The 59683-nt window shown below is 33.9% G+C and overlaps 4 protein-coding genes across 4 annotated transcripts; all 4 read right to left on the bottom strand.

The window, feature by feature from the left end:
• Positions 1–2222: 2222 nt before the first annotated feature.
• On the bottom strand, positions 2223–15908 carry tmem116 (transmembrane protein 116). The gene is made up of 11 exons (XM_073841246.1): positions 15676–15908; positions 14681–14727; positions 14513–14576; positions 14305–14433; positions 8923–9024; positions 8799–8848; positions 7771–7854; positions 7447–7582; positions 4453–4597; positions 3779–3858; positions 2223–3688 (listed from the first exon to the last, which is right to left on the bottom strand). Exons 1-11 carry the CDS (start codon positions 15739–15741, stop codon positions 3500–3502), a joined length of 1092 nt encoding a protein of 363 aa, XP_073697347.1. The 5' UTR covers positions 15742–15908; the 3' UTR covers positions 2223–3499.
• Positions 15909–25567: 9659 nt separating this feature from the next.
• LOC141335583 (dual specificity protein phosphatase 14) lies at positions 25568–26260 on the bottom strand. The gene has a single exon (XM_073841090.1). It carries the CDS (start codon positions 26251–26253, stop codon positions 25714–25716), a length of 540 nt encoding a protein of 179 aa, XP_073697191.1. The 5' UTR covers positions 26254–26260; the 3' UTR covers positions 25568–25713.
• A 3035-nt stretch (positions 26261–29295) lies between these two features.
• kiss1rb (KISS1 receptor b) lies at positions 29296–36344 on the bottom strand. Its single transcript, XM_073839605.1, has 6 exons — positions 35473–36344; positions 34465–34740; positions 34258–34382; positions 32442–32577; positions 31760–31998; positions 29296–29913 (listed from the first exon to the last, which is right to left on the bottom strand). The coding sequence occupies exons 2-6, from the start codon at positions 34727–34729 to the stop codon at positions 29563–29565; spliced, it is 1116 nt and encodes a 371-aa protein (XP_073695706.1). The 5' UTR covers positions 34730–34740; positions 35473–36344; the 3' UTR covers positions 29296–29562.
• A 1703-nt stretch (positions 36345–38047) lies between these two features.
• On the bottom strand, positions 38048–58872 carry mapkapk5 (MAPK activated protein kinase 5). Its single transcript, XM_073839953.1, has 14 exons — positions 58177–58872; positions 54734–54807; positions 53393–53468; positions 51847–51944; positions 51619–51727; positions 49807–49896; positions 49181–49276; positions 47427–47507; positions 46799–46986; positions 44865–44985; positions 42153–42283; positions 41888–42003; positions 40202–40306; positions 38048–38727 (listed from the first exon to the last, which is right to left on the bottom strand). The coding sequence occupies exons 1-14, from the start codon at positions 58210–58212 to the stop codon at positions 38633–38635; spliced, it is 1416 nt and encodes a 471-aa protein (XP_073696054.1). The 5' UTR covers positions 58213–58872; the 3' UTR covers positions 38048–38632.
• Positions 58873–59683: the final 811 nt, after the last annotated feature.

Below are 59683 nucleotides of genomic sequence, written 5' to 3' on the forward strand. Positions count from 1 at the left end.
CTTTATATACTCTTTGTTCATATATTTTTTGTATTATTCTTACATTTCTGTCTTTTGTATGCATGCATATTTATTTTCCCATTATTACATTTATTAATTAATTGATTTATTTTCATTTTTGCAGGTTTGGTCCTCCATATCTAAACATTTTTCTAAGTTCCTTACCTATTAAAATCAGTTTGAGAGAGCTGGGTATAATACTGTTACATTGTTTCAGCAGGTGGCAGTATTTTCCAGATAATTAGAGAAATGCATTGGTAAAAGTTTCTCTTCCTGAGTTCTACACCGGTGGTTAAAATCAGTTTTTGTGGAAATACTTTCTGTAGCCTCAACTCTCACCATGTCACGTTTTTCACCTTTGTCTAAAAAGCAGATGTGCAAACAGAACCTGCCAAAAGCTCAGCATAATCTGAAATCAACCATCCGAAAATATCAACACCTAATACATTTTATTAAATTGTTTTATACATTTTCAACAAGAATATGTACACACATTATTGTCATTCTGTCAAGGGACAAATGTAGGCCAAACTGCAAGTGGAAAACAGTGCAACATGTCATTTATAACACCACATATATACATAGGTGTAATAGGATTTCTACACTTTAAACTGAATTTTAAATATCTTTTTCAGTTTTTTGTAATTACTAAACAAAGACTTTTGAAATGTAACAGAGATTGCATTCCAGTTTCCAGTGAAAAAACATATTTCAGAACAAAGCATAACTGGAAAAGGTTATCCCAAGTTCACCCAAATATGAAAACTTAAAATAATATTTCAAAGATGAACATCTTTGAAACTTTGATGACGGTATTTTTAATGAAACCTAAGAGATTTCTGTCCTCCCACTGAAAGGCCACATAACCAAAACTTTGATGACTCAAATTCATAAAGACGTTGTAAAAGTAATTCATGTGAGGTTTGTTCTGGTGTTTCACACAAACGCATTTTAGCTTATATTGATGTGTTTATATGTGAATAAAAGCCTCAATTAAATGTTTGATCTACTGTGCATGTCTCTTATGAAAACTCGGGTTACTGGATTTCTTTATACGATGTCTTTATGTACTTTTTGAAATATCAAAGGTTTAGTTGCATAGATTTATATATATTTAAGTATACATTTATTTATTGTTATATTTGTAACAATAAATAAATAATCAAAGTAAATAATCAAAGTTTTAGTTGCATGGACTTTGAATGAAGGGACATAAATCTCTTGTGCTTTTTTATTTTTTTTTATAATATTTAGATGTATTTCTTTTATGTAAAGTGCTTTGTAAATATGGAGAAGCAAAACTTGCAGAAATTAAAAGAAATTTTTAATGTTTTATTTAAATTTAGTTTTCCTTCATTATTTTCTGTACTTATTTTAACTTAATTTTAATTATTTTTTTATATATATATTTAATTATACATTTATTTATTGTTATATTTGTAACAACAAATAAATAAATAATCAAAGTAAATAATCAGTTTTAGTTGCATGGACCCTTTTATTTTTATTAATATTTAAATATTTAGATATTTCTTTTATGTAAAGTGATTTGTAAATATGGAGAAGCAAAGCTTGCAGAAATTAAAATAAATTTAAAATAAGTTTTATTTAAATTTAGTTTTCCTTCATCATTTTTTGTACTTTATTTTGATTATTTTAACTTCATTTGAATTCATTTTTTATAGATTTTATTGTACATTTATTTATTGTTATATTTGTAACAATAAATAATCAAAGTAAATAATCAAAGTTTTAGTTGCATGGACTTTCGCTGGAGGGACATAAATCTCTTGTGCTTTTTTTATTTCTGTGACTTAATATTTAGATGTATTTCTTTTCTGTAAACTGCTTTGTAAAACTTGCAGAAATTAAAATAAATTTAAAATAAATTTTATTTAAATTTAGTTTTCCGTCATTATTTTCTGTACTTATTTTAACTTCATTTTAATTCACTTTTTATATGTTTAATTATACATTTATCCCTTGTTATATTTGTAACAATAAATTAATAAATAATCAAAGTTTTAGTTGCATGGACTTTCAATGGAGGGACATAAATCTCTCAGGTTAATTTAAAACGTCTTTTTAATCAATTTTTTTGTGTTTCAAAGTTGAACAGAGGTTTTGGAAGTAAATCATGACAGCATTTTTGTTTTTGGGTGAACTATAAATATGCAGAAGCAAAACTTGCAGAAATGAAAATAAATTTAAAATAAGTTTTATTTAAAATTAGTTTTCCGTCATTATTTTCTGTACTTTATTTTGATCATTTTAATTCATTTTTTAGATATTTAATTATATATTTATTTATTGTTATATTTGTAACAATAAATAAACAAATAAAAATAAATAATCAAAGTTTCAGTTGCATGGACTTTAAATGGAGTGACATAAATCTCTTGTGCTTTTTTTTTTATTTCTGTGACTTAATATTTAGATGTATTTCTTTTATGTAAAGTGCTTTGTAAATATGGAGAAGCAAAACTTGCAGAAATTAAAATAAATTTAAAATGTTTTATTTAAATTTAGTTTCCCTTCCTTATTTTCTCTACTTATTTTAATTCATTTTTTCTATATTTAATTATACATTTATTTATTGTTATATTTGTAACAACAAATGAATAATCAAAGTTTCAGTTGCATGGATTTTCAACGAAGAGACCTCTCTCAGGTTCATTAAAAACCTTTAATTTTTTTGTGTTTCAAAGTTAAACAGAAGTTTTAGAATTAATTCATGACAGCATTTTTGTTTTAGGGTGAACTATTCCTTTAAGAGTCACATTTTCTAAACATTTCCCTTATATCTCTAAGTTTTCCATTCCTGTAAGTAAGTTCAAGTTCAGGTCATGGTTCATTGATACTATCCTGACAGACAGAAAGATAGAAGTCTATTCCTGCTACTAATATTTCTCATCAGTTGTGCGTATGTTACAGCTGTACTGTTTATGAAGAGGAAATGATCTGTTTCATGCTCCTTTCACAGTAATTGATACCTGCAAAGCTAAGCGCTACGTATACTCATTTTTTTGGAAGGAAAGCAGCAGCATTGTCCTCTCAGATCCTGTTTCAGAGCTATTTCCCTCTGGCCGTAATCCCCCTTCGGTCTTTCCCTTTTCAACAGTTTAGCAGCACGCTGTGATCTGAAAGTCTCGAGTCTTTGCAAAAAGCTAGTAGTGGTTTTCTGAACTCAACTAGCAGCAGGTGCAGCATCTGAAAGCTCATTACAAAACCAAAGGAGAAGAAAAAACTTTCAGCTCCCTTTTTAGTAGAGCGTCCTTATCTGCAATCTGGTGTTGGTAATGTAACAGCAAAACAAACGCCTTCTGCTTTGACCCATCAAGTCACCAAACCACACAGATATTTTGCTAGTTTCAGTCTTCAGTTTTCCTGACACAGCAGTGTGTGCGTGATGCTCGCAACAGCCACGTCACGGGTTCAATTCCCCAGTCGCTTTGGTTTAAAGCATCGTCCCAATGCATTATAGGGATTCTTGCGCGTCTCAGACAAAATTAGTAAGTGATGAGGCAGAGCGCAAAGCGGCGTAGTTTCGTTTTTGGGAGCGCAGCAGGGGTGTCTGGGTGTCGGCGTCCCGCATGATGGTGCCGCTGGCGCTGAGAGAGCGGAAGTGTTGCTGCGTCCAGCCGTAAACCAGGCAGTTCAGCAGACCCTGAGAGGCAGAAGTGAGGGCCTGTCGAAAAGAAGAACAGGACGTTTTAAACACTCGCATGCAGGGGTTATGTCATTATTTTGGTAGGAGTTTTTATGTCTTTTGGCGAACCTGTAGGATGTAGAGAACGACTCCCATCCTTCCCTCTATTATGTCCGGCTTCACCAACATCATAGTGGCCAGAAATATTGCTGAAATAAAGAAGAGATTGTGAAAAACATAGTAAGAAGCTAACTAGGCCTAATTCTATTAAATTTGACAATACCATGGAAATTAAACTTGGATATATTTTAGAGTAGTCAATGTGCAGCTTGTATACTTTTACTGTGTTCTAAAAATAACTCAACATACAGCCATTATTGTCAAAATAGCTGGCAACAAAAAAGTGATAACAGCAGTATGTTGTTTAACCATGCAAAGCCACATTTCCTACTCATCATGGTTAAGTTTTTATCTGTTTGACAGGACCATACAAAGGTGTATGCAGTGAAAGAACGCACTCTATATGCGTTCTTACTAGACGTAATGTAATGTTATGCATGCAACTCTGTAGGTGTTTTATAATATACTTGCACATCGTTAAAATAATAGTTACAATATTATCAGACCCCTAGAGGATGCCTGTGCATGAATAAAACTCCTTAAAGACCTGGATTTCCTAAATAACCTAAATCTTTCATGGGTTTTCTACTGCATATTTCCGTAAGAGACATCATTTATGTTATATTAAGCCAAATACCCGGGGTTCCCTTTAAAAGTTTAAATGTGTCCAAACATGTGCTGACCTGGTCCCCAGCAGAAGAAGAAGGCTGATGGGTAAAGCAGCATACGCCGTTCCAGGAGATTTAGAGTTTCCCAATGATTGTCACAAAAAAACCCTTGAGATGTGATGACGCGCTTGTACAGGGAGCGAGCTTTAAACATAACAGTCTGAAATAAAATGAGGAATACGATTAGATTATGACACAGTCTGGAAAATCAAGACTTGTTTCTTGAGTAGCAAATCGGCATATAATAAGGATTTCTGAAGGATCTTGTGACCTTTGATCACAGCAGTGAATTACATATTAACATATGAAGGATTCCAATGCAAAAGCCTCTAAAAGCCATCTTGGTCAAAAATAAGATGACGACACTGAGTGAATGCTCTCCACACATAGTATATGTTCATCAACAGGGTTCCCGCACCTTGGTTAAACTCAAATTCAAGGACTTTCCAGGTCTAATACTCACAAATTCAAAGAAATGAATGTGGGGACACATTTTAAGTGAGAGCAAGGTTACATTGTGTTACCTTGCAAGATATATTGTTACAGTTTTCACGTGTTAAACAAAACTATGCAAAATTTGCTTTTATTTTTGGCCATATGATAGAGAGCTGATCCTCTACTTGTTGTATTTCTGTTTTGCATAAAACTGAAGAATATTTAGAACATTTGATATTAGCTTTTACATTGAAGTATGGAAGCCGTTTCCGCCACTGAATAAAAAAATTAAAAAGGTAATTGCGACTTTTTATCTCACAATTCTGACTTTTTTCTCGCAATTCTGACTTTTTTTTCTCACAACTGTGAGATATAAAGTGAGAATTGCTAGATATAAAGTCAGAATTATCTGACATAAACTCACAATTGCAAGAAATAAAGTCAGAATTGTGAGATATAAACTCACAATTCTGACTTTTTCTCGCAATTGCAACTTTGTATTTTGCTATTCTGACGTTTTTTTCTCAGAATTGAGAGATATAAACTCGCAATTGCAACTTATAAAGTCCAGTTCTGAGGAGAAAAAAAGACTGATGTGTTCACAGAATTGTAAATTCTGACTTTATAACTTACAATTGCGAGTTTATATCATGCAATTCTGACTTTATAACTCGCAATTGCATGTTTATATCATGCAACTGTGACATAATTTCTCAGAATTGTGAGTTTATATCATGCAATTATGACTTTATAACTCGCAATTGTGAATTTATATCTCACAATCCTAAGAAAAAAGTCAAAATTGCGATTTTGTATGACGCAATTCTGAAGATAAAAAGTCAAAATTGTGAGTTAGTCGCAATAACCTTTTTTTTTTAATTCAGTTTACTTTTTAAACGTGACAATAATTCAAGCAAGCTAGTATGCATAGGCCACAAAATGTTGGCAAAATGCCATATTAATGGGCTGGAGAGAATTATATGGCTTTTTTTCCCAGAAAACTTTTTGCAAAAAATAATTTCAAGGACTTTCAAGGACCTGTATCTATGTATGTTTTTTTTTTTTTTTTTTTCAAAAACTTTCCAGGGTCTTGAATTTTCCATTTTCTTTTTTCCAAATTCACAAACTTTCAAGGATTTCAAGGACCACTTTCACTTCAAATGCACTAAATACCAGCCTAAACCCATTCAGAAGTACCAGTACTTACATAGAAACCTATACATAGTACCTCGAAAGAAATGCAAATTTTAAAGAAAAACGTCAGACGTACTTAGAAGCTTTTGCATCTGAACTCCTCATATTCACAGAGAAATTTCACAATATAGACCTTTCTCACAACTTCCGTATTTTGCGCCGGAAATACGTAATTGCTGTGTAAACCCATTTCCGCCCCGGTATGCCGGTAACCAGTTAAACAACGTGAAAAACGCTTAACGTGGCTTAATGTATGTAAAAAACGACCAGGAAACCGCAAGTTTCTGTCAGACCTTACGTGGAACAAACATTAACTACTATCAAAAGAACGAGCCCTTATTCCACATATAAAGTGAATAATATCACGTTAAGCGTTTTCTCCCCCATAGAAGCCCATTATAAGGAAACAGCTTAACATGGTTTACGTACCTCAACAGCGACCAGGGAAAACCAAACGTATGTTAAATTTGACTTATAATAAATACTTGCTGCTGTCAAAAGAACGAGCTCTTATTCAGCATATAAAGTGCGCGCCCCATAGAAGTCCATTATAACAAACAATGTTAAGCTTTTTCCTTAATGGAGTTCTATAGGGAGAAAAGCGTGATATTATTCACTTTATATTATTCACTTTATATGCTCAATAAGAGCTAATTATTTTGACAGCAGAAAGTGTTTATTATAAGTAAAATTTTAAGCCACGTTAAGCTTTTTTTTTTTGTATAATAGACTTCTATGGGGCGCGATCACTTTATATGCTGAATGAGAGCTCGTTCTTTTGAGAGCAGCAAGTGTTTATTTTAAGTGAAATTTAACAGAAGTTTGGTCTTCCCTGGTCGCTGTTAAGGTAAGTTAAACCAAGCTGTTTCCTTATAATGGGCTTCTATGGGGGAGAAAACGCTTAACGTGATATTATATACTTTATCTGTGGAATACGGGCTCGTTCTTTTGATAGTAGTTAGTGTTTGTTCCAAGTAAGGTATGACAGAAATTTGGGGTTTTCTGGTCATTTTTTACGTACGTTAAGCGTGTATAAACGCGGATAAACTCTTAGTGGGAAAACGTATATCCTTTATCCAATTTGTTCCTCTTTGTGACGGAGTTGTCCTACACGACTCTTATGGGGTCTGCAAAAGTTATCTTTGACAAACCAGCGAGGGAAGTTGTGTAGACTCTCTCCATTTTAATTTTAAATTACCCGGCTTTCTGCTGTGTTGACATTACACAGGAAGTCTGCATACCCTGCGATTGCGTATTTCCGGTTTCTGTGAAAAAGGTCTATTACTGCTGGAACTTTTGAACAGTAGCGTGCATTTAAATCATCATTTAAAACTAGCTCAGGTATTCAGAAATGACATCAGGACATTAAAGACGGCTCACCGTGATGCCGATGAAGGTGATCAGGAAGGTTGTAAGGAATATGGCCATGCAGTAGTCTTGAATGATGCTACATGCTGTCATTTCTGTATTTGCAGATGAGGTGAGATACACAGCCCCTGTATGCATCAGCAAACATCTGGAAGACAATCACATCTGCATTAGTATCATATTAAATTGACTAAACTATGGCTGGATGCAACTTCTGAATTGTATGCAATGAGTTTCGATTTCAGTAGGCGTATTCAAATGATGATGACTGGGTAATAAGTAATGAGACAGTATAGTTTATTAAGCATTTACTGTGCATGCATAGTTATGACTCACCTGTAGGGCTGGGTGAAGTTTGTGTAACACTGAAACACATTTCCTGCTACAAAGACCGGCGCCGTGAGCATTAAAGGCAGAAGACTGTATGGAAAGATCAGGACAGACAGTCAGACCACTAAAAGACATTCTTTTCTTTAAATCTGCTCATTTTCAACTTTATTTTGCATGGCAATTTTTTAAACTGAGATTTATGCATTATCTGAAAGCTAAATAAATAAGCTTTCCATCGATGTATGGTTTGTTAGGACAATATTTGGCCAAGATACAACTGTTCTGAGGGTGCAAAAATCTAAATACTGAGAAAATCGCCTTTAAAGTTGCTCAAATGAAAGTCTTAGCATTGCAACTTACTACTGAAAAATGAAGTTTTGATATATTTACAGTATAAAATTTCCTAAATATCTTCATGGAACATGATCCTTACTTAATATCCTAATGATTTTTGGCGTAAAAGAAAATTATCCATGCAATGTAGTTTTGGCTATTGCTACAAATATACCTGTGCTACTTTTTGTGGTTCAGAGTCACATTAGGTCTAAACAGTTTGAAGATGGAAATAGTGATTGAAATTTAATTTGCTTCAAATTTTTACCATGCTTCGTCTACACTGTAAAAAACAATTTGTTGAATCAACTTAAAATAATTTGTTACCTGGCTGCCCTATAATTTTAAGTTCAGTCAACTCAAAAAAATGATAAAATGTTGTACTAAGTGACAACTTAGACATTTGAATTCATTCGACTTTTTAAGAAATTTAAGTCAGCAGGTTAACAAATTATTTTAAGTTTACTCAACAAATCATGTTTTTTTTTTACAGTGTACATCTATACCACATTCCCCATGAAGGCCCTTTACTGTAAATGTGGGGTAAAATGAACCTATATCTATATCCTACACCTATATATCTGCTTTTATACAGTACTTGTGGCATTTAAATCAAACCCATTTAATTTACCACACGCATTTTGTAGCTTCATCAATATTTAATCAGTTTGCATGATATTTTGTGTTAGTGATGTTCTTACCATGACAGTACAGGACCGAAACATCTGCAGCTTCTTGTGTTTGTTGGATTCTGAAATAAACAAGCTAGTCAGCATTGTCAGCGTTTATATGCAGACTATTGTATGCCATCATAATGGTGATTACCTCAACTGGGTAACCGTTGAGTCTCCTGTACTTCCCCATCAGTCCGGTGTAGAGCACCCAAACATAGTGTAGCGTGTAGAAGAACGAGGCCATGTAGAGCGTCTGCAGGATGTGAAAGTCAAAGGGAGAAGTTAACCAAGGTTAAGATATTTTAGGTACACTTCACATCCACATTCTGTGTTGTTGCAATACTCTAAGCCACAGCTCACACATTGCTATTTGTCTGTTTGGGATCGCAGTGCTTCCCAATCCTGATCCTGAGAGCCTTGACTTAACTTTGTGTCTCTCTTATTAAACACTTGATTCAGTCAACAGTTTGTTAGTGGAGACTTACAGACCTGATTATTTAGAGTGAACTAAATGTAATGTTTTCAGACATTAAACTGCATGTTAATTGTAATTAGATTAATTTATTATAGGTTAAATTTATATTAAATACAAATAGCTGTTTTTCAGAGAGCTTTTTAACCCACTTAAAGGGATAAATTGAAATTCTGCTGTTAATGGAGTAGTTCACTTTCAGAACAAGTATTTACAGATACCTTGTCATCCAAGATGTTCATGTCTTTCTTTCTTCAGTCGTAAAGAAATGGTGTTTTTTGAGGAAAACATTTCAGGATTTCTTTCCATATAGTGGACTTCTATGGTGCCCCGAGTTTGAACTTCCAAAATGCAGTTTAAATGCAGCTTCAAAGGGCTCTAAATGACCCCAGCCGAGGAAGAAGGGTCTTATCTGGCGAAACAATCGGTTATTTTCTAAAAACATTTATAGCTTATATACTTTTTACTCTCAAACGCTCGTCTTGTTGAGCTGGACAAGACAAGATGAGCATTTGAGGTTAAAAAGTATATAAATTGTCATTTTTCTTTTTAGAAAATAACCCATCGTTTTGCTAGATAAGACTCTTTTTTCCATTTAGAGCCCTTTAAAGCTGCATTTTAGAAGTTCAAACTTGGGGGCACCATAGAAGTCCATTATATGGAGAGAAATCCTGAAATGTTTTACTCAAAAAACACAATTTCTTTAAGACTGAAAAAAGAAAGACATGAACATCTTGGAGTACATTACCTGTAAATTAATGTTCTGAAAGTGAACCACTCCTTTACTTTACTCATCCTTAGGCCATCCAAGATAACAGTAACAATTTTGTTTAGCCAAAACTGTGGTCCTTGGTGATTCATAAAATGCAAACTAGTGAATTGAAGCTGTTCATTTAAACAAATTGTCCGAAAGAACCAATTGACGGAAAATAATCAGATTTCCCTATTTGCCTGAGGATGTGGTTTTTGTGGTTGGTCAAACTGAACCAGGATTTCCAGAGCAAGAATCTTGACAACATTCGTGTTTGTTCTTATCATTTCCAGTCAGGTAGGTGAAATGTTAAGCTACTATCTTAATTTATACTGTTTGTACATATCGTTACCACGTATTAACTTAAGTTTTACAAACTATTATTTATATTATTATTTAAATACATTTAATCACACCTCTTTTTCACTTCAGGACCAGGGTTGGAAAACACCTTTATAGAAATGCGTGTCAAAGCAAAGTCGCTGAATGACATTCCAGGATTGAGAAATGTATGTTAAAGATAGCATATCTTTCTTCTAGAAATGCCAACATGCCAACACGGTTTTCCTTTCTGTTTGAAGTGAGCTCAGCTGACTGCAGGGGCTGTTAGTTATATTTGATCAGGGTGTGTATTGCCTGATTGTAACAGTCATAAAACTATGTACAAAATTCACAGTATTTAAAAATGCACAATGAAATACGTCAGCAGGCTAAAGTAGAGCACTGTGATGCATTCATTGCAATACAGCGTTTACACTGTGAGAGAAATACACACAGCTAATGCAAAGGTGAATGACAAAACAGCACCTTAAAACACTATAAAACTAGTATTTTTACATGCAGGAATTGCAGAATTGTCATTTTTGGAGGAACTATGGCTTTGACTTGGTCACTTGTACTCACTTTAGCTGATCTTACATTGCTGAATGCTATAACAGTTTAGTTTCAGAATGAGTTTTTTGTCCTAGATTAATACGAGTTTTAACACGATTAAAATTAAGAAAATAACAATATAGTTTTAGTTTGACGTATTTCACAATGCAGGGGCTTCCTGCAATGAAACAATATTCTTGAGGTTGAGGAAAACGTGAACTTATAAAAGCAGGCCGTTTTGATTAGTCATTTAATTGTTTCTAAAGTCTAAAAAAAGTCAACGTTTGTAATAAACTCAGGTTTGAGTCATCAGTGAGTGTGTCACATGAGCTCAGGCAGGGTTTTCCAAACCTCAGGGCGTTTTCTCCACATGGATGATTGCCGAATAGTTACAAAAGTCAAAACCTGGGCATTTTCCCACAAATAGCAGAGGTTTAAATTGTTGTTTAACCAATGATTCTTACTTTTATGTTAAATAGATGAGCTTCACAAATGCAGCCATCACTACAAATTTATAACAATAGAGAAATTGGAGATTATTTACTTATAAGGAGTTTTATGCAATGTCACTTTTTGTAATGGAATATTACAGTGACTAAAGGTTATTAAAATGAGTTAAATTCCATAAATTGATTCCATTCTTTAGATTATATAAAAATGATGTCAGTAGTATGATTTTAACAGCTGGATACAGTCGAGAAGGAGAGACGAACCAAAATCACCACAGCATTTTTTATGACAGCATATCTTATAATAAAGCTAATCAAGAGGATTTGTGAGTGCAATACCTGCCATAAAAGTCTCTGCAAACCAAAGTAATTAAAAACTATAGACCTGTAATTTGGCTTCACACATTTCTGAGCCGTGACGTTCACATCCACAACAATCCGTTGTTAGAAACCAACATGTGCAGACTTTAAAAGTGGGGCAGAACTAATTATATCTGGGCAAAGAATATGAATTACATTTGCTGCTCCACTTCCTTTTCAGACTCATCCCAGTTCCATGTTTGTTTTGCGCTTTGGAGCGGACTGGTTTTTAATGTGTGAGCTGAGAACAACTTGTTTTTGAAGTGAAACTGCCCAAGCACACATGATTCTCTTCTCTGTGAATTTTTAGCTAATGCCAAACAAACAGGCTTCAGTAATGAGAGACACATGTTTAGGCCTGCAGTGCGTTGGCAGGATGCGGGAGTGAAGCCCAGTCCTAAAATGGTCCCTCCCTTTCTTTTTGTAGCACATATTATTTAAATGGCAGTCAAACAAAAATGTATGGGCTAAAGACTTTATCTTCAACTTTTCTGAAATCCCATTATTTAAAAAAAATGTATCAACTGCTAGTATCATACTGAATAATTACAATATTTGTATTGTACTCCGGTGATACTAATACCATGGTACATGTCCAAGAAACCATATTACTACCATTAAAATCCAAAAAAAAAAAAAATTTGAAAAGTAATTTTCAGTCACAAAAAATGTACACTTAGACTATCTAAGAGGGAAATAAGTTTGTTTCTTCATGAGAACAGATTTGGAAAAATGTGTCATTCCATCACTTTTCACCAATGCATCCTTTGCAGTCAATGGGTGCCGTCAGAATGAGAGTCTTAACAGCTGATAAAAACATCACAATAATCCACACCACTCTAGTCCATCAATTAACATCTTGAGAACCAAAAGTTGCATGTTTGCATTTAAACATTTAAAGGATCATGCAATAAAATGAGTTGATTTTTTTGCAGAGCTGATTTTGACAAGGTAAAAAGGTGTTTTTTTACACTACTACTGAGAATTTTTAACCCAAGTATATTGTAGACTTTTCATTAAAAGTCTACAATATAACTAAAGAATTATTTGAACTTGTGGAAAATGGGCATTCGATGACCCCTTTAAGACATTTTAACTTTAAACTGTCACCTCTGGCCAAAATACTAGTCCATTATCCATAATAACACTTCCTCTAGTGAAAAAGTCCATCTCTTGTTGTCTTCTCACATCAAAATCCACCTAAAATATTTGTTTAGAACAGCTATTTTGGCTTGTAAACGGTTCTTGATCTCTGACATATTTCTCTCCTGATTCAGACGAGACTTTTTTTTTTACTAGGTAGAAACGTTTTGGAGTTAAAATGTTTTAATAATAAATTTGTTTCTTACAAACAAACCTTTTGCTTTTCATGATGTTATCTGATGGACTGGACTGGAGTGGTGTGGATTACTTGTGGATTATTGTGATGTTTTTATCAGCTGTTTGGAGACGCATTCTGACGGCACCCATTCACTACAGAGGATCCAATGAGCAAGTCATTTCATTTGCATTTCTCCAAATCTGAAGAAACAAACTCTATATCTTGGATGGCCTGAGGATTAAATTTTCTGCAAATTTATTCTTCGTAACAGTCAACAATCTAGTTAATGCAACTCGTTCCTGATGCAGCTTCACCCACCGCAGAAGTGAGCATAAGGGTTTTTTATGCATCTTTGCAAACAGCCTTTCTTAATAATGTGCTTGTTGGCAAGTTTCGCCACTAAACGCAGCTAAATGTGGCTGAAGTAAACATTACAGCTCATAATCCCACAGCAGAGAGGGGCGGGGCAAGCAGAGCTTATTTGCATTTAAAGGACTATGCAATGAAATTAGTTGATTTTTGCAGAGCTGATTTTGACAAGGTAAAAAGGTGTTTTTTTTACACTACTATTGAGAATTTTTAACCAAATTATATAGACTTTTCATTAAGACCCTAAAAAATCATATGAAGTCAAGGAAAATGGGCGTCCGATGACCCCTTTAAGACATTTTAACTTTAAACTGTCATCTCTGGCCAAAATACTAGTCCATTATCCATAATAACACCTCCTCTAGTGAAAAAGTCCATCTCCTGTTGTCCTCTCACATTAAAATGTATCTAAAATATTTGTTTAAAACAGTTTTAGACTATTTTGGCTTGTAAGCGGTTCTTGATCTGTGCATATTTCTTTCCTGATTCAAATTTTAACTTTTTTTTTTAACTAGTAAGCAATGGTTTTGAGTTAAAAATGTCTTAATGATGGATTTGTTTCTTACGAACACAAAGCTTTTGGCTTTTCATGATGTTATCTGATGGACTGGAGTGGATTACTTGTGGATTATTGTGATGTTTTTATCAGCTGTTTGGAGACGCATTCTGACGGCACCCATTCACTACAGAGGCTCCAATGAGCAAGTCATTTCATTTGCATTTCTCCAAATCTGAAGAAACAATCTCATCTTCATCTTGGATGGCCTGAGGATTGCATTTTCTGCAAATTTATTCTTTTAACCATCAGTCGAACATGACTGCTCCTGTGCAATGTGGCTTTATTTGTAGAAGTGGAAGTGTGATGCTAAACATGGCATATACAGAGCACAAAGAGGAAGTATCTACAATATCTGCATGATATTGTGTCGGTTTTGTACCTGTTCCACTATGTGCAGGTTGTAGCAGGTGGTGTAAGAGTCACAGTGCTGGGTGAAGAGAAGACCTCCACACATCCAACTCAAAGCTAACAGCAGGTCTGTTAAACTTAGCAATAATAACGGCAGCACCTGAAACAGAGGTTTGTTTCAGCGCTCAAAGTTACGTTATTAATAAATCACAGTAGCTATATAGAAGATGAAAGCTTACCTCTGGCTTTCTAACTAGTCCTTTACAAATGGCATAAAAGATTATGGAGCCAGCACCTATGATGCTGAGAGGCAAATTAATAATAAATATATCAGTCATGAACACTAAATAACACATGTTTCTTTATTAAATGACCTCAACATTATAGTAAAATGAATGAATAGATACCTTAAGACGGCCATTGTTATTTGAATCCATCGAACTATAGAGTATATCTAGAAAAGAAAAGAAAATAAGAATAGTTTTTCAGTATGTCTCTATTTATTTTAAACATGTAAAACATGAAACATAAAAAAGTAGCCTATTTTTATAAGTATAAGTGATTTCTGAAGGATTATTTATATTTTTTAAGTTCAAGTATATTTTAAAGTATACTTTATGTAGTAAGTATACAAATATCAGTGTACTAGTAGTATACTTTTAAGTGTACTATTTCAGTACTCCTTGGGACTAAATTGGCCCACTTTCTAGTATATAAAAGTACACTTTTAAGTATACTTTAAGTATATAATAAAATAAGTAGCCTATTTCTATGAGTAAAAGTGATTTCTGACGGATCATGTGAAACCGAAGGCTGAAGTAATGATGCTAAAAAAGCTTTGATCACAGGAATAAATCACATTTTAACATATATTTACATAGAAAACAACTATTTTAAATTGCTTTAATATTTAACATTATTACTATTACTATTCTATAAATGAATGCAGCCTTGATGAACAGAAGACGCTTCTTTCAAACACTTTAACAAATTTTGCTGATCCTAATCTATTGCACATGTATAAATTCAGTCCCTTGCAAATTCAGACCCTTAACTAACTCTTTTGTATGAGTAATATCTTCTTTTGTGTTTAATATGGTTGACAATAAAAGTTTATGACAATGCATGTTGATTATGACAATGCATGACCCAGATTAAGCGTCTGGAAATGTGAGTACGGAAGTTAGTAAATCATTATCTTCCTAAATAAGAATTTAGTCTTCTTGAATTTATCATTACTTCTCAAATGTTTTAACACCGCGATCATTTTGTCATTTAAAGGTGATATTTTAAAGAAAATATGTTGTTCCCACTGCACAAGAGTCTCCATGTGTGTGTCTGCAGCATAGTTTAACAATGAGACATGCGATAGTTGTAGTAAAAACTTTGTAAAATGACTTACAGATGTCCAGTTTTCAGTCGGAATGGTGGTGTTCATCTGTGTCTTATTTTCTCCAAAAACGTCCATTTTGCAATAAATAGCTTTCTTATTGATCAATACAATATTAACCCTGTATCCTTTTCGAAATCCGTCCTTATGTAACAACAGCAAATAACAGTTGTAACAAGTTTATAATTGCTGCCAGAACATGCCAAAAATAATACAAATGTATTCAGGAGACTCTGGAGTAACAATGTGCACTGCTTTCGAATTCCAGTACTGTAAATAATAAACAGCTCGCCCCGCCCACTTTATCCCACAGCGGTTTTGATTGGTTGGGCTCTAATTGCGTCACGCATTCGTCTTGTTTCAATGTATATTCAGCGCTCAAAGCAAAAGAGTGTTTCCCAGGGCATGACAAAATACTGGCGCATTGTTTTGACTCGGTCAATCGTCTGTATTTATTAGCAAGGACTCCAATTATGCGTGAAACTATGCGTGACAGTGCCATTTAAAATGCCTTGTGTTGTGATGACTGTCAGCATCTATTATGGATTTGAGCTCGAGCACATCAGGCAATTTAGGCAAAAGGAAAAATTCCTACTAGCTGTAGTGTTATTTTATTAAGCTATATATTAGTTATGCCTATCAGCTTACTGTGTCCTTTTTAAATGATATCCTGAAACAATCATTTATGCTTGTCATGAGTTCCCTCACCAAAAAGAAGCTATTTAAGTAAACTTCAAGTAGGATATTTTTAAGTATACTCAGTGTTGGGGAAAGTTAATTTTAAAAGTAATGCATTACAATATTGAGTTACTCCCTAAAAAAAGTAACTAAATACATTACTTAGTTGCATTTCGTTACTTTTGTGTTAATTTTTAAATCTGTGAAGGGCTTGATTGTTTGTTTTTAATATAAAAAGTTCTATTTTTGTCAAATGTAAAAGCCTTTTCACACCAAAAGCCTCAGACTTAGAGAAAAGTAAATTTAATCAATAAATGGGGGAAAGTATCTTGCGTTACTTAATTTGAAAAAGTAACTCAGATATTTTCTTGTCAATTAAAAAGTAATACGTTACTTTACAAGTTACTTGGAAAAAGTAATATTATTACATGTATGTAACTTTAATGCGTTACTTGTAATGCATTACCCCCAAACACTGAGTATACTTTATGTAGTAAGTATACAAATATCAATGTACCAGTAGTTTACTTTTAATTGTACAATTTCATTACTCCTTGAGACTAAATTGGCCCACTTTCTATTATATAAAAGTGTACTTTTAAGTATAACAGTAGTAAACTTGGAGTACACAACTAGTTTACATGTAGTTTGTACTGCAAGTATACTTAAAGCTAAAAGTGAACTTATAGGTATACTGATAGTGTACTTTTTAATGCACTTTGAAGTATAGTCTCAGTAAACTACTAGATTAGTAGATTTATACTGCAAGTATACTCATAAGTTTTCTTTAAGTGAACTTTACATCATACTTTAAGTATACGACTATGTCCCTATTTAGATATTAGTTTGTATATATATTTGCTATGAATATCTAAACATACAAAACATCAAAAGAAAGAACAGGGTATCTGCTTGTAAACCAAAACATTTTATTCTAGCTTCATGCATTCTTTTTTTTATAAACACTTGAGTGTTGGTAAGTTTAAATAAATAAACACATTTCTGAACAAAAAGCTAAAAATAAAAAAAAACACTATTGATGATAATCAAAACGCAGAGTTGACAGTCATTATTACCTCTTCATGGGTCGACATTTCATTCCATAACGTTACACAGTTTTACATATCTATGGTTTTGATGCTGTTTTATGTCTGACGATTGTGTTAGATGTGAAAGCATCTGTTGTTTCGGTTTCTTCCTCACTTGTGTTTTGGAAATTCTGTACAGTAGGTTTGTGATAGTGCATGTAACAATGAACACACTGATTCTCAGAGCACAAGTAGAGCTCAAGTATATTTAGACTTTTTCTAAGTATAAGCCAAGTATACCTAAATGTAATTTTAAGCATATTTCTGAGAAGTATATAAAGCACACATAAAATGTAGGCTGAAAGTATACTTTCCTATTTTTGTTTAAATTAAGTATACTAATACTTGAACACACTTATTTTTCAAAAGGGTTATTAAAAGTACTGTTTAGCAAGAATAACCTAGAAGTTTGACATGGTGATACACTGTAAAAAAAAAAGTTGATTCAACTTGAAAAAGTAAGTGTTCATGCTGCCTTAAAATTTTAAGTTAAGTCAACATGAAATATTAAGTTGTACTACATGAAAACATGGATATTTGAGTTGAGTAAACAAACTTTTTTAGGGCAGCACGAATACTTACTTTTTTAAGTTGAAACAACTTTTTTTCTTTTTTTTTTTTTTTACAGTGTACAGACATTGAATTTGTAAAATATATGAATTAGATGCACTAGATCTACACAGATCAGTTTTTAATCGGAGTCCAGTTTCCATAAATATGAATGTTTCCATTCTAACTGCTCAGTATTCCTTTGTAATCTTGAACCATGTTCACTTTCTGTCTTTTCCAGTTAGTGGGAATAGTTAGCTGTGTGCTTGACATTTGCACATTTCTGTCAGTTCACATCAGCGTCAGAGAGTGCATCATCAGCCAATGTCCTGCTTCATTAATGACAGTATGCCTGAGAACAATCAACACAAGGACTGCCTATAAGAGCTTTCTAATACAGTTTACGTCATTGCGTCCTATCAGCAACTGTGTCACACGTGGAGGTGAGGGAATAGTTCAGTGTTTACAGTTGTTTTACAGTTCAGTGAGATGGAGGTCCTATTCATTAAAACACATTAAAATAACACATGATTTTCAACTTTATGTGCATACTAGTTCAAAAATGTTTGTTTTTTTTAAGAAATGGATGTATTAATTTGATTAAAAGTGACTTTTATAATGTTAAAAAGGTTCATATTTCAATTATATGCTGCTCTTTTGAACTTTCTATTCATCATAGAATCCTGAAAAGTAAAATGCATCATGGTTTCCACAAACCGTTTTCAACATTGATAATAATCTGAAAAGTTTATTCAAAATCAGTATATTAGAATGATTTCTAAATGATCTTGTGACACTGAAGGCTTGAGTAATGATGCTGAAAATTTAGCTTTGATCAAAGGAATAAATCACGTAATATAAAAAATATATACATAGAAAACAACTATTTTAAATTGCTATAATATTAAACATTATTACTATTCAATTGTATTTTTGATCAAAGGAATGCAGCCCTGGTGAACAGAATACACTTTCAAAAACATGAACAAATCTTGCTGACCCTAATCTATTGTACATGTATACGTTCAGTCCCTTAACTAACTCTTTTGTTTGAGTGATGGCTTCTTTTGTGTTTGATATGGTTGACTGCTATACACGTTTTTCTCAGTTCATGAACTCTAGTTACCTTTCTCACAGTTCTCAAAAAAAAAATCACCCACAAATTAAAATTTTCAGAACATTTACTCCCAGTCAAACCATCCAAAATTTGTGTCTTCAACAGTAAATGTATTATTAAGATGTTTTTAACATCAAACTATTGCTACCAGCTAAAATACAATACCATACTCCATAATATTGCTTTCTCGAGTGAAAAAGTTGTGTCCTGTTTGAATCAAGAGAGAAATATGTACAAATCAATCACCAAAAACAGTCCAAAACAAATATGTTTGTTGATTTTGATGTGAGAGACCACTGAAGGAAGCGTGATTATGAATTATGGACTATTTTAAAAACATCTCGATGGATTTGTTTCTTATAAACATGCAACGTTTCTCTTCACAAGATGTTAATTGATGCACTGGAGTGGTGTGGATTACTTGTGGATTATTGTGATGCTTTTATCCGCTGTTTGGACGCTCATTCTGACGGCACCCATTCACTGCAAAGGATCCATTGGTGAGCAAGTGATGCAATGCTTTTTGGTAATTTTTATCTTGGGGTGAAATAATCCTTTAACGGAGACTTTAATCTAGTATCCGTGTGATCTGATGCCTCATCTCTTCCAGGTAAATGATCCAAATGTACTGTGGGCATTAACCAGACCACAGGGTTTATCCATACAGAGAACCTCTGTTTGGAGGCAACATCGAGATTGAGTCTGTATTTCAGTTCTTTTTTTTTTGAGTTTTCTTGAATTTCAGCACATGTTCGAAAAATAAGATACCAAGATTTGCATATCTTCAAATATTTTTTATTTGCTTTAGAACTAGATTACACAAAGTAGGATTAACAGTATAGAGAAATGGTACTGTAAATAAATGCATAAACAAACAAGCTAAGGCAAGAAAGGAGTTTTAAACAAGAAAATTAAATTTAAGTTGTAATTATGTGCAGTGTTGGTGCACATATATATATATATATTATATATTATGTATTATTATTATCATTAAAGTATAAAAAATATTTCAAGTAATTGTAATTATAGTTGATACATTTACTGTAAAGCAAAAGGGAGCGAAAATGAAGAAAGAAAAGGAGAAAAAAATACTACTAATAAAGTGAAAGGGAGCAAAGAAGAAAGAAAACAAGGGGTAAACAGAAAAGAAAAAAGGAAAAGACAAGAAAAAATATATAGAATAAATAAATAAACAAACATGTGGGGGAGAGGCGGAATAACAATGGTGTAATTTAATATCTTTAATTCATATCTTAAAATAATTAAGTATATAATACAAAGGGTAAAGATGTTACAGACAGCGGTTTTATTTGGCATCAGGCAGTGGGGCATTATTGTGATGTTTCGAATTGAAAACAGATGAGTTTGAATGAAATAGCAATATAAAACCCCCTTTTCTCTCTTCCCTTTTCAGTTTCTACTGAAATACTTGTCACGATACACAGCTTAACCTGCTGTTGCCTTCAGGCATAGCTGCAATATGAAGAAGCAGTATGAACAATAAAATAAAATGTACTGGATGGCCAGAAACCATTGCTATTTTTACTATTTCAGGTATCACTATCTGAATATTTGCTATGAAGCACATTATTAAATGCACAGGTCTCTCTATGAGCTCAGTTATATTTTAAATGTAAAATTTGATATGGAGTTATACATTATCTTTTAGCACCCCAGAACAATGCCAAACAGTTACATAACTTTCACTGCATAACTTTCATTTGTGTGTGTGTTTTTGCCTCGGGACAAGACAATAGAAAAGTACTGTGTAGACTTGATATTCATAGATTCAGGAACTAGGGAAACCCCTGAAGCCTCACAGGCTGGACTTTCTGACATTTCCAGGACAGGTATGGAATATTTGAACAATGCCCAGAGCACGTGACCACATCAATTTTAAATAAATAAATAAATAAAACCTTTAAACACGGAAACAATCTTCATGCCAGTCTCACTATTGCCACATATCAAATATTCAGCGACAGGGTGTGTGAGTTTCCAACACGTGTCTCTGTGAAAATGCTGCTGGTAATACACACATTCCAGTGCCTAGAAAAAACATTCTACTTATATAATTACATCAGTTTATTAATGTTCATACACCAACTTTTATTTCTCCCATTTATGTAGGTCCCCATAGCAAAGGACATGTTATACAGGTCCTTCTCAGAAAATTAGCATATGGTGATAAAGTTCATTATTTTCTGTAATGTACTGATAAACATTAGACTTTCATATATTTTAGATTCATTACACACAACTGAAGTAGTTCAAGCCTTTTATTGTTTTAATATTGATGATTTTGGCATACAGCTCATGAAAACCCCAAATTCCCCAAAATCTCAAAAAATTAGCATATTTCATCCGACCAATAAAAGAAAAGTGTTTTTAATACAAAAAAAGTCAACCTTCAAATAATTATGTTCAGTTAAGCACTCAATACTTGGTCGGGAATCCTTTTGCTGAAATGACTGCTTCAATGCGGCGTGGCATGGAGGCAATCAGCCTGTGGCACTGCTGAGGTGTTATGGAGGCCCAGGATGCTTCGATAGCGGCCTTAAGCTCATCCAGAGTGTTGGGTCTTGCGTCTCTCAACTTTCTCTTCACAATATCCCACAGATTCTCTATGGGGTTCAGGTCAGGACAGTTGGCAGGCCAATTGAGCACAGTAATACCATGGTCAGTAAACCATTTACCAGTGGTTTTGGCACTGTGAGCAGGTGCCAGGTCGTGCTGAAAAATGAAATCTTCATCTCCATAAAGCTTTTCAGCAGATGGAAGCATGAAGTGCTCCAAAATCTCCTGATAGCTAGCTGCATTGACCCTGCCCTTGATAAAACACAGTGGACCAACACCAGCAGCTGACATGGCAGCCCAGACCATCACTGACTGTGGGTACTTGACACTGGACTTCAGGCATTTTGGCATTTCCCTCTCCCCAGTCTTCCTCCAGACTCTGGCACCTTGATTTCCGAATGACATGCAAAATTTGCTTTCATCCGAAAAAAGTACTTTGGACCACTGAGCAACAGTCCAGTGCTGCTTCTCTGTAGCCCAGGTCAGGCGCTTCTGCCGCTGTTTCTGCTTCAAAAGTGGCTTGACCTGGCGCCTGTACACGGTGGCTCTGGATGTTTCTACTCCAGACTCAGTCCACTGCTTCCGCAGGTCCCCCAAGGTCTGGAATCGGTCCTTCTCCACAATCTTCCTCAGGGTCCGGTCACCTCTTCTCGTTGTGCAGCGTTTTCTGCCACACTTTTTCCTTCCCACAGACTTCCCACTGAGGTGCCTTGATACAGCACTCTGGGAACAGCCTATTCGTTCAGAAATTTCTTTCTGTGTCTTACCCTCTTGCTTGAGGGTGTCAATGATGGCCTTCTGGACAGCACTCAGGTCGGCAGTCTTACCCATGATTGCGGTTTTGAGCAATGAACCAGGCTGGGAGTTTTTAAAAGCCTCAGGAATCTTTTGCAGGTGTTTAGAGTTAATTAGTTGATTCAGATGATTAGGTTAATAGCTCGCTTAGAGAACCTTTTCATGATATGCTAATTTTTTGAAATAGGAACTTTGGGTTTTCATGAGCTGTTTGCCAAAATCATCAATATTAAAACAATAAAAGGCTTGAACTACTTCAGTTGTGTGTAATGAATCTAACATATATGAAAGTCTAATGTTTATCAGTACATTACAGAAAATAATGAACTTTATCACAATATGCTAATTTTTTGAGAAGGACCTGTTCTTACTAACTTCAGAAACTGTCCTCATTCATTTGCTTTTGAGGAGAGTGTATTATGATTACAATAAAAACATGTATCTGATTGCATGAGACCATATATTAGCATATCAGAATGATTTCTGAAGAATGTGAGTATAAAGACTGGAGAAATTATGCTAAAAACACCCCTGGACTGTGTTGGTTTCTCCCTCATGTGCCCATATATGGTTACCCTGTTCCTGTCCTTATTTAGTCATTATTAGTTGAATTGTTTCATCATGTGTCTCATTTTATACCCTTATAAGTTTCATTCAGTTCAGCATTTGTGGTCCAGTCTCGTCGATGTCTACCTTCCTGTTGTGACTTTTGAGTTCATCTACGTTCTCTGTCCGAATCATTTCACATGTAGTTGTGACAAAATTACAGTTTACAACATATTCAAATAGAAAACAATTATATCAAATGTGCTATTAGTAAATCATTATGTTCTCCAAACTGAATGTCTGTTGTTGGTAAGTACTGACTGAACATTGTTTGGGGTTAGGAATCATGAAATATTTTCACTCTCAATGCAATAAACTCTTGGAGTAGACAGACCACTTTTTTTCTTTTTTTTATTGGAGGTATTTGCTTTTCAGTACTTACATAAGAACTTCATTGAAGGATATTGTTGGCAATAAAAACATTCTTGTTTAAACCACAACAATCTTTCATAATACTCTGGCCCAAAAGTATTTGAACACTGAAGCCAAACTAAAAAATCTGGATGAAAAAAAATACTGAACCAGATAACATCAACAGATGCTAGAGCTGTCTCAGCACTAACCTCACTTTTTAAACCATCATCTGTAAAGATATTAAAGTCAGTTCTCCTCAACTTCACACGGATGCCCTAAGAAGAAAAACCAGTCACATTAACCAAAAACATGTTGCACTAATTTCTGATGACCATACAGTGTCACAATAATGTTTGTCTTCATTTTGAACATATACAGAATATTTCTGTTTTAGAATTTAAAAAGACAACCATATATTTGTGAACCGTTTTGTTCAAAAAGCTTGTTATTTCTTAAAATAAATGCTACTAGTTTGTTATGTAAAGGGATAGGTTACCCCAAAATTATTTAAAAAATGAATATTTGAAAATTTTCTCACCCATCCTAGCTGTATATGTCTTTCTTCTTTCAGACGAATACAGTCAGTAATATTAAAAAATGTCCTGTCTCTTCCAAGCTTATAATTGCAGGGAATGGCCATTGAGATTTTGAAATCCAATAAAGTGCACAAACTTCACAGGAAAACCCTCCTCTTCTCATGATCGAGCATACAACAGTTAGTGGAAGCGAGAGATTAGGGTTTATTAAGTTTTAAATATGGATATTTTTCTAAGACAAATACATCGATTTACTTCAGAAGGCCTTTATTAACCGCGTGAAGCTGTGTGGAGAACTTTTTATGATGGATGGATGCACTTTATTGGGCTGAAAAATCTCAACAGCCATTCACTGCCATTATAAAGCTTGGAAGAGCAAGGATATTTTTTAATATAACTCCAGTTGTTAATTTTAGCTAATTTTATTTATTTATTAGGGTCAAAAACCAAAGGTGAGAAAGCACCTTGTGTATCCGTTTTTTATTAAAATATTTCTTATTCTGTTTCTATGGCAGCCCATAGAACCACATGCGGAAAAGTTATGAAATGAAATTATTCAAAGGAACACCAAAATAAAAAAAAATCACAAAACTGGCCTCTTTAGATTCTGTGTTTTATGCTAAAATCTTTTGAATGTATTAGCCTATTGTGATGAAATTGGTCTCAATATATTTTTTGGGTCATGCCGAGAACATAGATTTCAATTTTGCCATAGTCAGCTGAACTTCCTGTCCGCCATTTTGATTTATGTTGAAAATCTACTTTTTCAAACTCCTCCTAGACCATTGGTCCGATTTTCACCAAATTTGGCTCACATCATCTTCAGACCATGCTGGCAAAAAGTTATGGATTTTGTGTCAATATACGAAAAGGTAATTGTTTAAACATCAATTAATTTTCTGCAATCGTGCCAAACTGCATCTGAGACTGTATCTCAGCAAAGCTTTGTGTTATTGACACCAAACTTGTAGAACACACCGAACACAGCACATCAATTTGGTAACAGATAAACCATTCATTAACCATTAATTATGAAACTTCCAAAAATGCCAAGAGTTTTTGATTGCATTAGCCTATTGTAATTAAATATTCTTTGGGTCATGCCAAGAACAAAGATACCAATTTTGCCATAGCTGGTTGAATGTTCTGTCTGCCATTTAGATTTATGTTGAAAACCTATTTTTCAAACTCGTCCTAGACTGTTTTTCTGATTTTCACCAAAACCAAGTCAGATCATCTTCAGACTGTGTTGATAAAAAGGTTTTTTATGTATTTGTAAAGCGCTGCAACAAATCTGAGGCGTGATGCCAAAATGACTGTTTGAGGCTGTATCTCTGCAAAGATATTGACACAAAATATGTCACATCAATTTTATAACAGCAACACCCACTGGTCAGCAGTGAAAAATCTTTTAATCATATGTCTTTAATGATTTAGTTGGTCTGATGCTGCCAGACATGCTGACATGACTTATCTTGCCTTCTTTGTGCTTGGCCTCTTAATTGCTGCTTGCAGCTATATTTATTAAATGTTCCTTTATTTTTAACTGTGGTTTAGGAGTAAAAATATTTTTGGAAGCCACAGGATTTCTACATGTGCCCTACTAAGAAGCCTTCTGCCATCTTGTGGCGTTTTATTGCACAACATCAAAAACTTCATTATACGGAAAAACTCAAATCAGACAAAAAATATGCTCATACAAAGATCTCAAAGATGAAGATCTCAAGGGTTTAGACCAATATTTCATTTTCTAAAGTGGAATCAAGCCTCTTGTTTCTCTCTCATACAAATCTGGAATGAGTCCGACAGCTGAGTTTATCAAACTGACTGTATTCTTGCCATGTACTTTGCTCTCATACTCGATCAGCTGCCTCCAAAAGCCACTGTTGGGTCTCACTATGGGTCTGCGTGATTTGATCAGCGTGTGCGCCTCCGCTAGCGTCAGGCAGTGGTGTTTCATCAGATACGCCAGACACAGTGTGGCGGAGCGACTGACGCCTGCGTTACAGTGCAGCAGCACACGGCCGTGTTCATCACTCACATGCTGTATCTTATCAGCAACTGTGTCAAAATAGTCAGAGAGTCTGGATTCAGGATCATCGGAGATGGGCACGTGCATGTAATCAATAGTGGGAATGTTGGTGCTGCTTGCGTCCTGAGTTGCGTTAATAACGCATGTGATGTTGAGAGACTGTAGGACCGAAGAGTCGCTTGCAGTTTTGCTGTTTCCAATGTACAGACAGTCTGTTATCTGAGCGAAGCCGCCGAGTCCACCTGCTCTGCCCGGCATTGTGTGAATATCTAGGAAAAAGGTGCAAGTGTTAATAATGCAATAATTTGTACCCTAACCAACATTGCACATTTTGCATCTCTCTTTTGTTTTATTTGTGTCAATAGATGTTAATTACAATTCATATTTTTAAATCCAGTTTTTACAAAATGAGTTTTTTCTCCTACACTGAGCCATAAATCTCCACCTTAGTAGCACCTACACACACCTAACTTTACATTTTTAATCTTGTCTATATCCTGAAGGTTTTTACAAATGGATTTGTTCATATATAATTAGCTTGATTATATATAACATTTTATGCCCCAACAATTGTGAAAATATAGTGTTTTCCGAATCATGGCATGACAAAAATTAGATACCCAAAATTCCTTCTGTAAAAACTTTTGACTGTAATATAAAAAATAAAAATAAAATGTAACAAGAATTTTGAAACTGACTTCATCCAGTGTTTAGATTTTTGTCCTAGAAATGTATGCAAATTAGCACATATTTCATTAAATAATGGCTCAATTGAATATTTAAACGTAACATTTTAGAAAACTTATAATACAAAAAATGTTTGCAATCATCAATGTAATCAATCAACTGAGTAAGTAAGGTGACGACTATTAGTTTTTTTTACCCTATTCACTTGCAGTGTCTCACCTTTGGAGACATGGAAAACATGTAGTGTTGAAACCACTGCATTACACATTTTAGGTAACATAATCAGACTACTTTTGATTACTTTTGACTTTTTACTTAACACATACATTTATAGGATAATGTACCATGCTCATGTAAAAATAAAAAGAGTAGGAAAATATATTCAATTCCTTGTTATTAACAACATTAGGTGCATTACGGGGAGACACTGCAGGCAAAAACAGATTTTTCATGCACCTGTCAAGTTTGAGATTTTGGGCTTTTTGGTGTTTCATAAAGTGTTTTTCAAGACTAGTGGAAAGAAAACATCCAAAAGTCACTGTTAAAAGTGTTTCTTTTATAGCACTTTATCTATTTGTGTCAATAGATGTTAATTACAATTCAAATTTTTAAATCCAGTTTTTACAAAATGAGTTTTTTCTCCTACACTGAGTCATAAATCTCCACTTCAGTAGCACTTACACACACCAAACTTTACATTTTTATTCCTGTCTATATCTTGAAGGTTTTTGTTCATATATAATTTGCATGATTTTATTCAACATTTTATTCCTGTAAAAATATATAGTTTTCTGCCTGTTCTACGTATTATGGAGTGACAAAAAATGAGATACAGACAAAATTCCTTCTGTAAAAACTTTAATATATAAAAAAAAATTAAGAATTTTGAAACTGACTTACAGTGTTTAGATTTTTGCACTAGAAATGTATGCAAATTAGCGGATATTCCCTAAAATATTGGCTCGTTTTCATATTAAAACCTAACATTTTAGAAAACTTGTAATACAAAAAATGTTTGCAATTGTAAATAAAGTCAGATTCCAACCCAGATTACATCAGTTACTACAGGATGTTGATACTAGAAAGACATATTTTCACTGATTTACCTTTAAAACCTTGGTCTTGGGTTGGGATTCTTTAAAAAGACTGTCTGTACTACACAAAAGAGCTTTGTGACTGTAAAATGTATTTGATATCTCTTTTTTAGTACATTAACAACACTTCACAACTGTGTATTGTCTGAAAACCGCGACAAAGGCAGTGTATTTATCGACAGTTTACGCTACATTATAAAAGATATAGCTTCAATTTACTGACGAGCTTTATTAGTTTGCTATAACTGCAAAAAGTGGTCAAATATGAGTAATAATACGATCAGTTACCTGCGAGCAGCTGTCAAATGTTGAACTTGAACTCTTCTTCTACGTTACTCGATGCGGCTCGGAAACTGGAAGCGGACATCGCCACCTACCGTTAATAGTGAGAGATATACTCCAAAACGAAACTAACAAATAAAGAGTGCTGTTTTGTGTATTTTTTAACCACAGGGGTTGTACAACATCCAATTGAGGGAAAAAAAATGCTTTTAGATAAACCCATGACTGCTGTTTTGTATAGGCCTATTTTATTTGTATGCATCTATGGGATTGGTTTATGTGATTTGCTTTTATAACTAGATTATTTACAGTTTGGAGAAATTGCCTACTTTTTCATTGTGACCAGGGAAGGACTGCAGAGAATGACCAGTCAAATCTGGTGCAATTTACATCAGCATTATGCTAATAAATGTGTATAAATGTGTACATCTATGTGTAAATAAATGGCAAACAAGACACTAGCATTTCAGTAAATATTCAGTAAAGTTAATAAAAAGTAAACTGTTTGATGATTATTTTACCTGTAATGACATTTAAAGTCTGTTGTAGACATACACATGTATATGTTCAACTCACTGAAACACATGCAACACAGCTTTTTCAGGAAAAAAAGCAGGTTTTCAGAAGAGCACCTCAAGAGAAATGCAAGGAGAAATTAAATGGATTTTAAAATTCAAGACATTATTGTTTGGCAATTTTATTTAATTTATTCTATATGCTTTTTTAGTTTACTATTGTGTTATTAAATAATTATAGAGTGCATGAGCAATGAGCTGCAGTTAACAAAGAATTGCTTTGGATGAAGTCAGTTTCAAAATTCTTGTTAATTTTTTTGACATATATTTGGGGTATCTCATTTTGTCAATTCAGAAAATACTTAGAACAGGCAGAAAACTAAATTTTTCTTTTTTTTGGTAATGAAATGTGAATAAAAATGTAAATGTCGGTGTGTTTAACTGTTACTGAAGTGGAGATTTATGGCTCAGTGTAGGAGAAAAAAACTCATTTTGAGAAAACGGCCTTTCAAAATATGCATTGTAATTGAAATCTATTGACACAAATAGATAAAGTGCTATAAAAGAAACACTTAACAGTGTCTTTTGGATGTTTTTTGTCCAGTAGTCTTTAAAAAACACACAAAAAAGCCCAAAATCTCAAACTTGACAGGTGCATGAAAAAACAGTGTTTTTGCCTGCAGTGTTTCACCTTAAATATCAGCTTATCGCATTTAATAAAAATAAAGTTTCACTTAACTGCAATAAACATGCAATTAAGTGTCTGAAAACATTCCACTTTAAAGTACAATACATCCATAAAAAATTATTTTATAAAACGAATGCGAAAGTGTATTTTTTTTTCACAAGTGCATACGTTTTTTTTTTTTTTTTTTTTTTTTAAAGAATAAACTGATCACTGAATGTTCCAGTTAGCTTTGGTCTGATAGCATCTTCATGAAGAATTATTGATTTCATCTTTCAAAGGTATAATTATGCATAACCAGAGGTCAGGATGAAAGAAAGTTCATCTCTCTGTTATAGGTGGGCAGAGGCTCGGTGGTTCTCGCGTTCCTTTTGAAGATCAAAGGGAACACACTTCTGAAGGCCTTTCTGAAGTTGGCTCCCATGAAGGCGTAGATGACGGGGTTTATGGAGGAATTGGAGTAGGACATGCAGTGAGCCCAGATCTTCAGTTTGTAGAGCGTATAGCTGTGACTCACGTCTTCAGGACAGAACGCCTGTAAGAGAATGAGGATCTGGATCGGACCCCAGCAGAGCAGAAACAGCAGCACCATTACAACCACCATCCTGGAGACTCTGGTCCGCACTGCTTCAACACGCTCTGCTGGAGTCTGCAGCTGGAAAACAGAGCAAATTTGAGGCTTCATTGTGGTTTTATATACAATATGTGACTCTGAAATACAAAACCAGTCTTAAGCAACACTTGCCAATTGTATGAGTCAGCATTATCGATTTTTCTTTTACGCCAAAAATCATTAGGATAATAAGTAAAGATCATGTTCTGTGAAGATATTTTGTAAATGAAATGTATCAAAACTTAATTTTTTATGAGTAATATGCATTGCTAAGAACTTCATTTGGACAACTTTAAAGGCGATTTTCTTAATATTTGATTTTTAGATTCTAAATTTTCAAATAGTTGTATCTCCAGCCAAATATTGTCCTATCCTAACAAACCATACATCAACGGAAAGCTTATTATTCAGCTTTTAGATGATGTAAAAATCTTAATTTAAACAAATTGACCCTTGTGACGGGTTTTGTAGTCCAGGGTCACATTTCGTCTTAAAAGAGAAAGGGTTTAGTGCAGCAATTCATCGTTCATAATCATAACAATATGAATGTGAATCAGTAACGGATTACAGTTTGTAAGTAACCTACCCAGCTCTGAACATCAATGGTTTTATGAAGAACCATTAACATCCATGGAAACTTACTGTTAAGGGTTAATTGTTGATGTTAATAATGAAAAATGATAAGTGCAAAATCATATTAGATTTTTAAAATATTCTTCAGACTAATAAAAAAAAATTGTTTAACCTGTTAACTATCACGAGCCAACTGGTAATTACATGTTTTAAAGGTCATTTCTTAGTTTAAACCTAAAGTGATCTGGACAAACTATATATTGTTGAAAGCTTAAAAACATAAAAGGTTCTTTAGAGTATATTTTTCACATTAAGAAAAAATATTCTTTTAAGAACTGCTCACCTAATGGCTCTTTTGGTGTAAGTAGCACAGGTATATTTGTAGCAATAGCCAAAAATACTTCAAAATTTCCTACCGTAAATATATCGAAACTTAATTTTTAATTTGTAATATGCATTGCTAAGAAGTTCATTCGGACAACTTTAAAGGCGATTTTCTCAATATTTGGATTTTTTTTTTTTTGCACCCTCAGATTTCGGATTCCAAGTGTATTGTATTAATTTACAAGAAGAGTACTCATCAGAGTCCTTTATTTTTAAATAGTGATGCACATATGAAATCATGAAAAATTAGTTAAAACTTAAATATACTGAAATGCTGTGGTGGTGCTTTTCTATGGTTACTAATGGGGTTTGATGGTCATCCAATGGAAAAGTGTGGAACTGCAGCCAAACATAATCTTACTGAAAGCTAATTTTTTTGAGATATCAACCTCAAATTTAGAACACAACTTGTTCAGATTTTTGGTTTTGATTTTCTAGCAGTTTGAGAGTTTTGTAAAAATATTTACTTTATAAAAAAATATTAATATTTTAATTTTCACTTTTTATATTTTCATAAACTTAAACTTTCCTAACTTTTTCAGTTATTTGCGTTATCAAAATGTTCTTCACGTGATTCCGTTAAGAACCAATAACTAAAAAGTTCTTTGGAAACCAAAATGTTTTCTCAGTTTTGCATACAAAAAGAAGGCAGGGCTATTATATCAAGGGTAAAATGGGTTATTTAGGATCTGTCAGAAAAGATTTTATTTTTTTCTGGAGATGTTTCACCCAATAATAATGAAAGTCAAAGTTGTGCTGGCTGTTGGGTGGCACCTGTGCTTTAAATACCTCTCTGAAATTTTACTTTAAGATTGGCTTCAATTCTAAATATAGCCTAGTTTGGGATGATATCATAATAACCTATGCATGTTTAATTGCTAAAGTATTAGAATAAAATAAAAAGACCTCCATAATGCAATGACAACTTTACCTGGTTGCAGCCATTGATAGGTTCCACCGTGGCTTGAGCCATGCGTTTCAGCATGAAGGTGTAACACATGCAGATGGTGATCAGAGGCAGCAGGTAAACAGCCAAGAAGGAGTAAAGAATGTAAGCCCTCTTATGAATGAGAGAGGGAAAGGCCTCAGTGCAGTACGTCTGCAGACCGAACCAGAATGAAGACTCTGTGTGCTGATACAACGCTATAGGCACTGACAGCAGCAACGAACCTGCGTGAATAGACAATATAATCATTTACTTGATTACATCCAATAAAATCTATGAGTATAAAAAACAATTCTAACCAAAATGGGTGCAGTAGCAAAGAAAAAGCTAAATGCAAAGTTGCATCTTAAAAATAAAGGTTCTTTATTGGCATCTTAATTCAGTGAAGGACCTTTAACATTTATGCAATCTTTACATTCCACAAAAGGTTGTTTATAGTGAAAAAGGGTTCTTTAGATTATTAAAATGTTCTTCACACTAAGAAAAAAATGGTTCTTTTAAGAACTGTTACTGAATGGTTCTTTTTAGGAACAAAAATGGCCTTTCTATGGCATTAAAAAATCCTTTATTGGAACCATTATTTTTAAAAGTGTACAACTCTGAAAAGATGAATATCTGTCAGATAAAATTATGATTCTACTTAAACTGATTGGAATGATTTTCATACATATCCAAATAGTGGTGCATACAGACAGAGCCATCTGTGGTGTTCGATGCCGGAGGGACTGGAGTGGGTAGACGGTCACGTAAAAACGATCAACACTCATCGCAGACAAAGTGATGCAGGTTGCCTGTGCGGTTACCTGTCAATTCATTCAAAGACACTGCTTAAAAAGAGACAATAACCATATTCCACATTCAGAATAGTGTAAGTAGCCTATGGATCATTCCACAAAATCAGTGCCTTTTCCAAATGGAAAAAAATGACAAATAAAATACGTTTAATCAATATTTTTTAAGTATCCAAGTAACACGAAGGGCTGTAGCCCCTATTGTATCTGTATGCTTTCTTATTATTTTCATCTTATTTAGGCAGCCCTATGAACGGAACATAGGAAAATGATGAAATTTGGCACACTTGTAGTGATGACCATGAATAGTGATCTAAATTAGGGGTCTCTAGAACCAACTAGCGCCACCACTAGTTCAAAAAATCCAACATTTAAATGGTAATAACTCAGCATTCAGTTTTTTCGCTACTCCTCCCTGAAAATTGATCCAATTCTTCCTAAACTTGGCTCAGATTATCTTTGGACCGAGCTGCACAGTAACGACTAAACAAATTTGTTTATATTCATATTTGTTCAAAAGTTATGTTGTAAAGTTAACAAGGTTGACCCAAAATTGGTTCAGAGGCTATATCTTGGCCAAACTTTGATCAATTAAAATGAAACTTGGTATGCTTCATCAACACCATGCTCTGAGGGTCCGTGCCAAAGTTGGGAACAGCGCCACCTATGGGTCGTGAGATACAAAAAAATGCACATTTTTGCTTATAACTTTTGAACAGTTAGTCAGAAAATCATATTGGTGTCTGTGGATTACTTGGATCATGCCGAATCTCAGGATATCAATTTTGCCAGGATCAGCTCAACCATGTGTTCGCCATTTTGAAATTTGACATAACTTGAAATATTTTTTGAACCATTTGACAAATCTGCACAAAAATTGGTAGGGATCATCAACAGCTTGTACCGGAGGTACCTGATAAGTTGGAACAAAGCGCCACCTAGTGTTCATGCTCATTGGTTAGCATGCTAACCGGTTCCCATTCGTTCTAATGTGGCTCTTCAGCTATCAGGTCAACATAAACTACTTTATTATTAAATTATCTTAGAATGCTAATCTGTCTAAAATCCAAGCCATGCTTTTGTGAGCTCATTCTCACACCTAAACGTCTCTTCTGCAGCTATATTATTAAATCTATGTTTGATTATTTCTTAGGGATGCAAAAGGCAGCAATTTGGTGGAATTACCACTATAACGTAGCTGTTTAGATGCATTTGTAGCCATTCAACCCATGTAATTAAGCACCTTTTCAAAATTACAATATATGGACAAGTGCAATATATGGATAAGTATTGGGGCCGCTGACCATTACACCAACAGGGACTTTAATAACATTGCATTCTAAATACATAGATGTTATTATGGAGTTTTTTTCCCCATTTTGCAGCTATAACAGCTTATGGGAAGGCTTTCCACAGGATTTAGGAGTGTTTTGTATGATTTCTTGCCTGTTCATTTAGTAGAGCATTTGTGAAATTAAACTGATGTTGGATGAGAAAGCCTGGTTCACAATCTCAGTTCATAAAAATCACTTATAATCACAGTAACAGTTACAGTAAATGTGTGTGGGGTCAAATCTGTTGTTCTCTATTTGTAATGAATTATCTTATAGGTCTGAAAGTATGACATTTCATGCATGCACATTTTTTCTTTTTCTCCTCTAGAAACATTATACAGAGTAAAAATGCTCTCACCTGTTGCAGGTAATTGACCAGGCGACACATGAAGTCCCCAAATATCCAGCTAGGAAGAGTGTACAAAGTGGCAGTGAAAGGAACACAACAAACCAGGAAAAGTATATCTGTGGTGGCAAGATTAACTGAAGAGAAACAAAGACTGTTCACTAAAACAACTTCAAGTAAGCAAATATGATATTCTGAGAAACAAAGAATCTTTTATACCTATGTAGAGGTTTGTAACCGTTTTCATCTGCTGGTTTTTGACGACTACATAGATGACCAATGAATTACCCACCAAGCCTACAATCATAATAAGAGTGAAAAACACTGGCACCAGCCAGGCGTCCGTCAGCGGGATTGGGCTTTGAGAGCCCATAGGATCTGATTGATTGCAATCATAAATGTTTGTTTTATTATTGCACAAGATGAGTTCTGCAACCTCAGTGGTCCTGTTGCTTTCTGCCATTGGACTTGCATGTGTCACCATGCCTTTATAACCTGAAATACAAACACAACAAAGCATATTCAATTTTCATAATATGTTAACCTTCACTATGCTATTTGGAGAGTTTGTAAAACATACAGCTTTTTGTTCAATTTACTCGCCTCCATTTACTTTTTTTATAGTTAAAATGAATTGCATTGAAATGATAACTCTTTCTACACCCTTATTTCATCAGGATGAGGAATTAAAAAGATCATTTACTATTATTTACCTGTTACACTGCAAAAATCCTGTTATATCTAAAATGTTTTCATTTGTTTTTAAACTAGTTTATACTTAAATAATCGGTTAAATCTGCTGTTGCATAAAACATAATTTGCATAAAAACCTTACCCTGTTTCATGAATTTTAAAGAAAGAAAGAAATATATATATATATATATAAATTAATTAAAAATAGACCTTATTAAGAAGACATTTTGGTAACACTCTATTTTACTATACTAATAACAGTAAATTATGCATAGTTACATGCAACTAATCCTAAACCAAGCCCTAAGTGCATGTATTTTATTATTATTACTCAGTACTTGTGTAATTAAACTGTAATGTCACTTTAAAATAAAGTGTAACATCATTTCTGCAGTGTACCAGGCACATTGAAGAAATTACTAAATACACACAGAAAAGTCTATAATTTCTTAAACACAGCACTCTCCTTATAGTATTGCTTAAACATTTGAAGACACACTCGTGTATATGCAATAATAAACAACATTAGCTTACCTCTTTCAGAAACCTTTAGTCTTATTTGAAGGAAAAAGGTCTTCCTAAAACATTGTTCAGTCCAATGGGGAAGTGACTGCTTTCAAGCTGTCCATGCCTCTTCTTCACAGTGGAGGAGTGACATGCAGTTACAGCATTTAGTACTACAGAAAAGGGAGGAGCTAAATGACATTAAGGTGTGAAACACTGCTAAATAGGCTTTTAGGAATAAAATGAAAAAACAAAAAGAACGATTAATGTGCATGTGGTTAGTAAACATTTTTTTAAAAATTGCCAAAAGCACAAGACAAATGCAAATTCTATTTTACAGGTAGTGGTAGTGTAATGTTGTTCTCATTTTTATTGTTTGTTCATGTAATGCAAGGCATTAATGTTTGCCTACAAAACCACCACTGGCTCTGCACCATCAATTTTTTTATGTATTTATTATATAATTAAAAAACAACCTTAATATGTGTACTACATTAGGCGAAATGAGACGTGTCATAGCACTTAAATGTTATTGCTCTTTTGTTGTTTTTAATTGCTTCAATTGTCCTCTTTTGCAAGTTGCTTTGGATAAAAGCATCTGCTAAATGTCTAAATGTAAATGCAGGGTTTCACAAATGTTTTTTGTCAGTCAAACCCTTGTGACATTAAATAACTCTGAGGAAGTTAATATTTCAAAATCTAACAATGCATTTGCATATTTAAGAGTTCTCTGATGTCAGTTAATGGTCAAATTGACATGCAGGTAAAAAAATAAAATAGTGTTACATTTTTAAATAATGCATTTTACATTTTTATGATTTTATTATTAGCTTTTTATCATCTCATAAACCCAATGCCGTTTTTACACTGAGCCCAGTTTGGGAAACCCTGGTGTAATGTAATGTTTATTCATTTTTGTCACGACAACAGGACCCAGAGTCAAATTTATTGTCCTTCAAATAAACTTAGGCAGTCCATTATTCACTGGCCATAACAGGCTTGCACAGATCTGATGGCAAACTCAGCAAAACTGGAATTGGGAGACTAGGTAAAAAACGTGTAAAGTAACTGGACAAGACACGAAATCATAGGAATCAGCAAAAAGAGCGAGCAGAATCTAGGGTATAAGCGTAAGACATAGAAAGGAATTGTCAAATCCTATATATTTTTTTTTTTTAAATATAAATATAGGTCAAAAATAATCTAAAATGAATTAGAAAACACTACCTATGATGAATAACCTAGAATACATTACTAACTAGTTTTCATCATGTAATCTGTGATCATTAAAGGATTACAATTTGTAAGTAATCTACCCAGCTCTTAGACTTCATACCTTCTACCAGACATGGATCATAATCATAATCGCCGCACAACATCTCAAGCAGGAGGATCTCTTGTGACCACATCATAGCTGGCTTTGCACAGTACTTGCCATTGAGTTTGCTCAATATACTCTTGTGCCTGGGGGAAAGAGATGTTGTCTGATGTTTTAATTCATTTTCAATGCATGCATAGATATAGGAAGCATTTCTGTGTGCTAATTAACAGCGGTTCGTAACACATACCAGAGAAGACAAAGAAGGCCAGTTTCAAGTCAATCAGTTTCATGCCACAGTTTGGGAACCCCTTGCAATCTGAATAATTTTAACAAAATAAAAGAGTTCATACAAAATGCATGTTTTTATTTAGTACTGTCCTGAGTAAGATATTTTACATGAAAAAGATGTTAACATACAGTCCACAAGACCCTTGGTTCTTAATTTTGTGTGTGGTTACCTGGATGATCTACAACTGTTTTTAGTTTTGCGATGGTTGCTCATGAGTCCCTTGTTTGTTCTGAACAGTTAAACTGAGCACTGTTCCTCAGAAAAATCCTTCAGGTTATGCAGATTCTTCAGTTTTCCAGTGTCTTTTGCAAATTTGAACCCTTTCCAGCAGTGACTATCATTTTGAAATCCATCTTTTCACACTAAGGACAATTGAGGGACTCAAACAACTATTTAACATTTACTGATGCTCCAGGAGGAAATACAATGCATTAAGATGCATTGTATTTCCTTCTGGAGCATCAGTGAATGTAAAATAGCTGTGTTTGAGTCTCTCAATTGTCCATTTAGTGCTGCCTTTCAGAAGCAATGCATTGCAGTTCCTAAAATAACCATTTTGAAGAACATTTAAAAAAATCTAAAGAACCTTTTCTGCATTTGAAAGGTTGCATGGATGTTCATGAATCTTCATAGAACCATTGATGTGAAGAAGAACCTTTATTTATAAGTGTTCTCAACTCTTACCCTCTGTAAGTCACTTTCCTGCAGCTTTAACCTTTATCAAACTCACCTGCCTGTAACTTTTTTAGCAATCCTGAAGACCTTGATTAGCTTGTTTAGGTGTGTTTGATTAGGGTTGGAGCTAAACTTCAATATCAGTTAATAACAAACAGTCTTTCTGATGTACTGTATAATACAGATAAAGTTTCTTCACATTTTAGTTTCAGTCAAACAGCCATCTGGAGTCACAGAGACTCCACAGGTACAGTCAAGATAAAAATGGATAGAATTTTATACGGGTTTTAAAAAAAAGAATACAAAAACAACCCAGAATGTACAAACAAACACAAATCCTTTTATCATAAAGAGTGTGATCTCATTCAGATTTACAAAAGGTTATTTTATTCCTACAGCATGTTGTGATCTTCTTTAAGCATACTCTGAAAATACAGCATGAATTTGCTGGTAGCGCCACCTAACAGTCAACAGGTAAACATTTCAGGATTAAGATTAACTCATCCATTTATATATACTTCTGTCTGTGCATTACTATAGTATACAGCTATTTTTAATGCATAAAATGAACTGCTTTTAATTAAGTGACAGCATGTTTTGATTCAGTTCAACAAACTGAGCTGAGGAATTACAAAGTGTCATCTAATATAGATATTTCCCACCTATTTGGCGTTATTTTCAGAAATGAAAACGCTGCGATTTCTTTAAAACACGTTTCTTTACTGCAGTCTGTAGTGAAAACAAATCATACCAACAACAACTTGGTTTCAGCTAGAGATTTACAACAGACTACAGCATGACCATGGAAAAAGGCCTGCAATTTAATACAAAAACATGTTCTGCAATCATATGCCTAATGACAATTATAATGAACGGTACAAAAGGGATTAAAATTTCAGCACTTGCTATTGGGAGTCCTGTAAATTAGTCTTTTCTTCAATGGCCTGTTTGACGATTTCAGCCAGCTTTAAGCGATCGACTCTGTCTGAAAATGATCTACCTGTGAAGAAAGAAAAACACCAGGTTGATATACGTGATCAAAATGATGCAATAACGTTTTCAATACTTACAGCTTGTCTTTTTCCCGTGATAGTGTGAAACAACTTTTTCAAAATAAAGGTTCTTATTAGCATCAATGGTTCTATGAAGATTCTTGAACATCCTTGGAACCTTTCAAATGCAGAAAAGGTTCTTTACAGTTGAAAATCATTTAATTTAACTCGAAATCCTTCTGCTACTTACTTTCCTTATTGCCAAGTATGGGTTTGGCAATTGTCCTGTTTTCATCTTTGTTCACTTTAAAAGTTAAAATATTTCAATCACAAGTAACCAACTGTAGCACTTAAAATCGTAAAGAAATGTAATTGAGATTTTGAGCTAAAGCACTGATGCTGTGTTTCATTTACACAGAACCAACCTGAAACTGTAACCCTGTCGTTTTGCTTCTATGCAACTAGTATTTCCTTCATGAAATGCAATTCTAGTCTTAATTTTATGTCCATCCTGTCATGAAAGAGTCAAGGCCAAAAGCATTATGACATATAAAAATATATAACCAACATAAAATACAGTAATGATACCATCTGAAGTTATCAGTGTTGGGGAAAGTTACTTTTAAAAGTAATGCATTGCAATATTGAGTTACTCCCTAAAAAAAGGAACTAATTACGTTACTTAGTTACTTTTTATGGAAAGTAATGCGTTACGTTACTTTTGCGTTACTTTTTAAATCTGGGCAGGGTTTGCTTGTTTGTTTTTAATATAAAAAGTTCTATTTTTTGGCAAATGTAAAAGCATTTTTACACCAAAAGCCTCAGGCTTAGAGAAAAGTAAATTGACGTCTGTACAGTAGACCACAGAAGAAAAAAGTCAACTCTTCAGCAATAATAAAAAAGGCAAACAAATGTTAGATTATCTTGAGTAATTTTTGCTTATTAGTACGGATGAATTGGATCATCGAAGGTCAACATCAAAGACATCGGTTAATAAAATGACATTAAATACATAAAGGATATTTGTATTATTTAACATATATAATTATTGCAGGTTTGCATTGAATTTCACAGTTTTTATTTATTTTGAGGAACACTGTATCTGAATTAATGCATGTTCACATTTATTCTAGAACTAAAGTAGCATCTTACTCAACATAGGAGAGCTTTTCATTAAATGGGGGAAAAAGTAACTGCCGTTACTTATTTGAAAAAGTAACTCATATTTTCTCGTCAGTTAAAAAGTAATGCGTTACTTTACTGGTTACTTGAAAAAAGTAACATTATTACGTAACTTGTGTTACTTGTAATGTCCCAACACTGGTTATTATAACTAATTAAAAATCCATGGATTCAAATAACAAGCGTCAATCTTTATCTTTTTTAAAGCATTTGAGCATTTGCTCTCACCTCAAATTCATAGATTCAGACATAAAAAGTTGGATGTCATTCTACTATCAACCTCAGTAAAATAAGACGTACCATCCCAACTTAACCCTTGCAATCCATCTCGAAGAAGCTTGCAATCGCGATTGAATCGCCATGCTTCATGCATAACTTCATTAAGCTTCTCATCTTCATTGTCACCTGTAAAAACAACAAAAAGATTTCACAAGTTGATGAAGTAATGCCTACATGACTATAGTTTAGATGGTCAAATGCATTTCGTAATTTTTTATGAAGGCTACACATCCAAAACAAGCATTTCTGGAATAGTTTATTGCCGTTTTAGGCTGTTCACAATATGTGTGTGATTCCATAAAACTGCATTTCCAGACTGCTGTGGTAAATATGACTAGTGTCGATTAGGGCTGCTCCGATCAGGATTTTACCTAGGGCTGCTTGATTTTGGCAAAAATCATACTCACGATTATTTTAGTCAATGTTGTAATCACGATTATTTAACACGATTATGCAGAAAAAAAGATACAAATAAAAAAGTGTTTATTAAAAAATTTAAATAAATTAAATGAAACTGTAAACATGCTTTGTTTCTTACTAAAACTACAAAACTCCTTCATTCAAGAGCAGTGAGTGACTTTTCTCTTTGTATTTTTATGTTTTATTAAATTAAGCACAGAGACGGCAGAAGGAATATTATTTGCCACACGGACCCAACATACTGTTACACATGCATTTTAATTCTCAATCGTTTATGATCATTTAAGACATAACTGACCAGGGTTTACATGAATATTTTTGTGTATTTGACCGTTTAGGCGCGCACCTTGAGCTAAAAGATAACTTTACATGTCTGTGTTCTGCTCCGTCTCTGAGCGCATACACAGAACAGCTTTAAAACATCAAAGAAACATTAATAAATCAAGCACGTCCCGTTTTATGATTTAGCTGATTTGCATGTGAAATTAAGCTTTTATTGAGGAGCAAAAGCGCACCGCTAGTATGGGGGCAGAATGGGGCGCAATAATCGTTTCATCTCGATTTCTGCATTTTCATGATCGTTTGAAGCAGAAATCGAAATCGAAACTGAATTTCAATTAATTGCACAGCCCTAATTTTACCTGGCACCGAGTGAAATCAAAAGAACCTTTTTGGAGGACAATGTGCCAAACAGTTTGGAATTTGATTTTTTTTCTGTTCATCATAAAATTATGAAAAAAATACAATAACATTTTTTTAATTTATTCCACCCATGTGTTAAAATTTAGGGTATTTTCTATGAAATAAGACCATTTTTATAAAGTTACTCCAATGTATGTGATTGGGGGACTGTTTTAAATTCAGGTATGCCAATATCCAAAATATGCCAAAGAGCTTAAGAGGTTAAAGCCTTCTTTTTATCATGTAGAATAATTTATAGTGAAACCCCAATCAGGATTTTTAGGCATTTGATCAGTTTTTTTTATTTGAGGGGTGGAGCAGAGCTTCTTTTAGACATTTTTCAAGAACACAGATTTATCTCACCTAAATGTTTGATCATAAATGAAAGCATTTATGATGAAAGTAGTAAAACAGGGCGAGTGGAAGCACACAGTGTCAAGCAATGCACACGTGTCTCAGTGCAAATTCTGTGCAATGAAGCCCGCCGCGTCTCTAGCGCGCACAGAATCGATTTTGAAAAATTTAGAATCGATTCATAATCATTAAAGAGAGAATTGCGATGCATCTGAGAATCAATTTTTTTTCTCACACCCCTACTATACGTACCAGCCTGCGGTAAGATACACTGTGCGATTACATCCCGTAATTTTTCCAGAGCCACGTTGGTGTCCTCCGTCTCGTTTTCTGGATCATTGATGAAAAGTTCATCGCTGGGTTTGGTGCTGCAAGAGGCAGAAATCCAACACACATCCATAAGTGCATTCTGTTAACAATAGGCTTCCCCAGCAGGTAAACCACTGTCAAATAAGTACCAAGGAGCACAATATTGTCAATTAACTGAAAAGCTGAAAATCAAAGGGAGGAGACTCACCCAAGCAGCTTTCTCTTTCTCAAAATAGGGTTGTTGACCGAGTTGAGCGGCTTCAGACTGAGATTGAGGTCCTGGATCCTCATGGTGGCCAGCTGTTCAGCATGGGCCTGTTGGATTCCAGCCACAACTGCCTGAATGAACAATATAACAATATAGAATTTTTTGTTTTACTTTTATTATGCACATACAGCAACAGTGTTTATAAAGAAGTGGTTTCATATTTTTACACATGCTGCACCGTGGGGCACATTTTATGTTTCTTTGTGCAAGCTTTGTAACACTAAAACTTGTACTGGATTAAATCTAAATTGATATATAATAATGAATTTGTTGAAGTGCACTGACAATGACACTTGAACTAAACCAACTTTTCATAATCTTTTAATTTTGCATCATTATCAGTGGTATTTTGCTGTTTATTTATAAACCATTCTACAGAATTGTTTCAAAGACATGCTTGGAAACATATTTGTATGTATGCAAATTTTATAATATTCAAGGTTTCTAGTAATTGTGCAGTTAATTCTCATTTTGTGTTTTCAGAAAGTTTTGAAATATTTGTCCTCTTCCCAAAGTTGTCACTACTGAAACACAGTAATATAGAAATTTAATTAGAAGGGTTATTGACCTATTAAGATTTACATCGTAAATATGTATTTTTGCTATTATATTAAGGATTTTTCAGAGGTAAATCAATAACAATTACATTTTTAAGTAATTTATAAGATGTTTTATTTTAAATCTAATTTTCTTCGAAAAAAAAGTTGAGCATACTGATTTCAAAGTTAAGGATTAATTAGTCTAAATATTTACATTGAACTGAACACTATCATAACATCTTAGTTGATAATTCAGTACACTTTATTTTTGACAAAACATCCCATGTTTCGGTAGTGACAGTAATGCTTTAGTAGCGACCACATCACATTACAGAATTTTAACTTGCATACTAAAACACTACTAAAACATACTAAAATTGTTTATTTCCCCTGAATATGAGAATTGTGTTTTTTGTCCCTTTTGTCCCTACTGAAACGATAAAAACAACAAATAATTCAATAACACCAAAAAATAAAACAGATTCAACGTTTCAGTCATGACTGTTTTGTGACAATTTTAGTGGTACACACATAAAAACTAAATGTTATGTAATAACTAAAAAAAAAAAAAAAAAAAAAAAAAGGTGTGCTTAATTGCAGAAAAAAAGTGGGACACTTTACAGTGTTTCATAAAAAGTTTCAGAATTTACAAAAAAAAAAATATATATATATATATATATATATATTTTTTTACTTCACTTTAAAAAAAAAATCGAAAAAAAAACTGAAATTATTTAGATATTTTCATAAGTCAAAATTTAGGGGTTAGGGTACGGGACAGCTATCTCCCAATTGAAAGTACCCAATAAATGATGATTTTATATATGCTTACGGATATTTTAAATATTATTGTAGGTTTCAATACATAAAAGAAGGATCTTAGTAAACATCTAAGATTTGAATACTTAAATGCTTGTATTTGTATTTTGCACCAATTCTGTAGAATGTCCCTTATATTAATCTACTTTGAAACAATCTGTATTGTTAAAGCACTATATAAATATAAATATGAAATCCTGGCACAATAAAAAATAAAATATTTAGAAAATACCAGTTACATGCACAAACATATTACACACTTCCACTCCCTTCACAGTAGGGATGCACCGATCCTTATCGGCTGATCACTTGCGCGTTTTGTCAGTAAAGCCAGTTCTGTAATCAGCGGTAAATTCCATCAGGTGCGTGATTTCACGTTGAGCCGTATATACTACACACAGCCGTTGTTCACTGATGAGCTGCGCACATTCACACTGATAATGAACATTGATTTGCACAGCTCGTCGGTAAACAACGGCTGTGTGTAGTATATACGGCTCAACGTGAAATCACGCACCTGATGGCATTTACCGCTGATTACAGAACCGGCTTTACTGACAAAACGCGCAAGCATGATCAGCCGATTCGTATCGGTGCATCCCTACTTCACAGCATTCAGCTGTGGGGGGGGGGGGGGGGGGGAAACAAATCAAGCAAATACCAAAGCTTTGACAAAATTCTCAATAGGCACAGCAAATGACTAAGGCAATGACAGGCTTGAAATGGATTTCAGTATTGTTGAGCATTATTTAAGTGAGGCAAAAATACCTATGCTCTATAGTTAGAACAAAGCAGAAATGACCTGGAAGTCTATTGCAACAGAATCAAATGTCACTAGAAGTGCACCACATATATTGAGTGACAGTTTGTATTTTGTGCAATGCAAAAAAATGGTCTGTGTAATGGGATTTAGTATCATCACTTTTCTTGATACACAGACATTTGTGTGTCTGAGTGCATCATCTACTCATGTGTCTGAAATAGTTTGCAGTAACTGGCACATCCACTGGGTGGAAACACCATTGCTTTCACAAAGTAGTCAAAGACGACAAATATAAAGAAATATCAATAGATGTCGCTGAGCAGCTCATTTTCTAGCTTCTGTACAAGACAATTGATGTCCATTTTACCCAGTATATGATGCCGCTGCTTGCCAAAAGTAACATAGTGTAGCTTCAACTCGCACCAAAGCCAAAGATAAGATGCTGAAGTTCCACTAAACAGTACTGAAACAGTATAAACTCTGCAATGAGTGCATTAAACACTGGCAGGATTGTCTGTGGTTGGAGCTCACCTTGTCCATCATCATTTGAGCTGAGGGAAGCACATTGTCCAGCGCCTCAGTGCAGTTGAGCCAGGGATGAGCTAACACTCCCTCTATGGTTAGTCTCTCCTCCGGCTTTACTTTAAGTAGCCTTAATGTGACAAAATACTCTATGTTAGATCTGAGCAACAAATGCATTGGTTTACACTAAATTTACATAGTATTTTTTACTAGTCGGTTAACGGTGGTTAATAGTTGTCAATCTTAGGTGCTTTGAATAAAAGTGTCTGCTAAATGCATAAATGTAAAATGTGAACTCTAAACTAGAGCAAATTACGTCAAACCTGGCAACAAAGATTTTAAAACTCAGCTTAAAAGAGAACAAAAATTTACAAATAATCGATCCAGCCCTTTGTCATCCGAGATGTTCATGTCTGTCTTTCTTCAGTTGTAAAGAAATTATGGTTTTTGAGGAAAACATTTCAGGATTTTAAACTTCCAAAACGTGGCTTCAAATGATCCCAGCCGAGGAAGGTTTTTATTTATTTATTTTTATTTTTTTTTTTAATTACAATTTATAACCTCAAACGCTCGTCTTGTCTTGCTCTGCCTGAACTCCGTTTTTTCCATTTCATTTTCTCCCTCAACTTCAAAATACTACATCGTCGTTTTACCTTTTTTGTTAAGGGTGTTTGACCTTCTTTACATGTTCACTTTGCAAACACTGGGTCAGTACTTCTGCAGCGATGTAGGATGATTTTGAAATGATTTTTGAAGCTGAGGGAGAAAATAAGATAGGAGTTTTTTGACATACCCTAACTGTTTTAAGGCGAGACACTGCTTGTGAATAGGGTAAAAAAATTAACTAATAGTTATCCCCTTAATTACCCAGTTGATTGATTACATTGATAATTGCAAACATTTTTTGTATTACAAGTTTTCTAAAAATGTTAGGTTTTAATGTGCAAATGAGGCATTATTTAATGAAATATGCGCTAATTTGCGTACATTTCTAGAACAAAAATCTAAACACTGGATGAGTCAGTTTTAAAATTCTCGCTTAATTTTTTTGACATATTAGAGTCAAATGTTTTTGCAGAAAGAAGTCTAAATACTTAGAAAAGGCAGAAAACAATATTTTTTTTACACTTTTTTGGAAATAAAATGTATAAACTCAAGCAAATTATATATGAACAAATCCCTCTGTAAAAAACTTCAGTATATAGACAAGAATAAAAATGTAAAGTTTGGTGTGTGTAAGTGCTACTGACATGGAGATTTATGGCTCAGTGTAGGATGAAAAACTCCTTTTGAGAAAACAGCCTTTAAATTATGGATTGTAATTGAAATCTATTGACACAAATAGATAAAGTGCTGTAAAAGAAACACTTAACAGTGTCTTTTGGATGTTTTTTCCCCACTAGTCTGAAAAAAAAAAACCTCTTTCTAAAAAGCCCAAAATTTCAAACTTGATAGGTGCATGAAAAAACTGTGTTTTTGACAGCAGTGTCTCCCCTTAAACCGGAAAAAAACAGAGTTCAAGCAGAGCAAGACAAGATGAGCATTTGAGGTTAAAAAGTATATACCTTTTAATGAAAAATAAATAAAAAAATAATAATAACCGATTGTTACGGTAGACAAGACCCTTCTTCCTCGGCTGGGATCATTTACAACTGCATTCGGGATCATTTGAAGCCACATTTAAAATGCATTGTTAAAATGTTTTCCTCAAAAAACAATTTCTTTATGACTGAAGAAAGAAAGAAAGACAGAAAGAAAGAAAGACATGAACATCTAGGATGACAAGGGGGCGAGTACATTATCTGTACATTTTTCAACTTCTGTAATGTTTCACAACTTTTACGAAACACATCAAGGGGCTGATAAAGACACAATCAATACATGGCAATACAAGAAAGTAAGTATGTTTGGCTTAAAAAGAAAGTAAATGGAAAGAAACTCACTTGCGGACAATGTCCTTGGCCATTTCAGATATCTGACTCCACTCCTCCTCTGGGAAGTCAAAGGTGCCAGTCATGATTTTTTTGCGCATGTCTTTTGGGATGGTGCGGCTGTGGTGTTTGGAGTAAAACGGAGGATATCCGCAGAGCATGACGTAGACGATCACCCCCAAAGACCATAGGTCACAGCTCTGAAGATTGGAAAAGAAAAGGAAGAAAGAAGGAATGCATTGACTTCCCAGTTAGCCTTCAGTCCGGACGTCTTGTGACAAGGCTGAAAATGAAACTGCATTCCAAAAGCATGAACTTTTGGGAGAACTTATGCCTTTTTGGAGGACGACTTGGGTTAACTACAGTTGGAAAAAATTCAATGTGTGTATATTTCTGTCCGTCCAAAAGTATTAATTATTGCAGAGATTGAAAGGGAAAATCAAGTCCCTTTCATGCATACAGACCAAAATGTATGAGTAATAAATGCAAATATTTTCAAAGGGTTCAAAAACTTATTCTTGTGACCGTAGAAGAAGAATAAGAAATTGAATATTTGCACTGTGAAAATGACAAATAGATGACAACAGGATGGATTTTGTTCAAAAGGACATGCCATAACACTAAGTAACATAAGGTTTACCTTGCTGTATGTGTACGGTGTGGGTGAGGTAGGTATGATTCCAGACTTCTCTTTCTGGTGGCGTCTTTGTGCCTCCAGCACCTATTGAAGAGAGTTCACATTTGTCACATTAATCACATTAAAAAAAGTTTTGGATTGATCAAAGATTTCATGTGTTACTGGCAAGATGCATGTTTTCATTTAACATCATCACAACCCCAAGAGGAACAAAATAAACATTGCAAAAAGGACCAAAAAAAGGACCACATATCTTTTTTGAATAGAGTACAAAAATTTGCCAGTTAATTGATTACATTGAGAATTGCAAACATTTTTTGTATTACAAGTTTTCTAAAATGTTAGGTTTAAATATGCAAATAAAGGCATTATTTAATGCATTTTTTTAAATTAAAAATTCTTGTTGAATTCTTTTGACATATTACTGTCAAATGTTTTTACAGACAGAAGAAATTTTGGGTATCTCATTTTGTCACGCCATAATTCAGAAAAAAACTTTGAATTAAAAACAATGAATTTTTTTTAGCATTTTTGGGGGAATAAAATGTTGTATAAAATCAAGCAAATTATATATGAACAATTCCCTCTGTGAAAACCTTCATTAATAGACTGTGTGTAAGTGCTACTGAAGTGGAGATTTATGGCTCAGCGTAGAAGAAAAAACTAATTTTGAGAAAACGTCCTTTAAAATATGGATTGCAGTTGAAATCTATTGACTCAAATAGATAAAGTGCTATAAAAGAAACACTTAACAGTGTCTTTTGGGTGTTTTCTTTCCACTAGTCTGAAAAAACACTTTATGAAACACCAAAATCTCAAACTTGACAGGGGCATGAAAAAACTGTTTTTGCCTGCAGTGTCTCCCCTTAAAGGGGCCATATCACACTACCAGTCTAAAAGTTTGGAAACGCATAGTAATTTTTATAATTTTCATCATTTTATCATTATTTCCCAGAACTAGAATAATCGATGGAGCACCATGACCATGGACACTTGTTGGCTTTTCCTTGAGCTTGACTATTCAGTTCAAGACATTTATTAACTAAATTGATTAAAAGTTTAGTTCTGTTGTTTTGTCGCTTTATTACCAAGAAAATAAAATTTTATTTTTCATGATATAAAGAATTAAAGGGATAGTTCACCCAAAAATGAAAATGTGATGTTTATCTGCTTACCCCCAAGGCAATCAAAATTGTAGGTGACTTTGTTTCTTCAGTAGAACACAAACGAAGATTTTTAACTCAAACCGTTGCAGTCTGATAGTCATATAATGGCAGTCAATGGTTACCAAATCTTTAAGAGTAAAAAACATACACAGACAAAACCGAATTAAACCCTGTGGCTTGTGACGATACATTGAGGTCTTAACACACAAAACGATCGGTCTGTGCAAAAAACTGTTTAACGTTGCGGTGGATCAGAGGTAAATAATAATATAAATACTGTTCAGTTTCTTGCACAGACTGACCGTTATGTGTCTTAAGACCTCAATGTATCGTCACGAGCCGCAGGGTTTAATTCGGGTTTGTCTGTGTATGTTTTTTTGACTCTCAAAAATTTGGTAACCATTGACTGCCATTATATGACTATCAGACTGCAACAGTTTGAGTTTAAAATCTTCGTTTGTGTTCTACTGAAGAAACAAAGTCACCTACATCTTGGATGCCCTGGGGTAAGCAGATAAACATCACATTTTCATTTCTGAGGGAACTATGCCTTTATAAACAATCATCTCTAAATAGTCAGTGAGGTCTTACCTGCGGTGCTACATAGTATGGAGTGAACTGTGGGGTCATTAAATCACCTTGGTCGATTTTGGCAAAACCAAAATCACACAGTTTTACAGGAGCATCCTGGATGGAGCATAGACAAAACATGATTCAAAATATAACTATGTCAATACTGATTTCTGACATAACACTTGCTTCATTCAGAAAGACTCTAAAGTTGGAGATAATTTAGAATTTTTAAAACAATACATGTATTCTGGAATGCGTTACATGTAGAGTTATCTTTATCAACATCTTTCAGTTTTGACCAACCATATAATATTGTATAATGCATCATTACAGTAGAAAGCAATAATTATGTGTTACAAACACTTCAACTGAAAATTGATTGTTTACAATACTGCATTAAGGAAACACTGTTGTGCTGTTTAATACTGTGAGTTGCTTTGACACAACCTGTATTGTTAAAAGCGCCACATAAATAAAGGTGACTTGACTTGATATTAAATATGCATTTAATACATAGCATTTGTATTTTTTTTTTAAAGCATTATGGGAGATCTGGACCACAACTGACCAAGGCTATTCCTGATCTAACACCTTATTTGCATTGTAATGAATGGAATAAATATAATTCAGGTGTCAGATCTCACCAGTGAATTGTCCTTGAAGAGCAGGTTCTCTGGTTTCAGGTCTCGATGTGCAATATTTAATGAATGACAGTGTTGTAATGCAAGGCTTATCTGTAAAAAAGAATGATCAAAGTTTATTCAAACTACTTATATGTATATACTACATGGGTAATTTCTACAATTGCGTTGCCTTTTAAATCCCCGGTATAGTTTTGATGTTTACATTACTTTTCAACTTATTATAAATTCAATACATCTACTAAAAACGAATACAGACTATTTGTAATAGTGTATTAACATGAGTTGTTTAAAGGGCTTATGTTTTATTTTAATGTGTGTCAAGCATTGCATAGTTTTGCTATCATTCATTTCAAATTAAAACAAAATATTTTATTAACAGATATATTAATCAGAATAAGTCCACAAGTACTCTACAAGTCAAAAGATTTTTAATGTTTTTTAAAGAAGTCTCTTCTGCTCACCAAGCTTGCATTCATTTGATCCAAAATACAGCAAAAACCGAACAAATTCGAAATATTTTTACTGTATTAAAAAAACATGGTCTATATTTGAATATGTGTTAAAATGTAATTTATTCCTTTGATCAAAGCTATATTTTCAGCATCATTACTCCAGTCTTCAGTGTCACATGATCCTTCAGAAATCGTTCTAATATGCTGATTTGCTATTGAAGAAACATTATTATTATTATTATTATCAATATTTAAAACAGTTGAGTACATTTTTTTCAGGATTTTTTAATGAATAGAAAGATCCAAAGTTCAGCATTTATCTGAAATAAAAAGCTTTTGTAACATTATACACTATACCATTTAAAAGTTATTACAAATATTACAGAAATTAATACTTGTTTTTATTTAGCAAGAATGCTTTAAATTGATCAAAAGTGATGATTAAACCATTTATAATGTTACAAAAGATTTCTATTTCAGATAAATGCTGTTCTTCTGAACTTTATATTCTTCAAAGAAACCTGAAAATATTCTACTCAGCTGTTTTCAACATAAATGTTTTTTGAGCAGCAAATCAGGATATTAGGATGATTTCTGAAGGATCATGTGACACTGAAGACTGGAGTAATGATGCTAAAAACTCAGCTTTGAAATCACAGAAATAAATTACATTTTAAAATATATTCAAACAGAAAACAGTTATTTTAAATAGCAAAAATATTTCAAAATTATACAGTTCTTTCTAAACTTTGGATCAAATCAATGCAGGCTTGGTGAGTTAAAAAAAAAACTAAGAAAAATCTTACTGTTCAAAAACTTCTGACTGGTAGTGTTTGTTAACTTCATTTTTAACTAAAAAAAAAAAACTTAATGCAACTATCAAAATCATTTTCAAAAGCATGAAATTTCACCATACTATACTGTGTGTGTACTCTGTATATTTATTATGTATATATAAATATACACACTTATATGTATATATGAAGGAAAAATATGTTAGATTTATATGTCAAATATTTTTTATATATAATATAAATGACAGCGTTTACACAATTTTTTTTTAAAAACATACACGTGTGTGTATTTATATATACATAATACATATGCACAGTACACACACATAGCATGTAAACAAACTTTTATTTTGAACTGATTAATCACAACCAATCGTTTTCCACTTACACCTGCTATTAAGATTCATCTTGAGTGATATGTTCACACTCGATCATTGCTAAATGCGAATTCAGACCTAATCCTTGAATCCAAATAAGGAGGTAGTCAGAAATGAATCTGACCACATCACATTTGTAGTGTAAGCACTCATTTGTTCTGATGCAACCCAGACAAACCTGAGCTGTACCTGTTTAGTGACCTGGCTGGCCATCTTCTCTGTAAAGTGCTTGTGCTGGCTGATTCTGTGGAACAACTCGCCACCTTCCATCATTTCCATGACAATCAGTAACCTTGCCCTGTCAGAGAGAAGAACAGAAAACAGCAGATTCCTTACATGTTTCGGTAGCTAAAGCATTAGAAAGGTTTTCTTTGTACAGCACATGTTGTTTGCACTGGTGCTGCTGAACTCCACTACCTCGGACTGGATTCGTGAGGAAACTGAACACTGTTGGCATACACCTCCATTATTTTCACAATGTTGGGGTGACAGGCACACATCATATGAAGCCTAACCTGCAAATAAAAACACAGCAGAGAATTTAAAACGGCGGACGTTCTGTGAAGTCTGACATTCGAACTCATTAATCTACAACACCAAATGAAAGAGATGCTCTTAAAATTATGGATGCACCAATCCAATACGCATTTCAGGTATCGGCTCTTAGCTGGATCAAATATTTTATTACTGTTAAGCCACACAAAAAGCATAAAAGCAATAAAAAGCACAATAAAGGTTTTTACATTGAAGTCAGTCACTCTCCATTCAGCATCCGAACTTCAAAAATTTAGGAGCACATTAAAAATTTCAGGAGCACCTTCTAATCAATAATAAAAAAATCTGATCAAAAATTTGCCTTCCCATTACAAGGTGATTTTTGACTCCTTAAAGTGATTTACAGGGGGATTTTGGTTTTACCTTTACAATGGCATTTTTGGCAACGTTATTAAAATATGTCCATCTTTTAATTTCTATTTAAAACAACAGAATAAGAACAAGTAGAATAAGAATTAGTTACCAATCAAATGAAATTAGTATTAACAAAATTTATTTGTACTAGAAGAAGAACACAAAAGTGGTTTGTAGGTGTATTTTCATATTTAATGAGGCATGGCATGAGTGCAATCAAATTCATAAATTCATGTTGAGATATTTTGAATACAGAAATATTAAAAGATTTAAATAGTCACTGGTTTCATTACTGAATCATTCATTCATTTGATTTGTTCAAACAGATGATTCATTCAGAAATAAAGTGTCCTTATGAATGAGAAATTCAATTATTGACTCAATAGATTCGTTTAAAAATGCTTGTTCATTCATAAACAAAACAACGCTGTGTTTGAATGAAGATGCGCAGCGGCTCAGTTGTGACTTGTTTCAGACCATTTTGGATGACCAAATAGAGCAAAATCATGCAATAGTGTTATAGTCAGGCAATGTAAGTAATTTAATATTAACTTCTTGTTTTTTAACTGTTGTATTAAATCAGTATCTCATTTACAAACTCCCTTAAAAATCATTAAAAAGCTGCCACTTATCTTAGTTCATCGCAGTCTCACCAAGTTCCAATATAATCAATCAAGCTCTCTACACTGCACAGTCAATCGCTTATTTACACTCCGTCTACACTTTTGTGAAAGGATTGGTGAGATATGTCTGTGATACATTACTCAACGTTGCAAAAACACCTAGAAACCTATGAAGCTCCCCTCAGCTTAAACACAAATTGCTGATCAGGTCAGTCACACATGGTGCTCCTAAGTAGTTTTCAGTTGGAAATGCTTTGTAGAGTCCTGAAGATCATTCAGTGTTTCCATTATATGATTTAAAAGAAAAAACTACACTGGTATTGGATTGGTATCGGCAATACTGGACCCCAGGTATCGGTAGTGAGAAAGGTGGTTTGGAGCATCCCTATTTAAAATAACAGAAAGCAAACCACGCACACAGCGCACATTACCTCATTGCGAGCTTTGGGTCTGTCGATCAAGATCTTTAGGGCAAATCGTTCTTGTGTTGACTTTCTCACACATACCCTGGAGAAAAAATAACAACAATTTGCAATATGAATGCACTTCAGCAACTGACTTTAACTCTGTAAAGTCTGAAATATAATAGAAAAAATATCTATTGTTTTAAATGGAACGGTTTATTGAAAAGTGTATTGAAAAAAGTATGCATATGTGTCTTTGTTGAGTATCATATGTGACCCTGGACCACAAAACAGTCATAAGGTTTTGTGTATACATCATATGAAAGCTCAATAAATAAGCTTTCTTTTGATGTATGGTTTGTTATGTATAGGACAATATTTGTCCGAGATACATCTATTTGAAAATCTGGAATCTGAGGGTGCAAAAAAATCAAAATACTGAGAAAATCACCTTTAAAGTTGTCCAAATTAAGTTCTTAACAATGCATTTTACTAATCAAACATTACATTTTGATATATTTACAGTAGGAATTTTACAAAAAATCTTCATGTAACATGATCTTTACTTAATTTCCTAATGATTTTTGGCATAAAAGAAAAATCAATAATTTTGACCCATACTATGTATTTTTGGCTATTGCTACAAATATACCCCAGCGACTTAAGACTGGTTTTGTGGTCCAAGGTCACATATTTGATACATAAGGTTTTAATGGCTCATATAATATTATTATTTTTTTATTATTATACATCATCTGAAAGCTGATAAATATGCATTCCACGGATGCATGGTTTGGCCGAGATACTACTATTTGAAAATCTGGAATCTGAGGGTGCAAAGAAATCAGAATATTGGAAAAAAATTGCCTTTAAAGTAGCAATGCATATCACTAATCAAAAATTAAGTTTTGATATATTTACGGTAGGAAATTTACAAAATATCTTCATGGAACATGATCTTTACTTAATATCCTAATGATTTTTGGCATAAAAGAAAAATCGATAATTTTGACCCATACAATGTATTGTTGGCTATTTCTACAAATATATACATATATATATATATATAAGTATCTGTGCTACCAGGGTCACATATGGACAAAAAGAAAGCTGAAATTTTGACAGCTTGTAATGCAAAACAATGAGATTTTCTAACTTTATAATAGTATGTCAGACTAATTAACAAAAAAAAAATGAATGCATATCAATTGTGACTATATCTCCCATTGATATGTCTTGGAAAAATGATATTAAATGTTTAGTTGTATTCAAAACATGCAACACAATGCAATACAACAATGACTGAGAAAAGACCTTGCTGAACAGATTAATCCGTAATAATTTAATAGTCATAAGAGCGTACTGTACCTCACAGGACCACTGATCCCAGCTCCCAGCTTCTGTGTCCAGTTGATGTTATACTCTTCCAGGATGGATGTCTCCTATAACAAGAACATACAGAGCATTCACATTTTATTCGATTCACTCCTTCACCAGCTTGACCAAAACAGTATGCAAAACGACTGTACATGTAATTGTAATTGATTACTTGGTCTGTTTTGAAATGTTCTGCACTGTGCATCATGAGACGCATAACACTGACAAAGCTTAAAAGCATATCTAAAGGCTAAGGTTACAGCATCTATGACTAGTAATTTTCAGAGTTATGACACAACAAGTCAACACAAAATGCAGAAGTAAGAACATGTATTTAAAACGAAATGTCAGACTCAATACTTCAACTAAATTGAAACGTAGGTGAAAAATTTAATTACAGACAGTGTAGTCAAATGTACTGCTATTGTACTGAATTCAGCATTCACTGTTCCTGTTGTCAGCATAAATGCTTATACTGCGTCAGGTAAAATTAACGATAAAAAAAACATTTACTTAAATCAGTCATGCTTTGTCTTGCAACTAGGGTTGTGACGATGAGGAAATTTCCCCACCGGTTAATCGGCACGTGACAACACCGGTAATACCGGTATCACCGTGGGGGTGGGGGTTTGCTCTTTTTCTGCTTTTAAATAGCTTATAAATGCGTGCGTATTATACTTTCACTTTCAGTTTTGCGGGAATTGGCAATTCGGCGTCAATTGTTTTAATGGACGACAACGAAACTAAAAAAAAAAAAAAAAAACTTTGGACCCAAAATATTGCCAAACAGGTGCTTTTGGACACTAAATCGTCCGCCATTCTCTTTCTGTAAATTCGACTCCTCGCACAGATAATTAACACGGCCAATTCACCATCAGCAATCACACTCCGTATCAAGCACTACAAGAGAATCCCTTTAAATAGCCAAGCAGTCTTACCTTCATCATCTCTTGTTTTCAGCATCCCTCTCCCTGGGCAGGGGGAGTGCCCCGTGCTCGGCCAAACATGCTTAACTTTTACGCTGTTTATTATATGTAAGCGCGAACTCCTCACGTGATAAATGAAATATGACGCATTGTAGCTATGTTCAGTTTTTAATTATATTGCATGCTCTCGTCTTAAGTAAATTATTTAGAATAATATTTTCCATTCAATTCAAATAAATATTTAATAAAAAAACGAATACTTAAAAAAAAAAAAAAAGTGGAGACGGTGTCACGGTGGAAAAGTGATGTCACCGGTGTTGCGTCTTAAAACCGGTAACACCGTCAACACCGTCTATCGTGGCAAGCCTACTTGCAACTTGTATATTTCAATATTCTGAGTGGAATATTCAGCTGAAACCACCTTTTTAAGGCACTATGAGATTTTCTATGTCATTCATAAAACATCCCAAATACATATTTAAGGGTTTATTACACTATCTATTCCAATACTTAGCAATTGTCTTAATGTATTCTGATTAATCAACTGGAGAATGCATTGTGAGATCTGTTAGTTATTCTCCTGTGGTGTCTTGGCTTTAATTTAAAATTACTAAATTGTAACGTAATAGTAATTACTATATGTGTTGATTTACAGTGGTAACCAAATTTATTAGAACACTTGTATTTTCACCAGCTAAACATGGTTTTAGGTCAGTTATTTCTATCTTTTGCTGTAGTGTCTCAGTAGAAAATATCTGTTTACATTTCCAAACATTCATTTTGCCATCAATTGTAATAATCCAGGGAGATTTTTGTTTCGCACAAAGAGTCTGCAACCTACTTAAAAACTATGTGCAAGTGCACCTAAGGCAAAAGCTGCTTTAAACGCAAAGGATGCTCACACCAAATGTTGATTTCATTTAGATAATAATGAAATCATAATAGTAGTTATTGATAAAGAAAATCTATTTGTGACATTATTTTTGACAGCATTTTTACACACATGCCTAAAACTTTTAACAGTACTGTAACTTTGCAGCATCTTGGAGACATTGCCACAGTCCTTCTGGATTTAGTCTGTCTCTGTTCTGTTTCTTCATGTCATTCCAGATGGACTGGACGATGACCAGATCAGATCAGATTGCTGTGTGGCTGTTGTCAGACTCCTTGTGCAAACAAAAATCTCACTGGATTATTACAATTATTGGCAAAATTAATGTTTGGAAATGTAAACTGATATTTCCTACTGACACACTACAGCAAAAGATAGAAATAACTGACCTAAAACCATTTTTATCTGGTGTTCTAATAATTCTGGTCATCACTGGAACAACATTCAACAAACCACTGCACAAACTGGACTTTATTTTTATCTAAATTCTTAGAAATTCAACTAGAATGTTCTTGGTGTGTTCATCATCTATTTTTAGATTAAATCTCATATTGCGATATCGTGTTTTTTTTAAACCAGTTTCAATAACCTAATAATATTACAGAACAAACCGTCCTGTACTTCTTATGTTGCAACACTGGCTCTGTCTATTTGGGAAATGTTAAAATCCTGTGTTTGTTGTGGAAATAGCATTATCCACAAAACCAGAGAGAGATCTTTTGAAGCCTAATTTTACTTTTGCACAGAGAAAATGTTTTGCTGATTTCATGTATATTACAAAGAAACCATTACAACATCATTGTGTTTATATATATATATATTTTTATATTTTTTTTGACTTAGTAAAAGTTTTATTTAGAGGTACAGTTCACAACTTTGAATGCATTTTTTTTGTCATCATGGTGTTTATTATGAATGGCAAAACAGTTTGTCTGTTCATAATGGCCCCATAATCTGCTACGGTTTTGTTTTTTGCTCTTTCTTTGTAATACACACAGTGACCTGTTTAACACTTTGTTATTGTCACATATGTCACATGTACTTACTATAGTAATTACAGTAAATTATGTGTAATTACAAGCAAAATTCATTGTTATTACTCTGTAGTCAACAGTATTATTACACATTTTTACTTTTCCCCCTCTGTGTACCTTCATTTCATTCATTGTTTTGTAGCAAATTCTAATATATTTGCACCAGCTCGTTATTTGTTACAAATTCAAATTATTAAAAACCCTTTTCATTTAAAAACAAATGGCGCCATCACGTGTCTCATTTATGTATTATAGTGAGATTGACCTCGGATGACTTCATTATTAAATATACTGTAATATTCCACAGTAATATAACACAATGTTCGCCCTGTTACTAACGTTAAACTAATTGTTTTGGCACCAAAAACTGATTTTTTTATTACAGGACACGTTAAGGTAACGTTATACACAGATAAAATCATATCATATTTTTAACTCATTTTTATAGTAGGATAATGCACAGACATACGTTTTTAAGATAGTTGTCACTTCATGGAAGTTATGATATGAGAAGTTACAGAAATGTAAACACAAGCTTAGTCGCTTAACTATTGACTTTTGTTGTTTAGTTAGCCAGCTTACCTTAATAAATCTGTCCACGCTGGTGTCCTCAGACATGATGTTGACTGAGACGCTCGCTGATCTTCACTCTTTGGCTTCAACAGGCTCGTACAGGTCTGATCTTACCTAAATCTTGACGTTAAACGAGGTCTAAGCGCTAAGAAGCCTTCTTATGTACAATTTCCATGCTGTCCGATCAACTTTGGAACACCAGCGCCTTTCCTTGCTGGATGCGTAGCTGGCATTCAATGCAAGACTGTCAAACTCAGTGGGAAAGAAATAGAGACGCGAGTTTCTGAGGCTATACGAGCTCGGCTAACATCTTACACATGCATTTCTCATGCTAAAGTAGCGTTAGCGCAGACTAGCCACTTTGGAAGTTACTGTCCCTCCAGCCGCTGTTTGCCAACAGCTTTACGCTGTTCTTGACAAGTAAGCAACAAACTAGATGAAGGACAATGAAAGCGTAATTGCTTGTCGGCTGCCCGTTATCGGCAGCAGCAGCGGCTAGCTCTGAGGCTCGCGTTCACAGCAGATGCTAATTCTCGCGTTCATCGCATTACATGCGGACGCGATCTCTTTGATTCTACGATTTTCGCTCGCCTACCCAGCGTTCAGCGATTAGCAGTGTTTTGGGAAGCACCAGAGATCAAATACTATCTTAGGTTTGTTTGCTAAGGTGCTAGCGCTACCTTTGATCCGAAGCTGGGGAGATTGTTCTTCTTTATTATTCGCCACATTCTGCTAGCAGCGATGCGCTGCATTCCGCCACCTAATGCAGAGGAGCTCAGTCAGGCCGCTCATCAATGGGAATAATGAGGGCTTTGTGTCTTGCTTCAAATCATTAGGTCGATTAGAAATGTAATAATTATCATTAAAACTTCCAAAGTAGTACATTTAGATCCGCAAATAAACAGTGGTGACGCATTACAAGTAACGCGAGGTTAGATTACTTTTCCCAGGTAAGGCATATACTGTTAAAGGAGTAGTTCACTTTCAGAACAAAAATTTACACATTATGTACTCACCACCTTGTCATCCAAGATATTCATGTCTTTCTTTCTTTAGTCGTAAGGAAATTATGTTTTTTGAGGAAAACATTTCAGGATTTCTCTCCTTATAATGGACTTCTATGGTGCCCCCGAGTTTGAACTTCCAAAATGCAGCTTCAAAGAGCTCTAAATGATCCCAGCTGAGGAGGAAGGGTCTTATCTAGCAAAAACTATTGGCTGTTTTCTAAAAATAAATTAAAATTTATATACTTTTTAACCTCAAATGCTTGTCTTGTCTAGCTCTGTTTGTACTCTGTTTAGAGATTAAAAAGTATATAAATTGTAAATGTTTTTAGAAAATAACCGATTGTTTTGCTAGATAAGACACTTCTTCCTTGGCTGGGATCATTTAGAGCCTGTAATTAAGCTGCATTTTGAAAGTTCAAACTCGGGGGCACCATAGAAGTCTATTATACGGAGAGAAATCCTGAAATGTTTTCAACAAAAAACAATTTACTTACGACTGAAGAAAGAAA

Source organism: Garra rufa, chromosome 5 (genome assembly GCF_049309525.1).
Source record: "Garra rufa chromosome 5, GarRuf1.0, whole genome shotgun sequence".
NCBI classification, from domain to species: Eukaryota; Metazoa; Chordata; class Actinopteri; order Cypriniformes; family Cyprinidae; genus Garra; species Garra rufa.

Bases quoted from the DNA above. Each gene is read 5' to 3' on its own strand.
- tmem116 (XM_073841246.1), bottom strand. From the start codon at position 15,741: ATGGACGTTTTTGGAGAAAATAAGACACAGATGAACACCACCATTCCG. The intron at 7,583-7,770 runs GTGAGTCATAAC...ATTGTCTTCCAG, and splicing joins AACTTCACCCAGCCCTACAG to ATGTTTGCTGATGCATACAG. The intron at 3,689-3,778 runs GTTCGCCAAAAG...TCTTTTCGACAG, and splicing joins TCGTTCTCTACATCCTACAG to GCCCTCACTTCTGCCTCTCA.
- kiss1rb (XM_073839605.1), bottom strand. From the start codon at position 34,729: ATGGTGACACATGCAAGTCCAATGGCAGAAAGCAACAGGACCACTGAG. The intron at 31,999-32,441 runs GTATGAAAATCA...CTATTCACGCAG, and splicing joins ATGCACCACTATTTGGATAT to GTTCGTTGCTGCTGTCAGTG. The intron at 29,914-31,759 runs GTAAAGTTGTCA...TCTGTTTTCCAG, and splicing joins CTATCAATGGCTGCAACCAG to CTGCAGACTCCAGCAGAGCG.
- mapkapk5 (XM_073839953.1), bottom strand. From the start codon at position 58,212: ATGTCTGAGGACACCAGCGTGGACAGATTTATTAAG. The intron at 49,277-49,806 runs GTGAGATCTGAC...TGCTCCATCCAG, and splicing joins TCTTCAAGGACAATTCACTG to GATGCTCCTGTAAAACTGTG. The intron at 44,986-46,798 runs GTGAGTTTCTTT...TGTCACATTAAG, and splicing joins GCCAAGGACATTGTCCGCAA to GCTACTTAAAGTAAAGCCGG.
- LOC141335583 (XM_073841090.1), bottom strand. From the start codon at position 26,253: ATGCCGGGCAGAGCAGGTGGACTCGGCGGCTTCGCTCAGATAACAGAC.